This window comes from Pholis gunnellus (genome assembly GCF_910591455.1).
Source record: "Pholis gunnellus genome assembly, chromosome: 23".
Classification (NCBI taxonomy): Eukaryota; Metazoa; Chordata; class Actinopteri; order Perciformes; family Pholidae; genus Pholis; species Pholis gunnellus.
Window position 1 is genome coordinate 3652237 of NC_136550.1, and position 69266 is coordinate 3721502.

Genomic DNA, 69266 nt, shown 5'->3' on the forward strand with positions numbered 1-69266 from the left:
ACTTGTGGTTTTTTTTGCACCTGATTTTTAAAGATATGTTTTCATTCAAAATCTAAAAATAATGAAAATTGAAGTACTTTGCCGTTCATGTGATTGATAATTGCATTAGGATGTATAACCCTATAACCATCTTTCTGTATCTCTCTTTCAGCTGGTGCCGTACTGGGAGAAGACCTTCGGCATCGAACTCTCTTCTCCTCACATTGGTGTGGTTGATGTTGAGGACGTAAGCAACCGTTCTCTCAACCTTTGCCAAAACCTGAAATAAAAAAACAAACAGATTTCAAGTTGTCTGAAGTGTAAAAAGAAAAACACTTCAGCTACCTTTAAAAAACCCTGTTCAAATATTCGACACATTGTAATATCACCGAAATGTCTGCAGCTTTACTTATGATTTGAACCTCTTATTGAGCTGTAAACTGGGCACTGGAAGTCACGTTAAGTGAGTATTCTTGTTTTCCCGTCGTCGGCAGGCCGACAGCGTGTGGATGGAAATGGATGACCAGGACGACATGCCAACAGCTGACGAGCTCGAGCAGTGGATCGAGGACGTTCTGTCCGGAAAGATCGACCCAGATGATGATGATGAGGTCAACGACGATGATGACGATGATGATGACGATGATGACGACGAGGATGATGACGACGATGATGATGACGATGACGATGATGATGACGATGATGATGATGATGACGATGATGATGACGAGGATGATGATGACGATGATGACGACGATGACGACGATGATGAATAAATGTTGACCACCGTCTTTCACTTCACAATAATTTAGCCAGAAATGGCAAAACCCAAAAAGTAGCACAATTTACATTTTTTTTCTAACATCTTGCAGCAAACACAAGTTGTGTCTGTTTGCTTCCTGTACGGTTTCCTGTGAGGGACAAACGTGATGACCCTATGGGAAACTTTTACTGTCAGTCAGAGAGGGAGATTTTCAAAGAAGCAGAGGATTTGCATCGCTGTTGATGAACAGGGTTGCAGCGTAAAACGTTTGTATTCAAATATGCTAATCTCTCACCTCTGAGGTTCACAATAGTTGTGAGCAAAGAGGCTAACAGAGGGGCTAACATCCCGGAGGTTTTCTACCTAATGTCACAGACCGGGGTTCACCCCTTTGTCATTTTCTGTTTCGATGACTTTGTTTTCTACTTGATGAAGAGAAGAAACCAACGTATCCAACTATATTAAAGAGAATAAACCTAAAATCACTGGACAGTCTTAAGATTATTATAATCTTGGAAAACTATTGGGATATCGGGGAAATAAAAAGAAACTACAAACTAATTTGTTTCTGCTCTCATATTAAAAATGAAAGAGAAAATTATTTTCCAACCAATGCTGTTTGTTGTTGTTATTTCAAAATGATATGCACTTCTATTTATGTGTGTGTTTGGACTGCAGGCAATGAAGTTCAAGCATTTAAATGCATTGTATTGTTCTGTTGTTACATTTAATCAACATTCAATGTCCTAATAAGTCTAACTAGACTTGTAAGCAGGGTCCAAATTAAGGCTTTGATGAGAAGCACCAGTGAAGGCACTATTACACACACACACACACACACACACACACACACGCGCGCGCGCGCACACACACACACACACACACACACACACACACACACACACACACACACACACACACACCTGAGGCATTCACTTTTGAGTGTTAGTTGAGCAAACCTATTGCGTTGTAAGAAAAACAACAGCAGTGAATAGTTTTTTGGAGGCGGTAATGTTGCTGGAGGGAAGGACAGAAAGGTGTGACAATGATTCATTAAGTCATATAGAAGCAGCCAGAGGAATCTGATGACAAGGTGGTGAGGAGATTGAACAATTTTAAGATCGACTTCCTGGTTCAGTCTCTGTTCTGCAGTCTTACTTTGGGCAAGGACGATCTAAGCTGAAACATAAAATACTGCTATCCAAGTATCTTCTATAATGGCTTACTATGCAGAAATCATCAGTAATCCCTGTGTCTGTAATCCAACACTTATACACTTTAAAATGATAGTATTGATAATCAGCGAAATTCCAGACTAATTCACGTGAACTGACAATAATCAATTAGCCCGTAAACGAGCTCTGGCCTGCCTGTAACTCAGACCAACTCATGTTGAGCCAAACGTGATTCAAATACACAGAACTTTATTTTCAATCCTATTTTTAAAGAAGCCAAATATGTCGGGATGAATTTTAAGAAAATGTGAGAACACACTTATTGTCTTGTTTATGTTTATTTCCCCTTGAAGGAAAGCTGCAGCTTTAAAATGTGTCTTGGAGTATTAAATATTTCACTCGGTTGTTGGAAACAAGCCAACATTGAATATGATGCCGTCAGACAGTGTGGAGTAATATAGATGTTCCAGAGAAAACTCAGCTCTGTAAAAATCATATTTGTTAATTACTTTGTCAGTCATTTGATAATGAAAAGATATAAACCCATAAACCAATAACTTCTTGTTCCCCCACAGGTGTCTTTACTGCACCCGTTGCAGGTGTTTATTACTTTACTATCTTCCATCACGCTGGAGGAAAATATGGGACAGAGCTGTTCCTCTACAAGAACGACCAGATCATGGTCATAACACAGGATCACCAAGCAATCCATGAAACGGCTCATAATGGAGGAAACGCAGTGTTTCTGCAGCTGCAGCAAAGGGACCATGTGTATGTGCGCATGGCTGCAAACTCACATGTGTGGGGATCCAACCACCATACAACCTTCAGTGGGTTTTTGGTCAGTCAAATGTGAGAACGAATGATAAGAGATAAACAATCAATACATATATATCACCGCATGATGTTATGAAGCTCATTACTTATTGAGTAATGACTGTAAAGTAGACTGTAATTCCTTTGATTGTCTTTAAAAACTAAGTGACCTGATTTATTATTATTATATATAGCCACATTGACAGAAAAGTATGTAAATGAAATGTGTGTGTTTTCTGTAACCGTTTAATAAAAACTTACTATGGGTGACATTGTAATATCTGCTCTTGCTCTGTCCCAGTATAAGATGCGTTACACAGACGTAACGTTGAGATAGAGGCCTCTTTAAAGCAAAGGTGGGAATCAAATAGCAGTTTATAACTAGAATACATTTAAATTAAATTGATTTCCTCCGACTAACTTTATTTCTCGGTTGATTTGCTTTAAAACCCCCGCGCACACGTTCATCTTCCCAAAGTAACCCAAAGTATACGCAAGTTCAGGGGAACATTGAGATGACTTTCTGTTTACAAAGCTCCAGGATATCAAAGGTTAACTGGTTGCCAGTAAATGTAATCAATACTATTTTCTGATTGCATAATAAGCCTCGTCTCAAAGGGAACTGGTCCTCTTTAAACAACATCAAAGCAGCCAGAGGGATCACATCAGTCGGGGTTTAGCTGACTGAGCCACCTTCAATGGACTTGGATGATGAATTTCACCATTTTATTGTTTGTGTCGCCCAAAATGTAATAAAATTCACTCGCATTCATTCATTTTTATCAGTTGAGTTGTGCAGTGCAGGGAAAAAATGCTGCTATTTTTAAGTATATGTACCTTTCTTTGTGTTTAATCTGTTTTTACCTCATGATCTGACGTAATACTGGATGATGATTAGCTTTAGTTTGAGGCTTTCACAAAAGTGCATGCAAACTGGCCACGTCGTCAATCATGTTTTAATCTGGTCGTCCCGTTATACACACAACCTCTAGTCTTCACAGAACGATCGTAAAACATGGATCAAATCAACTTCTGTGTGAAAGTATTCATGACAAAAACAACAGACCATGAATCCTGCTGACTTTGGTGAACCGCTGATTTATCCTCTAGCGCCACCGTGAGGTTGACATTTGTAGTTTCGGGGACATCCTCTGCTCATATTTTCATTTTGTCCAATTCTTTGGTTTACGACCAAATACCTCGAACACTAATGATATTATAATTAGAAGACACTAGCATGCTAACATGCTAAACTAACATGGCAATATTACTATTTTTCCTGTTTAGAATTATCATTGCGAGCAATGATCGGTGTTGGCCTCTCTCTTGTGTTGAGATCAAATGAACTACAATTTGTAAAATGGAATGTTTATTTTTGACTTATGGCGTTGAAAGAGCAATTGTAACTGTAAAAGCTTAATTGCTTCAGCATGTTGCAGTAGATCGGGTATAAATAAAGAGGCTCTAAACTTTCAAAACTTTCAAACTTTGAGCCCCACACTAAAGTTAGTTTGCCAGTAAGTGTTATTATTTCCTCATCGCTCATACTTTGATCTCAACAGTACAATAATAAAGCCTCGTATCGAATTGGATGTTAAAATTGAATAAGTCACACAACATCGACCTTTCAGCTAAAATCTTTAACTCTGCTGAATATTCTTTGCTTAAATAAAGAAGGACAAAACTTAGCAACCTTTGTGTTGAACCCTTTTATTTCTACAGACAATTTTGACCACAATAGTGATAATAATACGATCTGGAAAGTTCCAAGAAAAGTGCAAAGCAAAAGAGAAGAGAAGCTTCTGAAGCTGAAGGGAAACAGAACAGGTTTCATTATGACTTTAAGCTACAGCAACAAATACAAAGTCAGACATCTTTTATTTATTTTAACTTATTTGTTACTCTGAAGAACCAAACAGTTTTACAAAAAATATTGATATAAATGTGGCGAACATTAGTTTGACAATAATAGGATTATACGCAGTAATAATAGTATGAAGTGAAATAGTTATGGATAAATGTTCCCATAGGTTTATATAGACAAGCAACCTTAACCTTAAGGGTAGCTGTCAATTCAAGACTCAAGAGACAAACTAGATTGATGAGCTTTAGTTTAAAATGTGTATCTCTATAACAATGTGTTTAATATAACTTACTCAATGTTACTCATCTCCTCCGTGTAACTCAGAGGAATGGTTTTCTTTCATGCATGTTCTTTTTTAATCATGCTCGTCTCATGAAGTGTTATGATCAACGAGCTCAAATATTTGACACAATAAAATGTATTCAAATGTTTTCATGTAAGCAGAAAGGTTTGGTTCATCTATGAGCTCGACAGAGGTTTCAGTAGTCGGGTCAATAATGGGCCTGACTACTGGGATCCAATGACAAACACTTCAGACACTTGGTCCATTCTGAGACGTGTCTAAGGTTTGCAGACGATAGCGTTAGGGGGTGGACTCTGGTTGGTGGACTCCTTAAAATGGACAGGAACGCATTGGTTGTTAATTTCATCACAAGACACAACCACTTTTGTAGTGAATTGTGAATGCCCTGTAACTCTGCAGCCTGGTGCTACTGTGAGCTCATGTACCAGCATGGTTGAATTACTGATGCAATAGTTAGTGTTGATATATAGCTGGCGGCCATCGCCATTACAGATCTGCACGACAGGTCCCGGATCCGAAATCTCGATGAAGGACTGCGTTCCTCTGTTTCGAGAGCAGATTCTTTTCCTCTGTAGGTACCTGTATAATGAGATCAATATTTCACTGCAAAGTAAATGGTATTTACAATGTAGTTTAATTACTTTGAAATATGTAAATAAAGCAGTAGTGTGACAAACAAAACCCTGTTATCAACTTCTATGAAATCAATATGAAATGTTGGTCAGTTGACAATAGAAGTTCTAAAATCCTGAACTACGCAGTACTGTGATGTATTATCTTGATCTAATTAGTGGCTAATGAACTAGTTGACTTAACACTTTAACTTACGATTTCCACAAATCCATTGAATTGAAGTCAAAGTTCTCTTGAAGGATGTGTTTCCGAACAAAGTTGCTGTACGCATTGTTATTTGTGTTCGTCTGACAAGGATCAGTGTTCCACTGAACGAGGATCAGAGCCAGTGTGATGGAAAAGAAAACAGACAAGAGTACGTTAAAACAAGTGTGTTAATAATGTTGTGTATATTCATAATACATTATAAAATGAAAGTTAAACTCTTTTGACTTAGATCTCTGAAATTGTTGTCGACTGTGAGATCACATACCAGCACGGTTGAATCACTGATGCACAAGCCATTGTCGTGGTGGCCGTTTTCATTACAGATCTCCTTGCCAGACTGTTTATATTTCCAATAAGCGAGGATCAGAGCCAGTGTGCTGGTGATCAGGACAACGATCTTCATCTTGTCTAGAGGGGAGAAGGAATGAGACTCTTTGAGCATCTTATTTTGTAGTTCAAAAAACTATTTGTAGATTTTAATGCTGATGTGATAAGAATCTTTTTTTATCTTAGATCTACTGAATGTCTGACTGAGTTGTTTTCTATCTTTCATGTCAGTGATTGTTTATTTGATGTCAGACTGACCTGTCTGCCACCTGGATGTGTAAGTCAGTGATTAGTCGCCCTCTAGCAGTGCTCGAGAGTAATTGTGCAGAATCACCTACTTCCTGCTGTAACATACACACAAACAGACACAACCAGGAAATGAATTTTGAATGCAGAAAGTTAGACGTGGATAACTTCTAAACCTTGTCAGTGCCGTGAGGAGTTTTTCTTTAAACGGGGTTGAATCAACATCAACTAGTGGAATAAATCATACAATAAGATGAGATGAACTTCTTTGATACAAGGGAGGAAATGTTCCTTACAGTAGCAGAGGAAGAAGAGCAGAGAGGAAAACATTTTTATGGAATTTCAATAAAGAATACAACAATACAATACCGCATAGAATACCACCATGACAAATATAAATATATGTAAATATATATAACTGTGTTATAAGTTTGCAAAAAGTTTGGCAATGCATAACATTAAACCAATTAGAAACATTTCATAGAATTTGTATAGAATATTTTTGATTTCATCAAATTTAGTTCATATATTTAGTTTAGTAACATATAGAGTTAAATAAAACTTTCATCACCGGAAAATATTTATTTCCTTGTAGCAGCTGAAGAACAGCAAACAAGTTTTGTGTATTTTGTACACGCCCTGAAACCTGCAGTTTACCACAGACGGTGTATTACTGCTCTGCAGTCATGTAGGATTACGCAGCATGAGGAGCTGAAGACTTTACGGGGAATCGCTCCAAACATTTATATTTGTATAATTAAATAAACTGGCCCAATAACAAAACACAACTTAAATGTCAAATCGCTTTCCTTGAAGGCATAAACGTTTTTAACAGTATTTCCTTTTTCAACTGACATATTTTTTGTCAAACAGGAGCGTAGTCACAGAGCGTATATAACGTGTGTGTTTTTGTGTTATTGCATCATAGTTCAGGTAAACGTCACAAACAATATTGCAGACAAAATAACAAGAATCAGCAGCAGCTTACCTCGCGCTCTCTGACCTGGACGCTCCTCTGGCTCTGAGTGATCTGTCTCTCTTATCTCTGTTCATCCTGAACTGCTTCAGTTTTGTTTTTTGCCAAACCAGTCCTAAAGGATTTCCTTGTTGTGTTATTGAGCAACACCCTAACTCTGTTGTGTTTATTTCATCATCTAAAAAAATTTCATTTAACATTTTATAGTGTAGAAAAATAAAGAAATCTCTTCGTGTTTTTATTGATTGTTCATTCCCCTGAGCATTGACATATAAAAAGTACCAATGGGTCATATTCTTATCACAGCATACGGTAACATGTACGGTGTTCATGAGTAAGGAGCTACACTGAAAAGCTGGAAAAAAGGTTTTCAGCCAACGACCCCTCGGCAGCTTGGAGAGGCCTCGAAGAACTCTCCAACTACAGGAGACCATCCATGGTTCCCTCACCTAAAAATGAACCGTTTATATCTACATAGAGAGCGGGTCCTCTTCAGGGAGCCCACCTGGTTGCACCGCCGTGTTTCAATCGTAGCCCAGAACAGACAAACCAAACACTGGTTCTAATGAGAGCCTTTCAGGTTTTTACGTTACTGGGAGGCCGCTGTGGTTCTCCAACACACTTAAAGAAGGATCAGAGAGAATATGGAGTTTTAAAACAAAAATGGTGTCATTGCTTTTTGTAGTAATAAGCACAGTTGACCAAACGGTTACATTTGTTGAGCCAGATTTCTTAAGACGTACACTCTAAACAATTTCACTGTAAAATAATGGTGACTTACTGGCAGCAGGGACGCCAGTAATTTACTGTTTACTGTTTTTTTACAGTGAAGCTACCTCAATTTACTTTTACGGTATTTTACGGTATACTGGATTACATTATGTGATGGTAGGATAACTGGGTTTTACGGTGATTTTACGGTATATACCAGAATGTTACCGTTTATTTACAAAAGGGTAATACAACCCGCTACTTTTGAATTTAATTCCCAACAAATAAAAGAACAACAATAGACATTCAACACATAATTGTTGCAGTTTAATACATGTTCTCAAGAAAAATAATAAAGGGACATTTGTGTTGTATCAAAAAAAAAACTCAATGCACTGCATGTTTAGAAGAAAAGAAATAAAATCATGAACTATTGAATGACTGGCTGAACTGAACTCATGAGGATAACCTCAGACCAGCAGCGCAGAGACGGAAAAGTGTCCGATAGTACGCTATTCAGCGGTATCTACCTATCCCTGAAGTGGTATGCTGTTGTTCAGCGGTACCTATCCCAAGAGTGGTATGCCGGTACTTTCCCAACGGTACACTGTCTGCTGAAGCCAGGTTCCGCTTGAAAGTGGTAGTCCACTGTCAGACAGGCACACCAGTGCGGTCTCTTGATGCATACGCACATTCATTGTAAATTGGTTTGATTCACGAACAGTGATGCTGTAAATGTGTTTTTTTTTCTTACTTTATTGACAAAGTAGTGCAACACAGCGTCTTAAATAAAGGAATGTATCTATTTTATCTCGTCCATTTACTTGTTCAGATATATGAAAGGGTTTTTTAAATGACAATAAAGTCATTTAGTATTTGCTGATGTGCCCTGAAACTGATATTATCACCAATGTATATACTGTATCTATCTCTCTATATATCTCTATATCTCTGATATGAATGGCATACCCCTCTGATTCAACGGCCACTAATATGAACTTTCAAGCAGCACCTGCCTTCAGGAAACGGTGTGCCGTTGGGAAAGTACTGGCATACCACCCCAGGGATAGGTACGTACCACTGAACCACAGTAGCATACCACTGTAGGGATAGTCAGGTTTACTCGTCCTAATGAGGTTCAGCTTTTTGTACATGCATGTGATTCATATGTTTCTGATAGTTTATGGAAAGCTTAGTATTTAGCTAGCTGACTCTTATTTCTAATTGGCAGTTGTTCGGTGTAAATCCAAACTAAGAACACAGATTTATCAATGCAACAATTTACTTTCACACCCAACTATCCCTCAGCTGCCGACGGTGCATTCATTTATTTAAAGGGTTAATGCCAAAGTTTTGGTCCCCTTTTGTGGTCTTGTGACTACAAATTCATCCAACTTGCCAAATGCATCATTCACTGTTAATCATTCAGCCACTAACTGTATGATTTAGTAATCATCTGTTCATCATTTATGTAGATATGTTTGTTGAGTAGTAGTATGTATATTATATTCAGAGAAGTCAATAAATCTGTTATTTATAAAGAAATTGATGACGGATTGTCGTGTGTAAAGAGTTAAGTCACTGCACACGAGTCAAGATCACCGTAGCATCCTTCAGGATTGAGATTAAATTAAGTTATTTGCTATCAATTTCGCCTTTTGATAGGGTGGTGCCCCGAAGTGGATTTAACGCAAATAAAATTGTTAAATTAACTTTAATTTCATTTAAATTTCAATAGCCCAAAGTGGAGTGCAGGCATTTACGCTACAGGGTTCAGTCTCCTGATGATGGAAGAGTGGGGCCGACCCCGACCTGCATGTCGTCTGGGAAAACCAAGACGGATTGCAACCAGACTTGTAGATTTGTGTCAACAAGGGTGTATTAACTCTCATGTATGCTGGATATGAGACACTTGAAATAAAGTGTAAGTGAGGCAGCGCTCTCGTTCATTGAACACAGAGACATACAGAGGTTTGATGAGGGGCAGGTGTGCAGCAGGGAGGAGGGTCAGGTGACTGAGAAGGGCGGGAAACATTGAGAGCAACAAGCGGACGGATGGCGAGTAATTACAATTGTATAAGCAACATGTTTGACTGATTTAGACTTTCCCCAAACAGCTTGCAAACCTTATTGAATGACTATGTTCCCAGAAAACAGCTTTCCTAATTTGTCAATAATGATGCAGTGGTTTAAAACAGTTACATGAATACTTCTGTTGACGTCTTGACAAATTCCCTCGACTTCATGACTTGTTTTCAAAGTAATTGTGCATCGAGTGTGTTTCAGGAATAACTCTCAGGAGGGTGCTGTTGTGGTTAGTGGGAGATAAGCCTCCAACTATATGAGGCTTCACCATCTACTCCCTTCCCACACTAACACACTACATACGTATTAACTTAACTGCAGGTCCGCTCTGCTCTCATCTGTGCATTAAGCAGCATCGACCTTTCAGCCAGAATCTTTAACTCTGCTGAATATTCTTTGCTTAAATAAAGACGGACAAAACTTAACGTTTGTGTTCAATACTTTTATTTCTACAGACAATTTTGACCACAATAGCGATAATAATACGATCTGGAAAGTTCCAAGAAAAATGCAAAGCAAAAGGGAAGAGAAGCTTCTGAAGCTGAAGGGAAACAGAACAGGTTTCATTATGACTTTAAGCTACAACAACAAATACAAAGTCAGACATCTTTTATTTATTTTAATTTATTTGTTACTCTGAAGAACCAAACAGTTTTACAAAACATTCACATTGGAGACAGTATATTGATATAAATGTGGCGAACATCAGTTTGACAATAATAGGATTATACGCAGTAATAATAGTATGAAGTGAACTCATCATGGATAAATGTTCCCATAGGTTTATATAAGGGTAGCTGTCAATTAGAGACTCAAGAGACAAACTAGATTGTTAAGCTTTAGTTTAAAATGTGTATCTCTATAACAATGTGTTTAATATAACTTACTCAGTGTTACTCATCTCCTCCGTGTAACTCAGAGGAATCGTTTTCTTTCATGCATGTTCTTTTTTAATCATGCTCGTCTCATGAAGTGTTATGATCAACGAGCTCAAATATTTGACACAATATAATGTATTCAAATGTTTTCATTTAAGCAGAAAGGTTTGGTTCATCTATGAGCTCGACAGAGGTTTCAGTAGTCGGGTCAATAATGGGCCTGACTACTGGGATCCAATGACAAACACTTCAGACACTTGGTCCATTCTGAGACGTGTCTAAGGTTTGCAGACTTTAGCGTGGCGGGGTGGACTTTGGTGTGTGGACTTCACAAAATGGACAGGAACGCATTGGTCTCCAATTTCATCACAAGACACAACCACTTTTGTAGTGTTTGATGAATGCTGTGTAACTGTGCAGTCTCCTTGTACTGTGAGCTCATGTACCAGCATGGTTGAATCACTGATGCAATAGTTAGTGTTCCTATATAGCTGGCGGCCATCGCCATTACAGATCTGCACGACAGGTCCCGGATCCGAAATCTCGATGAAGGACTGCGTTCCTCTGTTTCGAGAGCAGATTCTTTTCCTCTTTAGGTACCTGTATAATGAGATCAATATTTCACTGCAAAGTAAATGGTATTTACAATGTAGTTTAATTACTTTGAAATATGTAAATAAAGCAGTAGTGTGACCAAACAAAACCCTGTTATCAACTTCTATGAAATCAATATGAAATGTTGGTCAGTTCAAAATTGAAGTTCTAAAATCCTGAAGTACGCAGTACTGTGATGTATTATCTTAATCTAATTAGAGGCTAATGAACTAGTTGACTTAACACTTTAACTTACGATTTCCACAAATCCATTGAATTGAAGTCAAAGTTCTCTTGAAGGATGTGTTTCCGAACAAAGTTGCTGTACGCATTGTTATTTGTGTTCGTCTGACAAGGTTGAGAGTTGTATTTAGGTTTTTGTCCATTTGCGTGAGTGAGGGTGAGAGCCAGTGTGACGGTGATCAGGAGAACGACGTTCATCTTGTCTAGAGGGGAGAAGGAATGAGACTTGTTGAGCATCTTATTTTGTTGTTCAAATACATTTTAAATACACCAGTGATTGGTCAAGTGTTGTACACACAGCATCCAAACTACACTCATCCACTCAGTGCCAAATGAACATCTCTTGTAAATTAATCAGTCTTGTCGCATCGGTTTGAGAGCATTTGAATTATTTACTGAACTATTTTATTTATCATTCATGTATTTACAGTGTAAAGTTCCTCCACATATTTCCATCCATATTGTTCTTAATGCTTTAATATTACTTTCATTTCTTTTCTTGTGAAGCACTTTGTGACATCTGATCTAGAAAGGTACTCTATAAATAAACCTAATAATACATTTGCTTTACTTACTAGTAAGTAGAAAGGCAGAAATATTGGTATTGTTAGTCATGTCACTCAAAAACAGGACAGAAAGCTGATTCTAATAATAACAAAACACATTTGTGTTGTTGATGAAGAGGTTTTCTCACCCGCTCTGATCAGCCTCTGTACTGTAAATGTTGCTGTGTTGAGTCCGGAGGAGGATCGATACCAACTGATGCTGAAGTCTCTGATAGAAGTCCAACAACAGGTCTCCCCTTTTTAAACCTCCTCTCGTCTTGGAAACATTTGACCGTAACCAATCATTTTAACCCAAGGAGATGAACAGCCAATTCAAATACTGCACATTTCTCTTCACCATATATGTCTCGTTATTGGACGAGGCATGTACATGTTGACACAAACCAACTGTTCCAAGTAATTCTGTAAATGAGGAAGACTGGCCCATTCTAAGAAGTGTCTACGGTTAGCAGGGTGTAGTGTCAAAATGGACAGGAAGGCAGCTGTTTCCAATTTTATCACAAGACACAACCACTTTGTTTTTGGCATTGAAAAGCCCTGTAACTTTGAAATTTTGTTTGACTTTGAGAACATATACCAGCATGTTTGAACCACTGATGCACAAGTTACTGTTCTTATCTATAGCTGGCGGCCATCGCCATTACAGATCTGCTCGAAAACGTCCCGGATCCGAACTCTGGAGGAAGGACTGCGTTGGTCTGTGTGAAATGCAGAGTCTTTTCCCCTCTAGGTACCTGTATAATGAGATCAATGGTTCAGAGCCAGTGTGACGGTTATCAGGAGAACGATGCTCATCTTGTCTAGAGGGGAGAAGGAATGAGACTTGTTGAGCATCTTATTTTGTTGTTCAAAAAGATTGAAAATACACCAGTAATTGGTCAAGAATGATTTGCATAAAGTCTGGAACATCGTTGGGACCCGTTTCTTTGATAATTCGTTCTGTCTAAGGTCGTCTTATCCTAATGGGAAAACGTCATCGTTGCAAATCAGCCTCACGTGCACACGGACATGCTCAACAGGTTCATTGTCTCCTCTTTAGGTCACAGAAGATGTCAGGACAAACGGCTGAAATGCTCATGAAGACACACAGCTGTGATACTAATGTGAAGAGAAGTTCACACGTTTCACACGAGGACACAGAACATTCTTTAGTTTTCCCAACAACTGTCACAGTGCCTTACATTTGACAAAGATAGCATTTTAATATTATTTACAAACTCTATGGCTTATTGCCATGTCATTTTGATTTTTTTTTAATTTCAGTTTAATGTCACACATATTTAAGGAAGTTTGAATTTGACAAAAAGCTCACTAGACATTTGCGGAAGTGTTTTTCTCTTTTCATTTCATGCATTCATTTAATTTAATATACTTATATATTCCATTCATTTATTAACTGTGTAATGTTTCTTCACATACAAAAGACAGATTCTAATGATACTGTACTGTAAATGTTTCTGTGTTGAGTCTGGAGGAGGATCGATACCGACTGATGTTTAAGTCTCTGATAGAAGTCCAATAACATTTCTCTTTTAAACCTCCTCATCTTGTGAACATTGGACCACAACAAATCATTTTAACCCTAAAGGAATAACAGACAATCAAAGTACTGCAAACAACCCTTTCACCATATACGTCTGTGATAATCATCAGCAAACTAGAGTACGGTACTGTGCATGCATTTGTCGGCACAAACCAACCGCTAATTCTGTAAATGAGGAAGTACACTTTAGCAGGAAGCTACTGTTGGCGTGAAGCCGTGGGTCACTGCTGCTTAGACCAAATGAAAGAAAAGGTCAAGTAGCACCAGCAGTGCTTCTTGTGAGTTCATGCCCAAATACTGCACATGATCCATAGAATAGAAGTTTCCAATAAATACTAATTATAAATATATGTAATGGATTTGAGATAAATCATCTGATTGATACATATGTGATTTGTTTTACCAATCACACATTTATGAGGTTGTATTTAGGCACCGTGATGTTTTGAGCTAAATGCTAGCATGCTAATTTCCCAGATCTGTTCTAGTACAATCGTAATGAAGCATAGACTGTCTACAAGACGGAGTCGGCAACACGTCACCCATTGGTCTGTGAACTGCGGTTTTGAAGCCTCGAGTTCGGCATTTTGGCTTAGATTGCAATCAATGGCGCATGCGGCTCTGGTAGTGGAACAAGCAACCTGTCGGTCACAAGGTGCCCTAAAGCTATTTTACTCTCAATGGGACCAGAATTTACAAAATGGACATCATGCTGTACTGAAAAAGTCCTCATTACTATATTCTTCTGACTTTTTTCTCGTTCATTTTTCCATGTCATTGTGGCATGAGGAAGTGGGCGAGAGGGCTATTGATGCGATTCTAACAGGATACATTACAACATGAAGAACTCTGATTCAACTTACATTTCACCAGTTAATTGACACATTTAGAGACCGACTCAATCAGACCAAAGCAGAAGTCATTTAATATCAACAGAAACCACACGATAAGACCAATGGTTGAACAGATGAACACGACACAGATCAAAAAGCGGTACAGAGAAAAAAATGAAGCTTCCACCAAATGGTTGAACTCATGTATCCAAGTAAACTTCCCATTTTCATGCAGCAGGGTCCGACAGTCTGCTCCGCTCAGTCCTGGTTCCCTCGGGCCCAATGCAGCCTGGGCCACCAGCAGCGTGGCGTTGGATCCAGTGGGGACCGGCGCAGCAGCGAAGCAAAGCTCTGCTCAAGTTTGGACCGTTAAGATTTAAGATGTATTTATGTATTTTGGACCAAAATAAACATTCTGAAGTGTTCACGTTTGGCTCTGAGTAAATGGGGCTTTTCAGAATGTTTACAAAAATAATCAGTGGATTAATCCATGATGAAAATAATCACCAGTTGCACTTTGATAGTAAATAGTAAAAAAAATAATCTCCACCTCAACCAAGCACAGCAGTAAAATCCTGCTTTTACTTTATTACATGATAATAATAAAAAATGTCTCCATAAGTACTTACATTTCCCTGATTATACTTCTATACTTTTAGTTGAGTAACATTCTCAATGCAGGACTTTTCATACTTTTCATCCTTTGGCATAACATATGTCAAATATAGAATCTTTACTTTGTTCAAAAACTAATTTCATATACATTTTTGCAAAATGTCAGAAATCTCTTAAGTTAAAAAAAATATATATCACATGACACTAAATGATAAAAAAAACTATCTTTTCATTAATGTTTGAATAAAAAGAAGAAGACAAGTCTAGACTTGGACAGGTAATAAATCCCCAAACACCTCAGATGATCAGGCCAAAAAACCCAATTCAAACCCGTTGCTGGTGAAACGTCACGCAACAGTAAAATGTTACTGTACACCCAATCACCTGGTGCATTGTAACTATAGCAGTGCACAACACATGCACTTCATCCATCTACTGCTTCACAGCAGAGATGATCAGAGGATGGGTGTTTTTCTCATTTTGCTTAAGATGTGGACTAAAATATGGAAAAACCTCGCCACTGAACGAACACTCGGTAAACGAGTAGATGTGAGATTTGGCCGTCACATGGTAGAAGGACACGAGACCTTCCTCGTAGTCCACGAAGACCCCGACCTTCTGAGGTTTCCCCGTCAGGGAGAGGCTGGCGGGCGGCGCCGCCAGAGCTGCGTACTTTTCCTCCTCATAATGTACGATGGCCCAGTAACCGCCATCCGGGCTCAGCGAGAGTTTCCCCTTGCGCTTGGCGTCGCGCCTCGCCACACCCAGGTCCCACCCCGTCTTGTTGCCGACCTCCACCTCCCAGTAGAACTTCCCAGAGGACAACCTGTTGAGCCCCAGGACGCTGCCAAACACGTCAAACCTCTGCGGAGCATCGGGAACCTTCTGGGTCTTTCCTCCATCTCTCACCGTCTTCCCGTCGGGGGACAGAACAAGACACGGGTGTGCGGTGGTCGGATCCAGCTTCACGTCCACTGAAGTTGAGCAGAATAATGGAAATAGAATCATGATGTACTTCATATGGGTGAGCGACACACTGTATGTTAATGCTTGTGCAGTTTGAGTTATGTTAATAAACTAAATGGATACTAAGTAAATATAAGAGAACAACCTCCTATCTACTGCTAGATACCACAAAGAGGATGACTAGGGGAAGATAACCATCAGACTAACCCTAAAAACAACTGGATTGAACGTTGCCAGGTCTTCTTCAGGGTAACAAACGAAGAGACGACCCCTGAGCCTGGAGCTTTTATACATTCACCCAGGTGCATGTACTCATTGGGTAATTGGGACAACAGGTGGAGGTAACGAGTGTCATTCACAGAGCACTATCCCAAAGGACTTCACCAACTGAAACTCCAAGAAACAAAGGTTAAAGATGGTTACTGACTCAAATCGAAGATAAACTATTCAAAAATATGTATATCCAAATAAATGTTTCACATTAAAGTGAATAATTTCTTAATTTAAGCCTGGATATACAGTTTTAAGTTTGGCTTTTTCTCAGGAAGAGTGGGCGCAAGCCCCAGTTTGCTAATTTATTGCATATGTTATGCAGAGATTCTATTCTTAGAGCATCTTTCTGTGTGCCGAGACGATATATACCCACAAAGGTTGTGTTACAGCTGTGTGTCCTTCCAGTTGTGAAATCACGTTTGTTTTAAAGACATCGGAGCCCCTTAAAGGTGCCGCAGGGCTTCTGCAGCCACATACAGAATATCCACTCTGCAAACTACAATATGACTTCATACCAGTTCTTCTTTTATGGTGGGGGCTCGTCTATAAGGCCCGAGGGGGGGAAACTGTTCTGAAATGGGGGTTGCTTTTTTAATTAAATATCCCAATAGGAATGCAAAATGTCTCTAATTGTTTTAGTTTGTGTGCTGTACCGTGTTACAGAAGTGAAGTTAAAGAGGAATGTCATTAGCAATGGATATGATTTATTGACTCTATCTTTGAGAGGATTTGACAGACTATCCTCCTCTATATCAAAATCTGTTGTACCAACAATTAACACCTTTGTTGTGGAACATTTATTTTTTTCAGCCAATAACCATTTTACTCTTATTTGAATTGTATCTTGGTGATCAGTTGTTTGGTTTGTGAAATCTTTGGGAAGTGCTCCCTGAATGACACTCGTTATCTCCCACCTGTTGTCCCAATAACCTAATTAGGACACACCTTGAGTGAACGTATAGAAGAGCCAGGCTCAGGTGGTGCAACCTCATTTGTTACCCTGAAGAGGACCTGGCAAGGTGAACAGGCCATGTAACCATAAAGGCTTTTAAATTGAATCTCCAAATGCACTCACCCCCCCTTCATGCCTGAAGCTTTTTCTTTTAAACCATAATCGTTTTTTTCTGTTTAAATAGTCCGATTTTCATTAAATGTTCTGAGTCACACACCTGCAAACGTGGGAATCCTCTTGAGTTCTGTGGAAAGAGAAATCATATTAAAGCAAGTGACTACGAATGAAATGCATAACTTGGTGAACTTGAGCAGTACTCACCAACAGAAGAGAGTTTATCCAGTTCCTTGTGAATTTCTTCCATCATGTTTGACGTCGTAGTTCTCAGCGTACCAAAGGAGAATAAAGTGTCAACAGTGACATTTTTCCAGTCACAGGTTTCGCCCAGGCCTGTTTGAGGTGAAACCTGTGTAATACAACATGAGAATAATACAAATTTAATAAATCCGAAACAAGTGGAAAAATACACAGAATTGTTGAGCACAAACCTGTGAATGTTGGCTTAGCGTCCCCCTAGATGTAGATATTGTCAGATGCTGACATCGAGCAGAGTAAAAGCATAATGATTTGCTGAAATGTTTAAAATTCTAAAAGCTTGGATGCTCACCTGCAAGTCAGGATCTTTGTCCAACTCGTCGATGGTCATGTTGAGTTTGTCAATTTCCTTTTGCAGCTTCTGGACCACATCTTGTGCTTCTCTCTTCACTCTCTTTCTCCTAAAAGCAACAGACAGTAACATTAAGCAGTTGGTTGTATTGGTTGATGACTCCTGCCTGTGGCGTCAGTGTGATGTATCCCTGAACCGACCTCTTCTCCAGAGGCTGGAGGGCTTTCTGCCGCGTGTCCTCAACGACTCTCATCACCTCTGAGAACACGTTGTTGATCTCCAGCCACTCAGCATCCAGGCCGCCCTGAAAAGAGAAACGGACAGTGAGGATTGTTAAATGAAACGTTAATAAGCAAAGATCACAAAGCTAAATATTCTGCCACAGCTCACCTTGCAGGCTTTTACAGATGATATGACTTCGGCCATCTTTTGTTCTCTCGTCTGAATCTTCTGCTGTAAATCAGCCCTCGTCCGGTCTTGCCTCGCCTTGAATGAAACAAATAATGCTTATATTAGTATGCACACATTGTAGTGACCACGTGCACAAAACACAAGTACAGCGGCAGCATTGCTGAATGAAACTGCTAAAGTTTGAATATCATAAGGCTAAAAGGCTAAATTAGAGCCGTTAAAACGTATAAAATACCCAATAGAGTTTAATAAACTAAAGCTTTGTTTATACTCGAGCGGGGCAGTCAACTTGCAATCAATTGTAAAGTAATAAATATTCATGGGCTACTTTCTTGCCTTTTATACAAGCCCTGTAGAGAAAGAAGTCAAGTATTAATTTAATGCTTCATAATCAAACGGAGCTTGGATACCCGAGTTTTGGCTAAAAACGTTACACTGTATTATTAAAAGTATCGTACCTTTTGTAGTTTCTGATCCTCCCTCTCTTTCTCTTTCTCCTGCTCTCTCTCCTTTGGTCTGACGGTTTCCTGTGCCGTGGTCGTTGGAAGATAACAGACCTGTTGCCCCACCTAAAGGATGAAAGCACTCAGTGCAGGCCGGACCAAATGATAATAACACTGCACGCAATAGTGCATGGTTATAACCACAAATTCTATCCAACGGCTTTATAAAAATCCATCTGCACTTCAGTGATTCACAGGATGATAAATGGAGATAATCTGCTGTACCTGCTGTGCACCGGTGGAGAAATCAAGCGCTCTACGAGTGTTGCCGGTGGTTTGGTGCGTTGTGCTGTAGTGCGGTGGAGTCTGAAACGCTGTCGAGAAACAAGTTTGTCACCGTCAAACAAAGCTGCTTTGAATCCCCTCTGTGTTCTGAATGAGTTACGCTCACAGAACACACCTGTTATGTTCGTCTCCTTCCCTGGGACTTCCGCGGCTGCAGGGTTGACTTGGGTGCTGAAGATCTGCGACCCCGGCCTCAGCGTCGGCTGTCAAGAGAAAAGCGGGAGACGAGGTTTGACAAGGTTTCGCTCGACGAAGCTTTGCTCACTTTTCCCGACCGTGCAATATTTCCCCCCCCGACACTGTAAGCTCGCTTTCACAGAAGGATGTCGTACCTGCGCACCACTGGAGAAATCGAGCGCTCTGTTTGTTCTGTCTAACATTTGACTTGCCATCACTGTGGGAAAAGAGCATGGGTCACTGTTAAACACAGCTGCTTTGGGTTACTTCCAGTGTTGACTGAACTATAATTATAATGCATACTTGATTTGATCATCTCCATCAATGCATCTTCTGTTCCTGGAAAAGTTGTGTTGGTGAGGTATGGAGACACGGGAACATTCTGTCAGAGAGAAGAAGAAGATTGGACAGTGTGTTTCTGATTGACATTGACCACATTAAATCCTATAACTTTTTTTATTATCCAGTACGATCTTTGTATTATTGACAACACCACAATTTGTTAGTGACGTGTTTAGCACATATCATTTATATGTTTGCCTGAATATACCTCAGTCCTGACTGGAGTGGCCCAGTTTAATGGCCCACTGTCATTTTGATCCATCCAGGTGTTCTGTTGACTCCCTGAAAATAATAATAAGAAAACCTTTCAGTGGTTTGAGAGACGGCCTTTAACTGTTACTGTCACTCCTATTATTTCTTGCATTTGCAGCAGGTGACTTAGAGACATGAGTGATAAACATAGTGCGTAACTAGAGACCACGGATGTGTAACCACTCACCGGATTTGAGAGTAGGGGTGTAGATATTCATCCAAGGCTCTTCAACTTTTATGGGAGGTCCCTGGTAGGTTAGTTGAGGACGGGAACTGCTAAATCTGAATTGTTCACCCTCAGGGATACCCATTCCCTTGGGTGTGCATCCCATCTTCCCCTGGTGAATCCTCAGTCCTTGGTATGTTGTCGTTTTGGACCAACCGCAGTGGCAAATCTGGAGGCTCATGTCTGACGTATTGAGTTTGTCTGCAGAAGTCCCACGAAAGGTTAATTAGGTGCATCATATCTTTGTAGATTGTAATGCTGATGTGATAAGTATCTTTTTTTTATGTTAGATCTACTGAATGTCTGACTGAGTTGTTTTCTAACTTTCATGTCAGATTGTTTATTTGATGTCAGACTGAACTACCACCTGGATGTGTAAGTCAGTGATTAGTCGCCCTCTAGCAGTGCTCTACAGTAATTGTGCAGAATCACCTACTTCCTGCTGTAACATACACACAAACAGACACAACCAGGAAATGAATTTTGAATGCAGAAAGTTAGACGTGGATAACTTCTAAACCTTGTCAGTGCCGTGAGGAGTTTTTCTTTAAACGGGGTTGAATCAACATCAACTAGTGGAATAAATCATACAATAAGATGAGATGAACTTATTTGATACAAGGGAGGAAATGTTCCTTACAGTAGCAGAGGAAGAAGAGCACCAAAGTGGCACCCATACAGTATATCTGGGATTATTTTTTACAGATTCGTATAATGAATTTAATCAAGCATAATGGTAAAAATAGTATACATTTAAAATAAACAATATATATGTGTGTGTAAAACTGTTTGTATGGAATATCAATAAAGAATACAACAATACAATACCGCATATAATACCACCATGACATATATATAAATAATATCATGGTCATATATATATATATATATATATATATATATATATATATATATATATATATATATAGTGATAATACTAGTAGTAATAACAGTACTCAGATAAGATATTTCCTCTATTCTAATTCTTCAAAAAAAATTATAGAAGTGATAAAATATTTTCGACTTCATCAAATGTAGTTAATATATTTACTCCGGCGGTAGAACAAGGTCTAGATATAACTTTCATCATCGATAACTATCTATTTCCCTGTAGCAGCTGAAGAACAGCAAACTACTATGTTTCGTGTATTTTGTACACGCCCAGAAACCTGCGGTTTACCACAGACTGTGTGTGTACTCTGCCCGTATAATGCTTAGTGCACTGTAGTCATTTACGCAGCGGGGAGCTGAAGACTTTACGGGGAATCGCTCCAAACATTTGTATTTGTATAATTAAATAAACTGGCCTAATAACAAAACACAACTTAAAAGTCAAATCGCTTTCCTTGAAGGTATAAACGTTTTTAACAGTATTTCCTTTTTCAACTGACATATTTTTTGTCAAACAGGAGCGTAGTCACAGAGCGTATATAACGTGTGTGTTTTTGTGTTATTGCATCATAGTTCAGGTAAACGTCACAAACAATGTTGCAGACAAAATAACAAGAATCAGCAGCAGCTTACCTCGCGCTCTCTGACCTGGACGCTCCTCTGGCTCTGAGTGATCTGTCTCTCTTATCTCTGTTCATCCCGAACTGTTTCAGTTTCGTTTCAGCCAAATCAATACTAAAGGATTTCCTTTTAATCGCCCCACGCGCGACATGCAATACAGAGCGTCGCGTTATTGAGCACGATCTAACTCTGTTGTGTTGACATTATTATTTCAAATTATCATTTAAAAAATGTTAATTTAACTATTTATAGTGTAGAAAAATAAAGAAATCTCTTCGTGTTTTTAATTGAATGTTCATTCCCCTGAGCATTGAAATATAAAAAAAGTATCAATGAGTCATATTCTTATCCCGGCATACAGTAACATGTATGATGTTCATGAGTCACTTTCAATGGTGCAAGGTGTATTCAGATCTCTGTTACAAGTAAAAGTCTTGCATTCCAAATATAAGCATGAAATTATACTTAGAGTACCAAAAGTCAGAGTACTCATACAAAATGTCTCATTTCTGAAAAATGCATATTGTACAACTGGATTATGATTTATGATGGATTGTAAGTGTCACTAGCTTAATCTAAAACAAGTTATCGTGTGTATATATACATATATTATGTTTTATGTTTTTAATTAGGTGATTGTATATTATGTATTAACAGTCTGACTGTGCAAAGTAGCTCAAGTCATCAAATAAATGTAGTTTAGTAAAAAAGGTAAGATATTGGCCTCCAAATTGTAGTGAATAAAGTAGCATAAAATGGAAATACTCACGTAAGGTACAAGTACATCAAAACTATACTTTAGTGAAGTAAATACACTTGGCTACAATCCTCCACTTAAATGAGTGTAACAGAAGGACTTCCCTTTCCACCTTCATGACAAGCAACCGAGACAAGGAAAGGCAGAGGTCAGAGGTCAGAGTGAAGGTGTTTAATAATGAGCCGTAGGAAGTGAGAGAACTCAAGTACTACACATCAATATCTGCGTGTGTGTTTACTTGCTTGTGTATTCATCTTTTAATTTGTAAGAGGAACATGGTATTCTGTATTTTCTCAAAAGTTACATAGTCTCCCTTTGTGTCGCGTTTAGGGCGATCTATTGACAGGAATGAAATATAATATCAAGTTTGTGTAAAGTGTATAATACATTGAAAATAAGTATTGTTTTTATTAGCTTAGATTGAGCCGTTTTATAGCTAAATACTCAGCGGGTTATCTTCGAGGAGCCGACTGCCGTGTTTGTACAGTAGCCCACGAGGGACAAAAGAAATGGAGGTTATATAGATAAGGCCATTAGCGTTTTTTGAATAAGCAAACGTTTCAGTTGGTTGCAATCTGCAACCTCACCGCTAGATGTCGCTAGATCCTAAACACTCGACCTTTAAAGATAAGTGTAGCTTTATATTGGTTTAAAAAAACAAAAGAATAGAAAAAGCAAGCAGGTTATATCTTCAGTAACTATAAGTATGTTTTGGTTGTGGTCTGTGAACTCTAATAGCCTTCATAGATTAGTTAGCAAATAGGCATTCTAATAAAAAAACACGTTGCTGATTATACAGATTATCTGATTGTTGTACAAATTGTTGTAAAAATATCTTTTTAACCAAACGTAGAAAATATATCAGTCTTTTGCATTACATCAACCAAAACCACATTTAAGTGCAGTTTACTCATCATTACTACTTAATACTACTAAACCTGTGAACAACCCATAATGTATAATGCCATCTCTGGCTCTGGAGTGAGCTTTACATGGTCTGAAAAATATCGCCGATGACGTCGTTTGAAAGGCAGGCGTTTACCGAGCAAGTCGGGGATTTTGAGAAGTGTAGGAATCGCATCGTTTTTTGGAGCTTGACCCATCGGGGGCTTATAGACATGAATATCTTGTACTGTGCTGGACTGTGTACAAAACACGCACCCAGCCTCCGAATAACACGCACAATTACTGGCGTTTCACTGTCGCGATTATCAGAGGTTCAGAGCTTCCATCTTCATTAACGTGCACAATGAAATAGGGGTAGATCCCTTCAGTGAACGAACACTCGGTAAACGAGTAGATGTGAGATTGAGCCTTCACGTCGTAGAAGGACACGAGGCCTTCCTCGTAGTCCACAAACACTCCCACCTTCTGTGGTTTCTCTTTCAGGGGAAGACCAACCGGCGGATCTGTCAGGGCGGCGAACTTGTTTTTATAATGTTCAGCAACCCAGTAGCCGTTATCTGGGCACAGCAAGAACTTCCCCTTGCGTTGTGCATCACCGGTCGCTACACCGAGACTCCATCCGGTCTTCTTGCTGACAACAACCTCCCAGTACCACTTCCCAGAGGTCATTTGTTTGAGGCCCAGGACGCTGCCAGACCTCTGGGTCTCTCCTGTGCTACTCAGTCTCTTCCCGTCAGCAGAAACGAGGCATTTGTATGCAGTGGTTGGATCCAGCTTTACATTCACTACAGTTAAGATAAAACCACAACTTAACACTTACAAAACTGAGTCACACCAGCACATTCATTCTTGCCTATCTAAGTATTTTAGATAATTTCATTTTGTCCACATTTAGTTGCACATATTCTAAAATGGACTAAATGCACTTTTTTATTCCAAATTGGGTCAATATCGCAGATACATACTGAGTTAACTTAAACCAGTAACCTTGGATAGAAAACCATTTGGTCAACAATCAAATCCAAAACAATGGGTTGACTCAGTATTATTCTTTATATTATTGTTGGGTTATTTACCTAAACTACAATATAATACGGTAACTTTTAGCCCTTTCGATGAGGTTAGCCTTGCAACTGATACTTTGCAAAGTTACCACAATAAATATATAGAAATATAACATAAGCTACAAGCTAAGAACACTATCTTGTTTTCCTTTTTTGTTTTTGTATACAATTCTAAATACGCACCTGCAAAATTGGAAATCCTTTTAAGTTCTGTTTGGGGAAAGAAATACATAATTGTGTTAGTTAATTAATGACTGTAAATTGAAAGTATTTCAAGGCAATACAAACGTAATAAAATTAAACATTGGGTAAACTTATGGACTCACCAGTAGCCGCAAGTTCGGTTGACGTTGTAGTTCTCAGCTTGGAGAACGGACGGTCGAGAGGCTCCTCCTCGGCATCCTCTGCAACTTTCATCCCCTTCGAGAACATACTGCTGAGATCAAGCACCTCAGCTTCCAAGATGCCCTAAAAAAGAAAAAACGCAGCGCTTTGGTGGTCAGTCCTATTTGGGAGAATTTACAAAAGTACAAAACTAATAAGTTCAAAATGCCGCATTCAACCGTACGAGCTTTAACGGTTTAACAGTTCTTAATAGTCAATAGTGGTATGGCTGTTGGGCCTCGGTGACAATGGCTCTCTCTGTCAGGATAAGATGGAAAGTTGAAAGTAGGTTTAACTTAGTTACATCAAGGTCCAAATCACCATGGCAGCTGTTCATTTTACAGGTGGTGAATAACAATCCTTAAACAGATATGTCATGTTAACCATTCTAGTTTAGTGTGCTAGCACGCTAACATTTTCTTAGCACGGCTTACATTACGACTTTCCCACCTGCACTTTGACTGGTTGCCCAAAACCTCCCTCTTGCAATCTGCAGCATTTATAGGCCTACCTGCTTCTTGACGGCCACTGTCTTCGCTGGATCATGTTTCAATTGATCCTCTTTTTCCATCTTTTTTTTCCAGAATGACTGCTCTTCCTTCTGGATCCTCTCTCCCTTCGGCATGCATCCCATCTTCCCCTGGTGGCATCTCAGGCCCTGGTAGGTTGTTTTTTTGGACCAGCCGCAGTGACATTTCCGGAGGCTCACGGCTAAATATGAGCGTGCTGTGTATGTTCGAGATGGAATTACAGAGTTAGTTTTCATCACATACATTTTTTTTGTTTTGGAGTGCACTGGAATGAACACAATGTGCACTCTGGAATCGGGGCAAAACTCACCGTTCGCGATAGGCATGTCGATATCCACCTTGGAGTCCTCTTGATAGTCTGCGAGTCCCCCCACGTACGGCTGTCGGCACTCTTCATCCTTCTGCCCCTTCGGCATGCATCCCATCTTCCCCTTGTGGAGTCTCAGGTGCTGGTAGGTCGTTACTTTGGACCAGCCGCAGTGACATTCCTGGAGGCTCACATCTGAAGAGAAGTCTGCTGTGTATGTTTGAGATGCAATTCAAGATTCAGTTTTCATCACATCCATTTATTTATTTTTGGAGTGCACTGGAATGAACACAATGTGCACTCTGGAATCAGGGCAAAACTCACCGTTCTTGATAGGAGTGCAAACATCCAGCTTGAAGTCTTTTTCATAGTCTGCGGGTCCCCCCACGTACGGCTGCCCGCACTCTTCATCCTTCTGCCCCCTCGCCGTGCATCCCATCTCCCTCTGGTGGATCCTCAGGCCCTGGTAGGTTGTTTTTTTGGACCAGCCGCAGTGACATTTCTGGAGGCTCATGTCTAATGTGTTGAGTATCTGTAGAAGTTAAACACACATTTTAAACCATCAGAGATGGGATTTCTTTCTCATGCATTCTGCTGTTATGTAACAGTGACCAGTAGTGTCGGAGGCTCATTTCTGGTGTCTGTATAAAACATATTACGACACATGTTACTGTTAATATGGAGAATACTGAATATTTGAAACATATTATTAAAATTGTATAATTGGCAATCAACAAAACGATTGTTTTCAAGTCATGTATGATAAAATAAAATGACAAACATGTTCTGTGTAAACTAAATTAAATACCTTTTAGAGTTGTTTTTGTTTTCCAACACATACATTTATAAAAGCAGAGCAAATATTAGAAAGCTCACCTCATGAATACAGGTCTTTTTATCTATGCGTACTCTATGATATACAGTACTGGTGAAAACTTAAGTCACTTTAACAAAGAAATTATTTTTTGATGAATTGTCTTGGGAGAAAAAAAGAGTTAAACATTCCCTGATCTGGACGTTTTGTTTTTTTAGAAGAGCAACCATCCAGCACTAACTGAGTCATCACTGCTGAGAGTCATGATGATGCATGTCCTGTTCTGTTCTCAAATACTTTAAAGACTTTCATGAAATTGTGTGCTGACTGCAACTGCCCCCGCACCTCGTCCAGGAAATCGACATATTTATCTTTTCAATAAAAACACATTAAATGTTGTTCTCTGGAATACAAACATTGTAATTAAATGTGCCAGTCAGCTGTAGCAACTAATAATGTAAAGACTGTGGATAATGTAAATGGAATAAATTGCCCATGATGTAATAATAATCAGCACAGAATGTAAGAAAAGCATGAACAATTTTGTGTATAATATACTGAGTTATAACATTATAAGAAAAACATTCCATTATCAACTAAGATGTTGTATATTCAGCCCATAGTGTAATCTAAAAAAAAAAAAGGGTACAGCCCTTAAACCGTTGGAACCTTTCACGATAGAGAGCTTGATCTGAAGCTTTTTTAAGTTTTAAGAACATTTAAGAACTTTTTAGTATGTGAAATGATTGATTTAAAAAACAAAACTCATGTAACTAAAGGAACTGGAGCTCTTTTTGTAATTCAACTAACATTAAATTACATTATGCGTAACACTGACCAGCAGCGCAGTCAGTTTAAAGCTGTAAAGGCTGCTAATAAGGTCGCTGCATGTTTCGGGTTATTTTTCCAAAACAAAATGTTTTTTTTAATCCGACTGTGAGGATGAATCTTATTCAGCATTAGAAAGTCCAACAGATAAGAACATATATCGTTGCCTACCTTGTTCTCCTGGGTTCTGTTTCCACTAGAGATGGACTTTTCCTCCCTGCCACGCGGGCAATATTCCTCTTTCAGTTTCGTTTCTTAAAAAAAAGTAAATCCGGTAACAGCCCCCTTATAACTGCGCCCAGATGTGTCTCAGCCACACTGTTGCGCAATACAACTCAGTAGAATGTTGGATAGAGTGAGTCAGAAACATAAAAAAAAAAACGAAATTTGATTCAATTTGATCACTTTTTATTTATTTATTTTAGATTAAAACAAGTTCATTACAGCACATTTTGTAAATAATCAACATTGTATGCCCAGTGGTGTATGGTCCCCCATCACCTTCATAATAAGATTACCAACAATCACAAAGTCCATGTATCTCTCGATTTTACACATTGTTAGTGAACAAGTCTTTAAGAAGTATTTATCAAGTTCAGAGGGTTGGATAAAATAAGGATAAAGCCATGAATGCATTTAACCACTGAATGTAGATCAGACTTTCATTTTTTCCATAACCATAGAAAATAGACGGTTATAACTTCCATTATAGACATTTTATAACAGTTGTTGGTGTATTTATCAATACACAAGGTAACAGTATTGCAACTTGTTTTTTTGCTAAGATATTGATTAGCTCTCTCTTGTGAAATAGATCGCTCATCATACGGACGTACAAAAAAATCTCACATACTGTTTAAGCGTACTGAATAGCTATAGTATGGAATTTTGGACGCAACCTTGGTCTTTAGTTCCACCCAGACCTTTCCAAAAACAATAAATCTTCTACAAATTTCCCCCAACTTCATTATCTAGCCACAAAGGACAGGGTTCCCCACAAATTCACCCTCAACATTGTAAAAAAACATGTTTTGACTGCCCACACACTCTTCATGACAGGTCCATGTCCTGCTTACAATGATTGTAAGCAGAAATAATCAAAGGATCAGCGTTTTTCTCATCTTGTTTTTCATGTGGACTGAAATATGGGAGGAGTTCGTCGCTGAACGAACCCTCCGTAAACGAGTAGATGTGAGATTTAGCCGTCATATCGTAGAAGGACACGAGACCTTTCTCTGTGTCCACAAACACCCCGACCTTCTCAGGTTTCTCTTTCAGGGAAAGACCAATTGGTGGCGCCTTCATAGCTGCGTACTTTTCCTCCTCATAATGTACGATGACCCAGTAACCGTTATCTGGGTTCAGCGAGAGTTTCCCCTTGCGGTTTGCGTCGCTTCTCGCCACACCCAGGTCCCACCCCGTCTTGTTGCCGACCTCCACCTCCCAGAATGACTTCCCAGAGGACAATGCGTCGAGCCCCAGGATGCTCGCAAACAGATCAAACCTCTCCGGAGCGTCATCTACTTCCTGGTCCTCCCCTTTGTCTCTCACTTCCTTCCCATCATCAGAGAGAACAAGCCGCCGGTGAGCGGTGGTTGGGTCCAGCTTCACGTCCACTGTTAATCACAAAGTTAAAATCAATAAAAGACACTAAAGTCTGCTTTTTGAAAGACAAAAATGAAATTACGTACCTCTAAACTTTGGAAGTCTCTGAAGTTCTGTGAAGTGAAGAAAAAGTCTTAGAACAATAAGGCGACATTCAAGCTTTTAACATTTACCACCATGAATTAATTCCTACCAGTGGTGGTCAGCTCCCCAAGTCTCTGTTGAATTTGTTCCAACGTGGTTGTTGTGGTTTTTTTCAAGGTGCCAAAAAACAGTGACGTGTCGAGCTCTAAGCCTGTTGAGTCTTTGAGGTTGTCCAGCTTTTGAAGAGATGGGTACTTCTGAGGAAGGGAGAAAGAGAAAGAGAGAGGAAGATCTAATCATACAAGCCACAAGTAGCTGGACTGTTGTGTGCACAGCTTGTCTTCACCTGTTGAACGTATACACATGTCTCTTACCTGAAGGAAAAGGATGTGATCCTCAAGCGCTGATATGTTGTCCAGCTCAGAGATGGTTTTCTCAAGACTGTTGATCTCAGCTTCCAACTCCTCTTTGATGCTTTTTGCCTCTTTCTCCACATCTTCTCTCCTCTCATTCAGTGGCTTAAGAGCTGTCGCTCGGGCTTCCTCCACAATGGCAGTAACAGCTGCGAACACAGTGTCAATATCCCACCACTCAGACTCCAGCTGGTCCTGAAAATGGGTTAGGGTTATAGGGTTAGGGCAAGCATTGGTATTTGACCTTTTCTCTTTTATAAACTGCTCTTTGATGTTGACAACAGCTCTTTTTTTTTTCGTCTTAAAATTGTAACCCTTTCACAGTGTTTGCAGTTCATGAAAGTTAATTTGTAACATTTTGATTTCCTTAAAATTTCCTTTTCAGCATTCGGTTGTACTTCTGGTTGCAAAAAGCCAAGATGGCGTCGGCCGAACTCGAGACTTCAAAACTGCAGTTCACAAACCAATGGGACTACGTCCATTTCTTATATACAGTCTGTTCGTGTAATACACTCTTAAGTACTAATTAATTGTTCCATTTAAATGCCATACTGTTTGGCAACTTGCTCGGACAGTTTTGACGGACAGGTCTGATTGTATTTTTGCAATCCAGGTCAACCCAGGCTCAGTAATGTATGTCTTGCAGCTCACCTTGCAGCTCTTTAGAGACGTATCGGTCTCGTCTATCCGTGTTTTTCTCTTCATAATTTTCTCTTTTAACTCTGTCTTTGTGCTTTCAAGCTTGGCCTGTTGTAAACAAAAAAGGCAAGTCAGTATCCAAACTTCAAACCCCCGTCTCACCATATGTGCACCTCATTTTGGTGTGTTTGCCACTCTATCAGTTTGTCCAACATACCATGATATATTTAAGCAAATACACAACACTATCAATACTCAAATCTTCCATACGTTAATTCACCTTCTTCTTGTCCCATTCGTCTTCAGTAGAAACGATCTCCTCCTGACCTTCTTCAATGCAAAGTGCACAAATGCACCTCTCCGTCTTCCTGCTGTACAGCTCCAAGGGGCGTCCGTGCTTCAAGCAGGCTCTTTCATCCAGGTTTTTCACAGGTTCCACCAATTTGTGGCCCTTCAACCTTTGAGTTGAGGAATGGTTCTTCAGGTGCGGCAAACAATATGAGGCAAGACACACAAGACAGGACTTCTTGGCCTTCAGCTTTTTCTCCGTGCAAATGTCACAGGCCACTTCGCCGGGAGCCCCAGTGTACTCATCAGGGTCTTTGTCCTTTGCCTTATTCTGGGCCTTATTCATCTGTTCGACAATGTTTCTCAGGACGATGTTAACATGGGGGGTTTTCGTCAGATCCTCCTTGCATAGGGGGCACCTCGTGTCAGTGTATTTACAGGTGCGGTCCAGACATGTCTTACAAAAGGAGTGGCCACAAGCTGTAGTGACAGGATCCTCAAATGGATCCATGCAGATGGAGCATGTTAGTTGCTTCTCCAGTGAGTTGGTCTCGCAGGGTGATGCTTGAGGGGAGGCCATGTCTGCTTAAAGAGAGCATCATGAGGTTACTCACTTGGAAATGTGATAGGTCTTAGATTATAATGTTGTTGTTTTTCTCGCATTTTAGAGATTTATTTTGCTTTGCATTTTGCTGTACTTAAATATTCGTCTAAATGTTCGAAGAATAACTGATTACTTAGTGGGCATTATGCCACAGGTGACCATTACAGCGTACGGGTTAATGCTTAAAGTTTAACAACATCACGAGTAGAGTCAGTCATAGAGTAGACTCTATGGTCTAACGTCAGCTACACAGGAATACCAGGCCAAGTAAAGTCGGGCAACATTGAGACTATTGCTCAATTCAACTTCTTATTCACGAGAGGAAGAATTTGTTATTTCTCAGCTGTTGATAAAGTTCTGCAGAAATTACTCCTTAATCACAGAAATTTGTAATCATTTTTGCAAGTCAATGGTTTTTTTTATCAGTGTTTTTTGGCTAGATGCCTGAAGGTCTGTGGTTAACACAATCTTATCAGATTTTAATATTTAACTACCCTTCTAGTGACTTTTGAAGCTTTTCAGTGTCGTACAAAAGGTGGTTGCTAACAAGAGGCTAAATGAGAATACACAGCGGCACCACAACAAACACGAGTCCGTCTTTACAGCCTCGTCGTTTCTACTCGCTCCCGTGTTATCGGAAACTTTTTACTTTGCCGATTGAATTCAGGCTTCAAAAATCATAAAAGTGGTGTTCATGTGGTGGTAATTTGTGACGATGACTTTACATAACAAAACGTGTAAGTATCTTAAACGTTTGTTTGCCACAGAGCTTATTTTCTGCCATAATCCAAAATCAAGTGGAAAAATCCCATTGGCTTTTTGTCAAGGTAACCAACGGTGTGTGTGTGTGTGTGTGTGTGTGTGTGTGTGGGTGTGTGGGTGTGTGCGTTTGTTAGATCAGATTGGCAGAAATCTACTACTAAGGTGCTCGGACTTGCGCAATGAACAAACCACGAGTGTAACCATGAGTAATAACCCTGTCAAGATAACCACAGGCACATTTTGAAGCTAAGTGCATTACATAAAAAAAACAATCTAAACAAAAGGTTAAACCCATAAAGTAATAATGTAACATTTTTCTGTTTGTCACTTTAAACGAGAAACATTTTAAAGAAAGTAATAAGATGGAGTGTGATGTTACCTTTCAGCTATTGTTGGTCCGTGTCTCTTTCTGTCTCCACTCTGTGTGTGTGTGTGTGTGTGTGTGTGCGTCTCCTTCCTCGGCCGGCCTCCCTCTGTTAAGTTTCATTTCTGTTCAAAAGCTCTGGCAGTCAATTCCTGTTTTCAAAGAGGCGTGTGCAAATGCAAATGTGTAACCAAATCACCTGTCTGTAGGCTTAAGGGTGTGTTGCATGTTGAACAAGTTCACACAGATCAAATAATGATTTCCCAAAAGGTTTCGCTGGGACGAAAGGAGGTTTTGTGTTTACAACTGTCAACTGTCTATTACTCAATGTTGGACTGGTTGACTGGAAGGGATCAAAGTATTTGAGATCAAAGTGTAACTCTACCAAAACCAAAAAGTATTGGTTTGTGTAGTTTTTACTTAAATGCACTTTATTGTTCAGCATGAATAGTGTTTTGGGTTTTGACATTTTATTTAAAAAAAGCACAAAAATACATTTAAACACTGCAATACTGCCAGGCATGGAAGCTCACATTATCCTTAAAATAAATCACATCATCCACTCAGGCATAAGTTACATCCATACAATATATCCTCAATTGGTTATTGGCCATTGAGCGTTTTCTGTTAATTACTGGACTGAAGCAATTATTGTAGTTCCTGAGGTTTACCGTTTCTTTAAATCATTGTTTTAAATGCACATCATTATTGTTTAAAATCTGTTAAATCAATACGCTTATTTGCTTTCTGGCGGGGGGTTGGCTGAGAAGAACACACAGTTAGCTTAGCATAGTTTAGCATAAACACTGGGAACAGATCCAAAGATAATTAGATTTGCCTACCAGCCCTTGTAGAGCTCTTTTAACACCTTTTATCTTGTTTGTTTAATCCCTAAAAAAAACAATGTGAAAAAAAGACAATTTGCCATTTTCGGGGGATTACGTCCCAAACTGTTTCCTCCACCAGAAAGTCTAGAGGTATATTTCCCAATGGTGAACTACTTGTTTTGAAGCAAACACACCTTCCAACTATGTCTGCTGCTGTGAATTATTCCGACACAAAAACAACTATTTAAACTTGAAGGTGTCAGTCCACGAGGCAGTGTGCAGAAATGTCTGTAGAGACAAGAGAGAGACTACATTGAGTCCAGTGTTTGAGGTCACATGTATTGCTCTTTGAAACATGATGTGTGATTTCATTGAATGATTTTGTGATCAGTTGACTGTTGACCATGAAGCAGACCTGTAGGAAGTGGAGGTCATCTTCAGTCTGCTCCAGCTGCTCCAGCTCGGCGCTTCTGCTCTGCAGCTCCGAGATTTCTTCCTCCAGTTGTCCGACGAGCTCTTTTTGTGCCCGCGGCTCTTTGGGATTGATGCCGACAGAGAGATTGAGTTTCTCAACTTTGCTCAGTCTCTCCTGAATGGCTTGCTGCAGTTTCATCCTTCTCCATTTTAGTTTAACCTGTGGGGGGAAAAAAAACATACAGATGACGTCAGCATGTGGGCTTATATTCCTTTGGCAGCTGATTCAAAACAGACCTGCTCTCAAAGTTTCTTTTGAAATCATGATGTTTGTCATTTTAACGGTGGTATTTCTGTATAAATATGTGATGAAATTAGAAGCTTTTATAAATAATTGTCACGCCAGTGGTTTTTCCTTTTTGTTTCATGCATTTAAGACCTGACGTTTTCTGAATGTTGTAACTTAGACGATAAGAGAAACGTTGTTTATACTTCCCCCTCAACATTCTTTTGTTTCCTCTCTCACTTTACTGAAGTGGTCAAACACAAGATGCCCTGACGAGAATTAGCTGAGCCGGCTTTTGAGCATCCTCATAAACACGAATGCAAACTGGTATCGCATCAATATTTTTGAAAAGCATTTTGAAGGCTTTGAGTATTCTGCATTGGTTTAATGCATTACCTGAATTTATATGTTAATGGAAACACTTATTCTGGAGTGACTTAAAGAACGCAGCATCAGCCTGGTCTCCTAAAAATGATGTTCCAATACAGTTTCCTTGTGACGTGTCACAAATAAGCTTCAAAGGAGAGGGTGGAAGTCAGCATGTGGGGGATGGGTCAGAAAACACAGGGCTCTACCCACGAGAGGCATGCTGTTTGTGTCCTGCGTACATTTTAAGACAAACCATGATCTTTTGTACTAAACCTAACAAAGTAGATTCGTGGCGTTTTGTTTAAACTGTGATATTGTTGGAGACAGGTTTGCTGGAGAGACGGTTATTTAGCTCTATGGAATTTAGCTAAACAGTAGTTACTGTGGCACTAGTGGAGAAGCATCATAACAAACTATCTGCAGAGTATACCTCAAGTTCGCTTACACTGGTATGACCAGTATGGCCAGTATATGTGTGATGCAGGTGTGTTTTATTGCTTGGGAATTCAACTTCTTATTTGTAGGAGTAACACAGTGTTACTTTCTCCTCTCAGAAGTTACATAGACTGTGATAAATCTGATACATTTCTTCCCCCTGCAACTTTAAATGAGTTGCAAATGTCCAATGTTTCGGCAGACAAAATATGAAATTTGAATAGCAATATGCAAAATGCATGAAACTCTTTCATGTTTACCGGTGTAGTGGCTGTATTAGACTTTACCTTCCTCTTTGTAGCTTCCCTGTTGATAGAAATAACGTGGTGGCCCCTGTGTTCTGTCTGGGCACACATGGCACAGATGCACGTTCGGTCGCTCCTGCAGAACCCGTTTAACTGCTTCCCGTGCAGTCGACACACAGAGTCCTCCAGGTTCTTCCCCACACTGATCAGGAGATGGCGCCCAAGATCTTCTCTCAGGTAATGTGGCTCCAGATGAGCGGCGCAGTACGAGGCCAGGCACACCAGGCAGGACTTGACTGCCCTATGCCTCGCCGGGCAGAGATCACAGGGAACCTCTCCGGCTTTCAAAGGCACAGCGGCCTCCTCGGTCGGGGCACCGGCGTGAGGCGTTTGGGCTGTTTTGAGCTGCGGCCTTGCGGGGAAAAAGGCCTTGCAGAGTGGGCACTGACAGGCCCCGTGGATCCTCCAGTATTCGCCTATGCATCCCAGGCAGAAGCAGTGTCCACAGGGCAGGGAAGCAGGCCTGGTGAACTCATCCAGACAGATGCAGCACTTAGGAGGCTCGGACATTAGGTCTTTGCGTGTGTGTGTGTGCACGTACATGCATGCGACCTCCGGTCCGATTTGGTGTGGTATCAGCATCCACCGATGATGGCGCATCCCATTGGCTGTTTGAATCGGTGCAGAGAACATAGACTTGTATTAGCGCGCATTTGAATTTCAGTACTTCTTCATTCATTTGGCTTTGATGGCAGGATCCCAAAACAGCTGACCAGGAGTCTTTGTATGGCTTGTCTCCAGTTGCTTTGAATATATTGTTTGTTGCTATTTATCAATTTAGATTGTTCTGGTGTTATAGTTGGCTAGTTTTGGAGATATCAGCTCTAGAGATTGTCTGCCTTCCGTCCAATACAATGGAACTCTATGGCGCTCGGCGTGTGGTGCTCAAAGCGCAAACAAAATACGTTTAAAACTCCGATGCATACAGCTTATGCAGAAAGCGGCGGAGCTGACTGTACACATGCCAAGAGACCGTGTGACGTAAACTGAGATAAAAACCCAAATTCTGAATGTGCTGTATGCATGTCTACAGAATGCTCCTAGAACCTGCATGAAGCTCTAGCGTGTCAGTCAGGAAGACTGTTCTCTTGCATGCCTAAGCCTGTAGTTTATTTCTCCTACAACAGCCCATTTACTCCTCACGCATGCTCACTCATTATCTCCTTGCTGTCATTGTTCGGAGCTGTCAAATCATGATATCAGCTGCTTAGATCAGCTGGTGTCCTTTTATCCAATAGAACAACGACACCGTCAGCCTATCGTGTTGCTGCTGTCTCTTTCAAATATGATCGTCTCTCTCTACCTTCAGTACGTTCATGTTGCTGTTACGCAACCCCTCCACCTCCCCATCTCTCGTCCTGTCTTCACAGATGCATCATCTTCATCAACTCATCCTTCTATCAGCCTCATGAGCCGCCACCACCACCAGTGTCTGGACTCCACAGGGGGGGGGGCGGGGGGGTTATCAGGACACACGCCCCTCTATTACAAATCTCCCCGTAGAGTCCAAGCGCCGAAGACTCATCATCTGTTAATAATAAACTATTATCTTTTCTTTATCTGACTTGTCTCTCCTGGTTGAAATAATATCGGCATAATTGCACGTGTCCTCGTGACCCGTATAGAATTCATCACGTTGTTATATTGGGAGTAATAATGGAATATCGGTGTAGAGATAGTGAGATAGCGAGCGCTCCGGTTTCCTCCCACGCTCCTGATTTGGACAATAAACATGTTGGATTGCATATCTGGTGTGTATGTAACTTACAAGAAATAGTTGTAAGACAGACGATGCTGATTAGTTGACCTCAATACACTCACACACACACACACACACACACACACACACACACAAGCATTTTTTAACTGCTGACAGAGGTTATATACAACAAAGGGAGGACGGTTATACAGAAACAGATCTACAAACAAATCATTGAATACTAAGGAAAGAAATATTATTTCTTTATTTCCTGTATTTAATTTTGGGCCCCGACACACAGCACGAGCACCGTTTGTACCATTGTTGGTGGGAAAATAGTCCCTCAACAAAGCACAAGCCACAACATCTGAAATGAGTCCATTTCCAGTTAAAGAGTGGTGAGGATGCTACGTCAGAGAACACCAGGTCAAACTAGTGCACGCCCCCTGGCCAATCAGAATCGAGATACTGGTAAAAGTTTCATTCAAGATGGCTCGTTGATTGCTACACACTGTAAAAGCATTGAGTGTAGAAACATCTAGAAGTGAAACTGACTCACTTATAAAATACAAGACCTATAAACAATGTAACGTTTAATGATCAGCACGCAGCTCGTCGCTTCTATTTGTAAAAAAATAGTTTAAAACTTTTAAATACTGGAACGATTAAATTGAAATATAACACTCACATACCTGTCTTGAGCAACTACCAGCTTGTCTTTCCTGAGCCTCTAACGGTGTTGTGTTGCACTCTCATCGGTTCGTTCCTCCCGTGTATCGGTTTATTAGACACACCTATCCCTGCTGGGAAAGAGGTTGGCCCTGTTGGAATCTTGTCATTTCCTGTATATGCTCATAAACTCATGCTCACCTGATAAAGCAGGAGAAGGTTCCACGTAACAAATCAGCCGCAGCTCCAGAAAAAGGGAAACAAAAACCACTAAATGTGTTCATTCGAGCAATAATGCAAATACACAGTTAATACCTTATTTCATCTTTATTCAAATAGGAGAAATTACATGTTCAGAGAATATTAAAATGAAAAGAGACGACTCGTTGCGTCTTGACAACACAGTAAAATCATTAAACCTGTAGTTGATTACACCTTCACCTGATAAGGAGTCCTTGGTGTAACGTGCAAGGACTGACGAACGAATGAACTACTGTAAGAAACAACCATCATGGCAAAATGTTACCTAAGGTCATCTGCCATCTATCAAAAACTGCACAGGAGGAGTTGGGTGCTTTTGACTGGGTTCCCCAGGGACCCATGGAGGTATAAAGAGAACTGGATGTAGAGGCCCCTCGTTCATTTCAATGACAGCTGCTCAGTGACTTCTGAAAAGTTAAAAGTTCAGATAAAATTACCCTCCCTCCTGGCCCTCGTTCCAGTCTCACTGGGAGCTTGCCAAGACCCCAAAAAGCACTCCTTAAAACAGAAAGAGACAAATCATGAAAAATAGGAATGATAGAATAAAGCAAGATGTGAAACTCGGGGGTCTGTGAGGGGCCCAGTTGGTGTGATTGAAATTGTTGCTGTAAATTGACCTCTCCTCTCATCAGAACAGCAGACTGTGTGACATCATATCATGTCTTCAAGGACATGTGGTGGGTTTTTAAGGGTTTAATCTCATACGGGTTGTGAGCTCTGACCTCGCAGCCGATTAAAGTTTTCAGCTCTTGCTCTTCTTGTAAAAGGACGCAGATTAAAGCCAAGGAAAGGAATAACCAAAGGCTCCGATTTCTTGGCGCCGCTGTACAGATAGAAGTACGGGAACAGCTTCTCTGTGAAAGACTCTCCTGTGAAAGAATGAATGTGCAGCTTCCTATCCACGTCGTAGAAAGAGACTCTGCCTTCGTCATAGTCCACATAGACTCCTACGTTTCTTGGCCTGGGACTCAGGTGAAGGCCCGTGTAGGGTGTGCATTGAACTTTATAATCAAAACCACTCTTTCCTATGGCAAAGAAGCCATTTGCTCTTTTCACTTCGACGCTGCCTGTCCTGTTAACCGTCTCCTCTGCAACACCGACGTCCCAGTCGTTTCTCAGGCCCACCTGGACTTCCCAGTAGTGACGCCCAGAGGTGAAGCCCTCCGTCCCTAGAACCATGGGACAGTGGAACCTCTCAAAGTCATCGGGAGACGAGGGCTTCGCAGTTTTGTTGTACTTCAAACGTTCCCCCGATTCAGACACCACAAGGCAGCAGCCGGCCGTGGCTCGGTCGAACGCGACCGATTCTGAGAACATTAAGTTTAGTTAAAACTGTCGTCTTTCGCAATTACAAGTGAATTCAATCAGCAAGAAACGCTAATTAAATGTGTGATCCGCACCTTTGTATTGTCTCATCTTGGTCAGTTCTGTCAGAAGTCAAAACACACCTGAGTTATAACCCATAAAACAAAGACATCTTCACTGATAAGGGCTGTGTGCAGCAGGTATTTACCCGTGTCTGTCAGAGCTTTCAGTTCTGATTGGAAAGTTTCCACGATATGAGTCATGGCTCTCCTCAGCGTCTGCACGCACGGGTCCGAGTAAACCCTGATCTTGGACCAGTTCTTGGCGTTTGATATGCTGCTCAGGGCCTGCAGAGTCTGTAATGATTCACACACATATGATCATGAGAGGCGCGAGGCTGTATTTACTCTTCTTTCTTTAAACCATTGCACCAATCACATGCATCTCAGTGTGTTGCCTGTTTACGACCAGCTCTGTGAGTTCTACAAAAATCAACAAGGCAACAGTGTGCGAGGCCGGATTAGAGATGCACGTCCAGAAGAAAAGCCCAAATTTCGGGTCAGAAGGAGAAACACACCTATACTTTTAAACATTATGAAAACCTTGGGTGTCAAAAGATTTTTGGATATGCGCAAATATTGCCATGTTATCAGTTTAGGAGGATTTTTTTTTGGGGGGGGGGGATTAAGTGCATGTAAACGTACTGTCTCTTTAAATAAATAATTGGACTACTTCCTAAACATATGAAACAATTACTTTAATGAATATATCATAACTTTGGTCAACTTACAAAGTGTCTTTCCAGGCACCTAGACACATAACTTTCTTTTTCTGGATTTTCTGGAAAAATTTGGATGTAAATTTGTAAATTTTATTTCAGTAGGTGCATATAATTTATCTTATTTTCTTTATCTTCTGCCCTCAGGACCCTTAATAAATTGATCTGGTCCCCCGACATTTACTCCATCAATTGTTAAAATCCTATGCGTCGCCTTGACCGATCCTCGTATCTCTCTTCCTTGCGTCTCATCTTGAAGTCGAGTGAGCGTACGAGCAAAGAAAAGGGGAAAGAAGGGGAGAGATAACGTGAGCGCTGACTGACCTGCAGGAGGTGAAGGTGGTCGTCACCTTGTGAAAGCTCAGAGTGCATGCTCCGCAGTTGGGCGATCTCCTCCCGCAGCTCTTCAATCATCGCTTCGTCTTTTTCTTGTGATTTAATGAGCTTGTCGTCGATATTTGCTTTTAGCTTAGTTTGTGCCACTTGAACGTGAACCATCAGAGTATTGAAGAGCTGTTCACTGTCAGCAATCTCTCTGTTGGTTTTTTCCTATAAGAAGATTAAAATCTTTAGTACAGATTTATATAAAAGTTGTAAAATATGCAAGATCTCCCCCAAAGCGCTCACTCTGCTCATTTCAGAAGCGTCTGTGAATTCCTTTATCTTTTCCATCCGGTCCTCAATCATCAACTTGATCTTTGCTTTCTTGGACTCAACATCTTCCTAAGATAAAGAAGAAGAAGAAGAAGGGTGATCAAGCCAGTCGGTCCGTAATATTTCAGGTTCCTGAGGCATTTGACAAAAGAAACCCCGCTTACTTTCTGTTGAGCCCATTCTTCTTCTATGGACGCCGTCTCGTGGTACTTGTGGTCCGTCTCGCTGCACAGCAGACAGATGCACGCCTGCTCATCCCTGCAAAAAAGCTCCAGGACCCTCTTGTGCTTCCCGCACATCCTCTCCTCCAGGTTCTCCAGCGGGTCCACAAGCGTGTGTGTCATCAGGGAGGGAACTCTTTGGTGGGGCTCCAGGTGGGCCTCACAGTACGACGTCAGACACACCAGGCATGACTTCAGGGCCTTGAACTTCGTTTCCTTGCAAATGTCGCACTTCACCCGCCACGGAGCGTCTGCGCTTTCGGCGGCCTCGACTTTCCGCCTCTTTATCTGGACGGAAATCTCCTCGATGACCGTGTTCGTGGAGATCTCGGGCCTCACGCGGAATCTTTTGTGACACCTCGGGCAGCTGCACGAATCACTCTTGTCCCACCGCTCGCTGAGGCAGGTCTTGCAGAAGTTGTGACCACAAGGAGTGGTTACCGGGTCGCTGAAGACCTTGAGACACATCGGGCACTGGAAATGATCCTCCGGCAACGACGCAAAAACACTGAATGATGACATTGTGGTATCTCTGTGGGAGGATATGTGAATAATATGCTTTATATGTTCTTTTGGCTTTTGCCTTGTACATTACATTACAGTCATTTAGCAGACGCTTTTATCCAAAGCGACTTACTATAAGTGTATTCAACACAGGTATTCAAGAGAACTACTAGTCACCAGAAGTCATAAGTGCATCTCCGTTTTTAAGCATCTAAGAGCATAAACCAGAGCAAAAGTACAGAAACAAACTAATACGAATACAGAATAAAGACACAAAAATGGGGGGTTTATGGGAAAATGTCTTAGTATATTGTGTAAATGCTTACGTGCTTGTACTTTTGTTCTGAACTGTGTTAACATACCCGAAACAGCGGCCTGAAACAGGATGTTTCAGTACGCAGGCCTCCACCCTTGTGTAATTTTTACTTCCGTATTGCACACTACAGAGTCTGAGTGACTATGTGTAGCTGTGCCTCTTCTCTGGCCAGAGAATAAATACCTTTAAAAGACAAGTTCTGTTTTGACAATATTCTTCATTTCAGCTTAAAAAGACCCAACACCCACCACAGGGGTCAAAAGGTTTGATATGTTTTCTGAATCAAGTTTAAGGCTTCGTTTACAAAGCGAATCCTGACCTGCCCGATGAGTCACTTTCACTTGCGCATCTTACTCTTGCATCACCTTCTTGCAGTTGTATTCTAAAAAACAAAAAACAAAAACTGCTGAAGTCATCGTAAAAATTACTCACATGACTCTTTGTAGTTCTTCTGTACATCCCAGAGGCCTAAACTGTCACTCACAAGCACGATCACACGCTGTAATTATGGCACCACAAACAATGCAACACTCATCATCGTCTCCAGACGATTCCCGAGAAGCTCCACCTGCTGTAGTGGGTCGGGTCAAGTGACATCATTTTACTGAAATGAAACTAACAGTATTTCCCAAAAGTCCACGAGGCCTGAAATAGTGACATTTGGCAATTTGAGTGAACATTTATTCTTCCGAATCATGAACACACTCGTCAGCGTACAACCTTTGCAGCATTAATCACACTTCACTAAATGTCAACATGCAAATATGAAACCGGAGATCTAGAAACTACACTTTCTTTTGATGGTTTGAAATGTCATGCATTTAGAGGAATAGTTCATTTCAGGGTATAAGTGGTGTTCGTATCTTGCTGAGAGACTAAAACCACTAACGTCTGCATGGTAAACACGGTTAGCTTAGCATAAAGACTAGAAACAGTTGGAAACGGCTAGCCTGGCTCTGTCCAGTGGTTGATTCTAGCACCTTTTTTTAAATTAACTAATTAACACATTATATCAAAATTCTTGATCATAACACACCAAACATTTATGCTAAGGTAGGCTAACCGCCTGCTAGTTCTAGCTTTAGATTTAGTACACAGGCGTGAGAGTGGAAACGATCGTATCTTAACCTCGGCAAGAAAGTGAATACGCATTTTTCCCCAAAAAACGTTAAGGCTTCCATGAGCTGATCTCTGCACCATTAATATAGTTGTTAAACTTCCATACAGATAACAAATGTACAAAAAAACATGAGAAGAAACAGAAAATATGTTGTACTTTCATTTTGTGCTCTTTTTACTGTCAAACTTGTCCTTAGCTTTGCTTGATCAGACTTTTCTCGTTCACCGGACAAATCGCGATGGTATCGGAGGCTTTGTCGCAGCAGTACAGGTAGAAAAAGGGCAAGATCTTCTCCCTGAATGTATCTTTGAAAGTGTAAATATGGGTCCAGGCCTTCACGTCGTAAAAGGACACTTGCCCCTCCTCGTAGTCCACGTACACACCCACTCGCTTGGGCTTGGGGTCGAGGGGGAGCGGTATTGGCGGGGATGTTGACGCCCGGTACCCCTGACCTTTCTTCATGGCCAGAGCCCAGTAGCCCTGCGTGGTGCTCACAGAGATCCGGCCCTTTCTGTTGACGGAAGACCTGGCCACGCCCATGTACCAGTCATCCTTGTCCCCCACCTGGACCTCCCAGTAATGTCTCCCCGAGGTGAAGCCCTCGCGGCCCATGACGATGACCACCGTGTCGAAGCGCTCGGGGTTTTCCGGGAGGTCCTGCCACGCGCCCAGGTGTCTCACCTGATGTCTGTCCTGAGAAAGCTGCAACCAGGGGTTGGCTGAGTCGGGGTCCAGAGTGACGTCCGCTGCAGAGACACGAGACGCGACGAGGGATTTAGTTTGTGGAAGAGTTTCAAGATGATACAAATATCAAACCAAATGCAAACCAACAAAAGTGTACCTGTATATTTCAGGATCTTCTTGATCTCTGTTGAAGAAACAACAAAAATAAAAGACAAAATGATTTGAAGATGTACTGTGTCCAGCCTTTTCTGGCAACGCTCGCAATTTTAAAAACTTAAAATGTATCAAATATACATTTTAACGATATCATTTAAATCATACCACTTTCAGCCAGTTTGCCGATCATTTCATGTAGCGTAGCCTCCAGTTTGGCCATGGATCTCCGGATCATGCCGACACACATGTCAGTGGGAACGCTGGTCTCAGACCAGTCTTTGACAGATGGAGGAGTGCTAAGGGCCGGGAATCTCTATGGAGCACGAGACAGCAACAACATGTCCGCAATTGTATTTTAAAAGCGGTCCCAAAGCAGTCCCAAACATCTCAATCATGGATGGATTGGAATCTGAAATTGACGCCTTTAAAAACAAAATGCTCTCTCACCTTCAAGAAGTGAATGTGGTCGGTCCGAGCCACGTTTTCCAAGTCGGTGTTCCTCCTCTTCAGCTCAGCGATCTCCTGCTCCAGTTCAGCGGCGAGGCCTTCGGCCCACCTCTCCGTCTGCCGCTGCTTCTCCCCTATCGCCAACACCAGCTCGGCCTGGGTCCTCTGGATGGAGCGCACCAGCTCTGAGGCCACCTGCGTGCTTTCCTCCACCTCTCTCTGAGCGCTGGCCTTAATCAATTCAGTCAAAATACTGTGTTGAATAATAGTCATATGAATTTATTTATTTATTGGCGGTATTAGACTTTTAGTGTACCGGCAAGCTCTGGTACAGTGTCTCACTTTGTTTTGTTCCAGAGAGTGTTTGATCTCCTCCACCTTCTTCACTCTGTCCTGGATCATCTGCTGGACGTCTATTTCTGTCCTCTTCAGCTGCGCCTGCACAACGTCATTCACATTCACACATACAAGGCCGATGACGGGCACACACATGCTGATCTTTGCTTTTACAGTCATCATTCTAGTCCTGGTTTAAGAGTCAAAATCATGCGGCATGGCCAGTGGAGCGTTCTGATATGAATATTGGACAACTGCCCATGCGCTGTCTGTAATCTTCCAAACAAAAAATAAAGTTGTGTGTCGCCTTTAAACCAAAGATTCATGAGTGCAATTCAAGTCTTTCTTTGACAGGAATATTGTGGTTTATTAAAATGTCTTTGAAATTAAATTGAATTAAATTAAATACAAATTTGAGAGGGATGTAAATCAATCAATTTGATTGGACCGCTACAAATGTAGCGTAACACAAAACTACAGAGGACTGCACACTCGTCCCTTGACGCATGAAGTTGCAGATTGTTTGATTGATTGATTGATGGATGTCACGATATTATTGGTTGAAATTGGTCGGTACTGGTTAGCGTTAGCACACGTCGCATTTTGTTCTACAGGAAGAGAAGATGATAGGATTTTGACCTAAAAATACAAAGAAATGTATTTCTTTGTAATTCTTTTGTCATGTATTGTTAAAAAGGAGCACAATAGGTTTTCCTTTAGAAACCCTTTGTTATTACATTTGATAACACGATGAATGTCTCGTTATTCAAATGTGCTTTTGCCCTCTCAATTGAGGTTCAATGAGGCTCAGCTGCTCTGCCTTTTATGACACTCAAACATATAATTTTTGATCCGTCCCACCTTTTTCTCCATCCATTCTCTCTCCACGGGGACCGTGTAGTGCGCCCGGTGGTCCGTCTCCGTGCAGAGCACGCACACACAGATCTGATCCCTCTTACAGAAGAGCTCCAGGAGCCGCTCGTGCTTGGGACACATCCTGTCCTCCATGTTGGCGACCGGCTCTATCAGCTTGTGCTTGGTGAACCTGGCGCCGTGGGATTTCAGGTGCTCCTCGCAGTAGGAGGTGAGACACACCAGGCAGGACTTGACCGCCTTGGGCCTGCCGTCCCCCAGGCAAATGTCACAGAGGACCTCCTCCCAGAGGAGAGGCGGGAGTGAGGGGGAGGGAGGTGGGGGTGAGGCTTGAGGAGATGAAGGAGCGGGGATCTGAGGTGAAGGTGTTTGGGGCAGCGGAGGAGGCCCCTGGGCTGTGGCTTGGGGTGATCGTGGCGGAGTGGTTTTGGGTGCTGACACAGAGGGGATCAGAGGTGGTAACTCGTCTGGAAGAGGCTTTACCTCTCCCGGTCTCTCCCTCTTTCTCCTCTCCTCCTCTTGCTTCTGCTTCAGCTCCTCCAGAAGATGCTGCTTCTGATCTTTCTCCAAAAGCCTCTCCTCATCCTCCTTTTTACTTCTCTCCATCATCCACTTCCTCTCTCTCTCGTGTTCCTCCTCCTCCTCGCGCTCCCTTTCCTCCACACTTCTAACCCTGATCTCCTTGAACTGATCCGCAATTTCCCTCAGGACCGTGTTGATGCAAATGTCGGGCCTTTTGTGGAAGGACTTTTTACACATAGGGCACTGGTACATAGGGCTGGTTTTCCAGTATCCCAGGATGCAGCCCTGGCAGAAGTTGTGCCCGCAGGGGATGGACACGGGGTTGGTGAAGACGTCCAGACAGATGGAGCAGTGGACCTGCTCTTCAGAAAGGTTCCCGGTGGTGGCCATTCCTGCACGGCGGAGAGGCAGGGTCATTTTCAGCGCAAGCAGCTCTGAACGGGGCATCAAACCTGCTGTGATATTGAGGTCGCTCGGGTTAGATGGCGTGATGTCATTCGGGGTCATTTTCATGCAATTTTACGAGGCAAAGCATGACGGGACTCATTTATTGTTACAACTTCAAGCCAAATAATGTGAAGATGTTGTCGACACATTTAATGTTTCTTTTTGTAATAAATGAGTCCTTGTGAGTCTAAGGTGAGTGTTGTTGTTTATTAATATATTTTCAGTTTTCCACTGTTTTTCCTGAGGTGATGTTAAAGATGTTACTTCTAATGACAATTATTTAGTTTTTCCTCACTCTCTTTTCTGAATCGTCTTATTTGATTTACAAGTTGATAAATAAACTTGTCAGAGCTCTCTGGTGGAGACACTGTGTAATAGCAACGCTGTTTTAAAGTTATACTTCAAAAGTTTTGGGTATTTACTACAAATATTAGAAAGACGCCCGTACCAATATATGTGTGATAAGCTGATAACATTGGCCACCACGATTGATTTTGCGTTGTTACAAACATTCTGGATCTTTTTAAAGAAGACATTTGGTCTTTACTTGAACTTGAGCTAAATATATCGTGTTGTTTGATTACTTTCAACACAAGCAGCTCTCCGCTTGAGGCCTAGGTATTCACAGCAGACGGGATTAACATCTTTCCAAAAATATTGCTCTAGTCAGCGACTTGTCTTGCAGCGCTTCCCCTGCTCTTCGCTATAATCAGGATTATTTTGACATACAAACACCTCACGCCTCAAAGAACACAAACTTGTAGCTCAATTGAAGTCTTTTTTTTTCAACATAAACATTTTTTTTCACAGCTCTTAAGCAGCCAAACTGTAATAAATGCAAATACAACCAACACTCCCCTGAGAGACCTGCTGGTGCACAGAGAAGCAGATGTGACGGTAAAGACATGAAAACGCAGGAGACGACGAGGAGACCACAGAAAAGCAGAGACGTGGGGACACTCACCAGAGAGCAGCTGCCTCAATGCTCTGCTGTGCACTGACACATGAGACGGGCTGTAACCACTGCCACCTCCAACTCCCCCCCTCTAACACACACACACACACACACACACCTAAGACCCAAAATATACCCCCTCCCTCCCTCTCCTTTTACCCCAGATACAGATTTATACCCCCTTGGCCACGGCCCTCACAAGACGACGGGCTTTACCCCCGTTGGAGAATCAGCAGCCCAAAGAAGTTCCAAGTTGATGAAGCTCATTATATTTCACTTCTGCTCAGAGTTGAAGTCAGTGTTGATCTTTTATGGCTTGTAATTGTTTATTTAAAGGCACTTTGTGATTTGAAATGTCAATAAAAACCTTATTTGCTTCACTTATTTTGGCTTCTTTAATACAATTATTCTACATACCGGTTTGGAGGTTCACAAAAGTCACAAATTAGTGACATAAACACTGGCACTTTCTTGCTCTGTATCTATTTATTCTGTCATATATTTTTTTTATTTTTGGAGTGATAAGTTGCCGACTGGAGCCGACCATTCAGGCATTCTAATTGAGGAAAAAGTGCATTAAAAAGTGTTAAGCAGCCGTTAATCTTAGCTTAGCATGTGAACATAAACATGTTGATCAGTCCAGCTTTAAAGTTAGAATGACATGAATTTAGTGTGACGTCAAATTCAAAGTTGGCCCCTCCTCCCCAGCTGAACGTCACCAGAAGTGCACGCCCCCCTTACTGCAGTTAAAGTTATGGTGCTCCCCAGCGTGTGAAAGCCGACCTCAGACTCCCTCTCGTTTTAGAACGAGCTTCGTCCACCTGGTGTTAGAAACAAGCATGAAGACAAATCCAACATGAGTGAAAATTAAAAAAAACAGCATGTGAAATTCTCTATTTGTTGGAGACGAATCATCTTTAATGAACAAGTTCAGATTGATAGTACAAAAGAACACATTTCATATATAAATACAGACAACAATCCTGGATCATAAAGTTTAAAAAAAATGCCCATTAAAAACAATATCAGAGTCCAGTAGTATGTAAAAGTCTCTCATTTGGTTCCCCATCTAGACAGTAAATGTACATCTATTTAACTTCATTTCTTTAATCTGTAAAGTTTCTAAAGCCTTATAACAAAAGACTTACACAGTAAGGAAATTGCCAAAAGTAGAGCATTACTCAAACTCAACTCTCAAAAGTTTGACTTCGGAAAAACAACCCTGTCTCGTCCTTCACGTTTTTACATCATTTATTTTATATACAACTTGAGATAAGAGAGTACAGTACGACTGAACTGCTGGCTAATTTTGGAGTAAACAAATTGTCAATATTTCTCTGTAATAGGCCAGTCAATAAATAATCACCCATGTTACATGGTTTTGCTTTCAAACGATCGGCGGCCATTAAAGGATTTGCGTTGAGCCTGGTTTTACTTGAGCAAACGCAATAACATGCCCATAAAGTATGATGAGTACGTGTTTTAGTGGTTAGTATTGATATGCAAAATGACATGCTTTGTTTTCACTTCATTCTATCGAAAGGTGTTTGAGGTAAAGGGCTTTTCCAGCAAGTCTTTGGCCAATGAGAAGGAAGACCAAATAATGGACAAAATTTGCAGCAAATTTGAGTTGCCCTACAGATGTCGTAAACGTTGAACGTTTTCTGACTGACCGTCCAGGCCGTTGATTGGCCGTCAGCCTCAGGTGTGTTTGACGGGGGATATAGCGAGGGGCGACGAGTTCTTCCCGTCCTGGTGGAGACAGGGGCTGAAGATCGGGTAGAGTTTCTGGTTGAAGGTATCCATGAAGGTGTAGAGATGCAGACGCGCCTTCACGTCGTAGAAAGAGATCTGGCCTCCTTCGTAATCCAGGAAGACCCCCACTTTCATGGGTTGGGACGGCAGCAGCAGAGGCAGGCGGGTCGACGCCAAAGCCTTCACCTCGGCGTTCTTCAGCCACAGGCACCAGTACCCGCCCTCGGGGCTCAGCTTGATCTCGCCCTTGCGGCGGGCCAAGGCGCTGGCCATGCCCAGCGTCCAGGCCGTCTTGCGCCCCACGTCCACCTCCCAGTAGTGTCGCCCGGAGCTGAGACCCTCCCGGCCCAAGACGAAGAGGGCGGGGTTGAAGCGTTTCGGGCCCTCGGAGTGGACGGTCTTCCGCTCTTCGTATCTCACCTGGCGGCCGTCGTCGGACACGACCAGGTTCCTCTGGGCCGTGACGGGGTCCAAGATCACCTCACCTGGACAGAATAAGAGGCTCATTATATACATGACTTTTCTACTCTTCCGATGTCCCTGTTACGGTTCACCCTTTAATTTCTTTATTTGATTATTTGTCTGGATTGAGCTTGACTGTGCTGTGAAGAAAGGACGTCCTCTTGTGGACTATTGGGAGAACTGAACATTTTGAGTTTTGGTCAAACTGCTCATGATTGTCAAACACTTCTTCTGTTTTCTTCTACAGTCTCTCAAGAGTCCCCCAAAGTGCTGCTCACCAAATACAAAGTGTTACTCACTTGAATAGTTCTGGACCTTCCGGAGCTCTGAGAGAGAGAGAGAGAGAGAGAGAGAGAGAGAGAGAGAGAGAGAGAGAGAGAGAGAGACCAAGTCAACAAGTCATTCTTCTAAAGAGTCAAAGTCAAAGCAGATGGCACGTGTGGGTGGTAAACATGTAGCTCTCATCCAGAGCTGTAAACACTCGAGACATGTGCTGCTGTCAGTCATCTCTCCGTTGATTTCAGGTGGTGGTGAACTGTGGCATCAACACCATCTCCATCTGTCCGACCATCTTGTATGTGTGAATAAGTGTGAGTGTGAGTGTGTGTGTGTGTGTGTGTGTGGTGATGTGGGTTAGGGGGGGGATGTGCTGTTGCAAAGATGAGTCACTTATCTATTTCAAAGAGCTCGTACAGTGACCTATATTTGGATTTTGCACAGGAAGTGTGGTCGGTATAAGACAACGAAGATGTAATTGTAGCTGTCGGAATATGACTCTTATTTTGAAAGCATGCAGTATATCACTATGAGCATTTGGTAGACTTTCATTTTCCAAATCATCACAAATCAGTGAGAAGTTAACACAGGGGATGGACAAAATAATAGGAACACCTGACAATGCAATCCAGTGCTTTGATGTTTAGCTACTGTTGTTTTAACAAAATAAAATTGAAGTAAAACTTTTTACAACCATAGTTTTTGTGGTGTTGTTGACTGAGGGGTATATTTTTTTATTTTGTCCAGCGCTGTCAGGTTCACGAAAACCTGCCTATATTGTCGTTATTTCACAGATAAATTCCAGCTCGTTGACTCATTTCATTTATTTTCGTTTCATGGTAATAGAGCGAGGAATGGACATTGGCCCTCACCTTTCCCGTACAGTCTCTTGAGCTCTTCCTGGAGCTTGTCCACGAGGCTGCCGACCGAGGAGCGGATGGTTCCCAGGTAGAGGTCAGTGTTGACGCTGACCGCCGACCAATCAGTGGGCTCGGGCGGGGGGGACAGGGTCGCCAGGTTCTGCAGGAGACGGGAGCGCAAGGTGAAGGTGAATTTAAAATGCAATGATCCCTCAGGGGAAATTAAAAAACACACACACTAAATATGATTTCTATGGGGTAAACAATCTTGACAGTGAGCAGATGTATCTGTATAAATCAAAGTAGAGCAGCAGGTTTAAATCAGAGGAGTTATAGATCCGGAACAGTGAATGTATTTGTCTGCATATATATATATACTCTCAACTTTGTTCTCGCAAACATGTGTGTGGCTGTGTGCCTCTGCTTCCTCTCACACTTATCTGGGAACTTCAAAGACGTCTTTCATGAGAGGAAAAATCAACATTTTATCTACATAAACAGTCCAGGGTAAATGCACAAGGGGGGGAACTTCCATAACAGCTGGCTCTGTTCAGGGAGGCTTTTGATGTTGTGTTGCAAATCTCATAGCCACCGCAACCATGCAGGACCGCCGGATAATTGGCAGTGTGGAAAGTATGTGGATGAATAATGATTGTAGAAAAACCAGGATTTTTTAAAAAATATATATTGTTCCAGTCTTCTTTTAACATTATTAATAAGAGTATAAAGTCTGTTATGGTGGAATATCAGCAGCAGCACTCGGATACAGTGTCTTTAGGATTTTAACTAATTAGCTCCCTCGCTGTCCTAAATGCATATTAAGTGTTGTGTGTATGTAGGCTGCACGCTGGAAGACTGAATAATTAAGTAATACTTAATATGCCAGCATGCATTTTTAAAATCGCACTTGGGTCATGGTCTTGATTTCAAATATTGATCATTTAAGCTATACGCCAAAAGCTGGAGGAAAGAAAAGTGGGACATTTGTGGAGGGTGGTGCAAGTGATGCTCTGGTAACAAATGTTATTATTTAGACATTTTTGAAATTTTAGAAATTCATCTTTTGCTGTTGTTACAAAATGTATATATATTTTGTACATATTTGGAATTCGTTCTTTAATAATCTGAACATATTTGATCTTCCAAAACTCAAAAGCGGGACGTCCGACGTGTACTTCCTACCTGCATGAAGACCACTTTGTCCTGCGTCTGTGCGTAGGCCTCCAGCTCGTTGCTCTTCCTCCTCAGCTGGCTGAGCTCGTTCTCCAGACCCCGGGCCAGCTCCTGAGCGTGGCGCTCGGCCTCGCGCTGCCTCGTGGCGATCAGCTCCACCAGCTCCGCCTGACTCTGCTCCACCAGGCGCTGCAGCTCCGCGTACACCTGCCAGCTCTCCTCCAACTCCCTCTGAGAGCTGGTCTGCAGCGGACGACGGGGGGACACGATGGAGAGGAATGTGAGGACGTGGGGTTAGTAGTGAGGTGCAAGTTCAAACACATTTAAGTTAAGCTGTACACATTAAGGTCAGGTTGGAAAACAGTTGTCTTCTTTTTAAAGTGTGAGGAAAGAAACCCTGATGATGTCACAGTGATGTCATCGGGGTCATCGCAGCGTGGGCTTGGAGACTACTTTCCTGTTTATTATGTTTAATGTCAACTGTATGTAATCCTTTGTATTGATTGGCTCTTTTTAAATCCTACGTATGAATGTCTTTTTATATCCCTTTGTGTGTCTTTTGTTACGTCTTATGTATAAATCACTTTTAATTGCCTTGTTGTTGAGGGTGTGATATAAACTCGCCACGCCTTAAGGTCCACATTTCCTCCATGTCTGTAACGGGGTTAGGCCTCAAATCAAAACATCAACAACCAATTAGAGTCCCACTAATTGTTTCAGCAATGACACAGCTCTTTTTCATGCCTTGTTTCCTGATCGACTGTCTGCCGCTTGTACGACCGGACCAACAGGTTCGGTCTTCCCCCCAGTCACGAGGAAACCACCGAGCTCACATCTCAAACTCACCCTGCATGGGTTTCAATAATATTAAGCTCCAATTTCCAGCTATGTTTCTATTCTCCAACAAAGAGGTTTGTGTTTTTTTCATTTATTCAAAGTTTATTGTGCATGAATACAATTTAAAAGAATCCAGTGAGGCATCATTGTCTTTATCTCCAAGTCTGGTCATGCACATGTGCAGAGTGTTTGTACAGTAAACACACACACACACACACACAGATGTGGACATCCTGATATACAACCCTCTAGTAACTTGATCCTCATTGTTATTTTTCAAAAAGTAGATACAAATGTCACCAAACAGGAAACCAAGAGCAGCGCTGAACCTGGGACGTTATTCTACAACTATAATCCTTTCATGTAGACGAACAAAAGCAGCGTAATCCTCCGTGTTGTGCTGGAGGGTTTACCGTCATGAGTCTGTAGGTGCAGACAGGGTGCGGGGAACTAAAGGTAAACGTGTAATCGTGCTGGTCACACCGGTCGGACGGCCTCAGACATCTGGATCTGTAGACGCAAGAGAAAAACAAAACTGCGTTCGCTACCGCGGTGGTATGAGAACGATGTGGCCAACGTCGTCACCAAACCTTGTTGCTGCTTTCCCAACAAAGCAAAAGGTAAATCTGCAGCGTGGCGGGTGAATTATCATCCCATCCACAGATGTGTTGTTCCTGACAAAAGGGCCCTCGAGAAATCGGCCCGCTCACGTGCTTTTGCCCGGATCAGAGAGCAAACAAAGCTTCACACGAGAGCAGACTGGGCAAATATTTAACATGCACTAGGTAACAGAGAGCCGGATCAACGCGCTTTAAAACGTATGACATGCATGTTTACAATGGCACAAAGTGCTGATTCAATCTAAACTACAAGACCGAAAAGAACAACTGGATATTGGTCCGTCAGTGTCATCCTGTGATGTATTATCTAATTTATCAATACTATCTCACATAACAGATATTGATAGCGATCAATTCTCTTTCGGAGAAACAAACATTGTTGGTATCTGCTTTGGACCGACTCACCTTGATGACTTTGATGGATTGTTTGATCTCCTCCAGTTTCTTGGCTCTCTCCTTGATCAAATGCTTGACCTCCGACTTCTTCTTCACCAGATTACTCTGCGAGAAGAAAATCAGGATTGTGGCTGACTGAAATCAATATTCACACAGCTTTATACCACGGAAGTCACGTGACGGTGCTTGAAACTGTCAGTGCGGCTTTCATCAAAACCCTTTCACATCAATCAATCAATCAATCAGAAAGTCAGTTGTGAAGACCTAAATGTTTTTTTCAAATGATAAAAAAGACTCATTCTTTCTTTACAGGCTTCATGAACCTTTATGAAAATAATATCGATAATTAACAATCCTTAACGTGAGGCTACTGCTCACCATCTTCTTCTTCCACTCGTGGTCGATGGAGACGATGTCGTGGGACTTGTGCGTGGACTCGGCGCAGGCCGTGCAGATGGCGATGTGGTCGGCGCGGCAGTAGACCTCCAGCAGACGCTCGTGCTTCTTGCAGATCTTCTCCTCCAGGTGGAAAGTGGGTTCGATCAGACGATGGGATATCAGGGACTTCACCTGGGAGGAAGGGGGAGCCGGGCGTTTAAATGGAGCAAATAGTAGGCAGCAGGGTGTTTGAACCAGGAAGCTCTGAGATAATCTAAATTGTAATGATCATAAATTATTATTTGGTGTTTGAAGGCACAGTTAAATGGTATAATCTTCAACCTTTATCACTGTAAACTCATGTTGTGTAGAAAAGCATATCTCAATTATTAAAAAAAAGCTGTTTAAAGGAGACGTATCATCTTCAGGTTCATACTTGTATTTAGAGTTTCTACGAGAACATGTTTACATGCTTTAATTCACAAAATGTTAATGATGGGAATACTGTCTACTTTTGGGATAAATTACATATATGATGCAGTTCTCAAGTAGAACAATTTCACAATATAAGCAAAAAATGTAATTATAACAGAAGGCAACAAAGAAAGGCATTGCCAAAGAGAAAGAAACAGATGTTTATTATCTTCAAAACTGACCTTTCTGTGATGTCTGAGGTGGGCCTCACAGTACGATCCGGGGCAGTTCACGCAAGACTTGAGGGCCTTCACCTTCCTTCCGATGCAGGCATCGCAGGGAACCTCCCCAGCCCGGGCGAACTCCCCGTTGTCGGACCCTTGGGAGCCCCCGTGGCTCGCAGCTGGGCTGAGGTTCAGCGTGGACCCCCGCGAGGCTCCACTGGCTCCACTGGCTCCACTGGCTCCCGAGGCTCCCGCGGCCCCTCCGGCCCCTTCGGCCAGCAACAGCCCCTGGAACTGGGAGGAGATCTCCGCCAGGACCCTGTTGACGCTCATCTCGGGCCTCTTGTGGTAGCTCTTCTTGCACATGGGGCACAGGAACTTCTTGCTGTGGTTCCAGTAGCCCTGCAGGCAGGCCTTGCAGAAGCTGTGGCCGCACGGCGTGGAGATGGGCTCCACGAACACCTCTAGACAGATGGAGCAGGTGAACTGGTCCTCGGAGAGGACACGGCCTCCTGGAGAGCTTATGCCTGGAAGAAAGAGGGAAGGAGACACGTGATGTAGATTAGAGGCACAAGTCGTGAGAGGGCGACGAGCCATGAAGACGTTGCCCCTACTGATTTAGAAAAACCAGGTTATTATTTGCGCAAAACAGACGGGCTACAGGAAGCACAACGGTGACACTGACAAAGAGTTGATGTGGCTAAAGCATGGATTAAACTGAAGGGTCAAAGGTCAGTGTGTGCACAGCTACAATCTGCTGCAGTTCCTTTGGCGCTTTAATTAGGTCATAAAGAGTCACCGAGGAGAAGGAGGGGGGGGGGGGGGGGAACACAATGTCTGTTCACACGAGCAGGAAGTGGATTCAAACAGCGTCACTGTGTCCAGAGAGGTGAGAAACTATCTGAGGAATGCAGAAACTCAGGCCCGTCTACCTCACAGCAGCGTACTGCTTCAGGTTTAGAGGAAAACACAACTCCCTCTGGAGCTTTACACCAAACAACCAAACAACCATTGCCACCATTGCTTTCTGCATCTTTAATCGAGCTTAAATGGCTTGTTTTTCATGTGATGTCACATGATTATTCGTAAACGTACATTTTTTGTTTAAAATGTGAACATATCAGCTAGTGTAGCGTCATTTCAGGACATTAAGTCAAGTAAAACAACATGTTGTCCGAGGCAGATAAACACATCGCTCAGCTGTAAGTTTTCATTAATATATGACACTGTTTTAATGTAAATAACGTTGTTTCACAGTCTGTTTGACGCTCTTCTACTACACATTATGCGGCACACTACACAGAAAACTGTTCTCAACTAAACACATCGTGTCCTACAGTCAACAGAAGAGGTAACCACCGATAATAACATAAAGTTAGAACTTACTCTGCATGATTTCCTCTGACGTGAAACACTGAAGCAATCCTTCACTTCACGCACTTTGCTGTGAATCACACACCGACAGGTGCTGCACTCTTCCTGAAACTTGAAGGGGCCCTCCCACTCTCGGTGCGACACACCCGAGCGTTCACACATGCCCTCCCTTTGTTATCACACTCTGATTTCAACGACTCTGCGCTGCAGATATAGAAAAAAGCCTGAAACGCCCGGACGTCCTGTGCTGTTTTTACTCCAGGTCTCTCCCTGTAAAGACTGACAAGTATCAGTGGGTTTAAGCTTAATGGCAGTTGTTGGTGAGCTCAAATGTTTTGCTGTTGTCTAATGTAGTTTCTGCTGTTTCTAGACATGTGCATGGGGTCATAAATTCCCTTTACTCCCCTCATGTATGACTGATATTAGCGTCTTGATGTGAAAGAAGACACTTATTCTTCTTAATGTGTGATTATCAGGTTCATTTTCATTTTAAATTGAAAAAATAAGCAGCACTGTGTGTTGATTACTTGTAGTCACTTTATTTATGAAGTCCCTAAACATTCATCTGGTAATATTCATGAATTCTACATTTACAATCGTACATTTCGTACATTTCGACAGATCGATGGAATCAGTGGGACAGATAAAAGGCAAAACAAACCACAAACACCAGAAATCATGTGAATTGACTTTGCATGTAAAAGGCAGTTAAAACTACGAGGAAACATGAAACCCCACATCAACAATATTTACAGAATATGACACAAAATACCTAAAACTAAATTCCCTTTATGTTTCAGTTATAATTGTGTATCGATTTTTGTTGCAGTGAATTTCTACATTTGCCATAATGCCTTTAATGAAACCCTGGGAGATGATATTTACTTTACACTCTACTGAATTGTACAAGCATACAAGAAGTGATGTGCTGTATAGAAATGTGAATTACACACAGTAAACGGTCTATTTAACACCTCACTATAGCTGGAAATAAGAACATAAACACCAGCTGCTCATGGATAAAACATGCAATAACTCAACATTAAACGTATTTCTGATTACTTTATGACTGTGATTTGCTCAGCATGATCCCTTTCTCATCTTGTAAAGTACACCGTCATAAGTTTCAGAGGAGCGACCTCTTTCTTTGCCAAACACGGATCAAATACTTGGTAAACTTTTGCCCGTAAAGCTGCACTTAGTGAAGGTGAAGATGCGAGTCTTGGCCTCCACGTCGAAGAAGGCCACCTGGCTTCTCCTCGTAATCCACAAACACCCCCCCACCCTCCGGGGACGGGAGGACAACATCAAGAGGAATGGATTCTCTGCCCGCCCACGAAATACTGCCTTCCATCCCTGTGAGCTAAACGGTCCACAAGCCGTTCTCCAGAGAGGGAGTTATGTGTCCTCTCCTCCTCGATGCGTTTCTCCTTCAACCCCGACCTCCCAGCAGTGTCTGCCCCGTGGTCAGACCACGTGTCCCGACAGCAAACGTGTTCTCCGTGAACCTCGCCGGGCTCGTTGGAACTTTCTGCTTCAGCCTGACTTCTTTTGCCGTCTTCAGAGGCGGTAAAGCCAGGCAGGGCCCTGCGCTGTCGGGGTCGATGGTGTTAAATATTAATGCCAATCTTGTCATGAGATGAAAATAATGCATTTTATTTATTTAAATTTAAAAAATGTAAAAGTAAGAGGTGTCAAACTTGCAAATGTCTGCACTTTCTTAAGCTCTGCGGGGGAAGATCATAATTAGTAAAGTGATAAATGATGCTATTAATGTGTTCATTGATAAAATGACAGCTCAATTCATCAAATCACCTTTAGGTGATGAACTCATCTTTAGTGACAACATAGTTTATCATTGTGTTTTCATCAAGCAACGTTCCGCTCATCAGTCAGTGACAGAGTCAGATATATTCAGCAACAAATGCCATCAATCATCTCTTCATTTCTATTGTTGACTTTTAAACAGAGTGCGGGGAAGGCACGTCCAAAAACTTGGTTTGGAAACACAAACTGAAGGCAAAAGTCAAGACAAAGTATCGGCGCACAAACGCATGCATCACTGGTAGGTCATGATCTGTGCGATTGAAAGTCGATCTACTCCCAGACTGGACCAATCAGAGCAGAGCTGTCTGATACGGTGTGGGGAACAATTATGGCAAAAACATCAGGATAAAGAGTTCACGGGCACATTTTCCATCGAATACATAAAAAAAGTCAAATACAAGAAGTGTGAATCACATAAATCATCCAGAAGAAACAACAGTAAGATATTACTTGCCTGTAAAAGGGTTAAGCGACCAAATCAAGCACAACCCAACGGGCCAGAATTTGCATCGATTCCTAAAATCAACACAGATCTAGTTAAATTGTCAAATAAAAACAAATTTTGTTGTAAAAAAAAATGTAAGCACTAAGTGAACTTGAAGATTTGGTTCAAATCCAAGCACAAATATGTAGATGGAAGTATCAAAATGTTTGTGATTAATTGAACTGGGAGGGAAAATCATGAAAGAAATGAATGTCAGTTGAAGAGTTTTTCTGGATGTTATCCAGAAAAATAAACCGGTAAGCATATAAATGAGGCTACAGTGTATAAATGTATATACACGGTGTGTATTTAACATTTCAGGCTGCTCCATGTTCATTTTTGAAAGGAAGCCAACGTTTATTTGGGAGCATTTCTTTGTGTGAACGAGACTCTCAGGTGTGGAGAGTGGGGGATTAATTAAGGCAGATCATTTGCAGGTGTGTGCTTGAGTTAAGGCAGGTGTGCAGGGCTGATAAACAGGAACTGGTCTGCGCCGCCTGTAACACTCTGACTTTCTGTCCCCCAGTGTGTTGACTTTGAACTCACCTCGGTTTGTTTCCTTGAATAATTGATTTCTTCGATCCTGTATCATCAGCTCCACTTCTCTCTCTTTCCTCTGACTCTGAATCTGGGAGGGAAGTGAAAACATTAGTTGCAGTGGAAACACTTCTATCTCGAGTATAAGCACATGCATCATTATCAAAGTGAGCAACAACACCACAGCTGTAGGACAGTGAAACCACGATCACGTCTAAGCCAATGGCATAATTAGGAGACCTTAACTTTCGCTGCCCAAAGACCACATTTAGTCCCGAAATAAACTTCAGTGTGTTCTTTAACAAAAGTGAGATTAGCGTCTTCAGTTAAAAGGTTTAAAAGAAACTGAAAACCTTTAACTTCTGCTAATGTCAAAGAGAAGCATCCTTGTTGGATATATTTGGTGGAGGGATGTTGTTCCATAGTGTACAAGTTGACATGTACAGTAAAGCAATTTATGTTGTATTGAACCGTAATATGAATCAAATCACATAACCCCCTCCTTTCATCTAACGCATTATCGTTTACGTATACGTTATAACAGACCTACCTATTGAGTAAATTGTTAAAGTAGCAGTCAATCTGCATTGATTTATATTTTCCGTATGACCTGTACGTTTTTTCTGCACAAAAACCGGATAAACAAAATATGAACAGTGTTTTATTACCACTTTTTGCGGCGATGCAGCCAATTGTGTGCCCGCTGTGGTCGGTCTGAACACAAATCTGACATATGAACTCATCCTCCTGCTTAGGATCCAGGATCTTCTCATGATTCGTACGTATCCTGTCTTCTAAGTTCCTAACTGGTTGAATCAGCTCAGGGCTGCTGCTGCTGCTGTCTTGTGAGGCTCCAGGTGACTCTCGCAGTAAGACGCCATACACACCAGGGCAGGACTTTGTGGCCTTTACTTTCACACCTGTGCAGACGTCACAGGCCACACTTCACCGGCTTTGCCCTCACCGAGCCTGCATTTGTTGTTTTTATGGTGATCGACAAACTCTCGGAAGGAGATGTTGATCTGCAGCTCAGGAAACGGTTCCTTGCACACGGGACAGAGAGGCGTCTCAGGGCCGTTCCAGCACTTTTCAATGCAGAGCTTGCAGAAGTTGTGGCCACACGGAGTCGAGACTGCCGGTATAGATTCCTCTAAGTGCTACACATTTATATTAAAGCAAGTCTGACACATTCACCTTGGTAATGTGAAATCAATCTCATCCCTCCACAGGTTTAATGTTGAGGGATGAGTTAAAAACAGACTTCTACACACTGATGGTATAAATAAAAGCACGAGGAAGCACACATGATGGTAGTAGGAGGAAATATTTTGGTGGCCGGTGCAACAGAATGTGTTGCGATAACATCTTTAGGTTTGATATATACCCTTTGAGATATGACCAACTTTGGCAGAAACATTAAGCGGGATTTCTATCTGGTTACTTGAGTGCATGTTTGAGCCCAGAACTGTCATGAACGAGGTGTTTGTTGGTTAGACGTTGATGTTTCGTTGAACCTGCAGCATTCTACCATAGAAGTTCAATACATTATCCTGATCTTTTACAGCCTACAAACGAATATCAAGACTACCTGCTTGTCTCTCGGCTGTTTATTCAGGTATGACAGGTGTCAGGTCTGATCTTTACTCCTGTCTGGACCACTGGGTGTAACTGCTGATCTGCGATCGGTGTTTTTATTTTTCGAATAATTGTCCACCTCCCCGTAAGGCTTTTAAATAGTTTTGTTGGGAGAGTTCGTACTCTCCTGGGCGGTGAGGTTTCCGGTTATCGACAGTCACTTCCTCGTCTGTTCAGAATGATGTAGGACAGGGGTGTCAAACATACGGCCCGCGGGCCGGATCCGGCCCGCCACGTCATTTTATGTGGCCCGCGAATCTACCAGCAAAAAAAAAAAAAATGGAAATCGCGCACGGCGGAGCTCCTCCCCGATCCGCGCGCACACACCTCCACCAGCGTATGTGGCAGCAGCAGCCCCCCCCCCCCCCCCCCGCCGACAACCGGCCCTTTGGGGGCAACCATGATGCCGATGCGGCCCCAGAGCAACAATGAGTTTGACACCCCTGATGTAGGACAACCTCAAAGCTGCTCCGCGTGAAGTCGTGTTAATTCTAATAATTCAAAACCGTCTCGGAGGGCTTTATAAACTAGACGAGCTATGACAAAGTTCTTAACAAAAATGGTTTTAATGGAAAACCAGATTAACGGCGTGTCCGCAATCCAAAATGAAATGCACTTAAACCAGATTAACGCCACACTAAATTTGATCATTTTTTTACCCAAGTGCACACTATACTGTGACTGCTAGTGTGTAGTTTATACTGTACCGTATGAAATGATTTGGGGGCGTGTCTTTGTGTGAATGAGACTCTCAGGTGTGGAGATTGGGGGGATTAATCAAGGCAAACCACTAACAGGTGTGTGCATGAGTTCATTAAAGCAGGTGTGCAGAGCTGATAAATAGGAGCTGTTCTGAGCTGCGTGGAACACTCTGAATATCCTTCCTCCAGAGTTTTAGAAGCGTTTTAGAAGAACTTGTAAACCTGTTTCATGTCTTCTTGATGGTGTAATGCTCTCTGTCCGTGACAGTGGTCTAGTTGGGCCCCTCTAACCCTATATCAGCCCAAAGACCATGTGGAAATATTTAAATTTGGACTCATTGGTTGCACTAGATGAAGTCGGTGTTGACTACCAAAGTTATTGCATTTAAGCCTAAGGGAGACAAGAATGTCTGCACAAAATAATATGGAAATCCATCCCATAGTTGCTGAGATATTTCAGTACGACTGACAGAGCGCCGTCCCTAGGCCCGTGCAGCTTTGTATTATTCATAATGGTCCAAAGGGGCTCTAGAAGGCCCACATTACAAACTCTGAATGATCATGGATGGACTACTGAACAGGTCCAGCCCAAAATGTCAGGGGCCCCCCCTGACCTTCACCAACAAAATGTCACCCAATGAGATAAGTACCAATCAGGAAGAGGCTAAAAATAAACATACATGACTACAAAGAGAGCATAAAGAGATTCACAATAGACCACACACTGACACACGACTGATGAAAAGGGGCATAGCAATCAGGAGGAGACTCAAAATGAACAAAGAAGTATAAAACGTACAAAGAGACACAAAAAGACTAGAAATAGACCGATGCAACTGCAAAGAGATGCAATACAACTGCACAAAGAGGCTAAACAACAATAAAGTCTGTTTCTTGCTCATGTGGAGGTGGCAGGGCCTTGTGCATGTCTTTACCCAGCATCCCATTGTCTCACAATCCTCCCATGTGCATGATTATATATATAAAATATATATATTGTATTGCCCTTCAAATGTTTTCAGTGCAATGCAGACTGCCGCATGTGTTTGGTAGCTGCGTTCCTTCATCTCCGCCACTAGTGGGCGGCCTCTGGCTGCCAATGAGGGGACCACCGGCTCCACAGACACTTTACAGTCATGTTGCATTTTTTACCCTATGCGAGCACAGTGATGCTGTCGTCCATGGCAACGTACGAGCACAACCCGAAGACTGATGTCTTTTGCACTGCAGGCTATTGACGGCATTGATCGTTCTCGTTCAATGAGACATTACAGAGGAGGTGGGGGGGGGTCCTGTTCCAAAAAGAAGGCCGCGTCTCTGAGATGTTATTGATCCTCCTCACCTCCTGCAAATGTCCCTTCATCTCTCTCTCTATCTGTTGCATGTTATCGATTCTCTTACATGTCTTCATTTTCCTCCGTTCCTCTTGAGAAACTGTGCTTCTGTCTTTTTTCATAGTGTAAATTTAGTGCCTCTCACAACTTGCCCCAAAAAGAAATAACTTTTTATTATTGCTGTAAATCTGTGTTTGAACATGTCAGTCTTACCTGCAAGTGCAACCACAGCCTTGCATCGGCTATGATTACTGCTGTGTGTGTGTGTGTGCGTGCGCGTGAGTGTGCACGCGGGTGTGCATCTGTGCATGCATGCTATAATATTCAGAGTAGCCCCACAGCAAAACCCACTGCAGAGATTGTGTCGCATGATGTTGTGGAGCTACAATTTCTTCGAGTGGGGGATTCTGCTTTCTCTCCCTGTCGCAGTGTCAGTCAAGGTAAATGTATTCCTCCCTCCACCCCCCCTTTTACTCCCCCCCTTTCTCTTCCTCTCTCTGTCCACCAGCAGCTCCAGCTCTCTTTTAATCTTTTTCACACATCTGTCTTTTTTTTTTTTGCTCTTTCTGTCTGTTTTTGGTTTTCCATAACCCAATCCAAAGCCTCTCTTTCAGGTTTATAAATAGACGCTATACCCGTCTCTCCGCTGCTTCCTGTTAGTTTCTCCCCTTCCCTGCAATCCAGCACTATAGGCATGAGTCTCTGCTGGCAGCTACACATTGCGCTGGGTTTTCCCCTGTCTTAGCCCCCTTTCTCTTCTCTACACACCTCTTCACTCTCAATGTCGCACCTCCATCTCTTTCTCTCTCGTGTTATCATGTGGAGAACTCTTGAGAGAGCCTGCGTACAGGTCTTTCTCAAGAAGATGTATAGCTTCAGGTTATGCACTGGCTTTTCTCTCTTCCGCAGCTTCCCTCTCAGACGCAGAAGAAAAACCAATAAGCTCGCTCTGCATATAGTTTTCTCACATCTCAGCATGTTGCTTCCTCTGCGTCTCCCCCCCGCCCCTCTAGCTCACTCCTCTGTGTCATCCTCCGCCTCCCTCCCTATACGCTCTCTGGTTTCTCAGCGAGGGTATCAGCAGCGCTCTCACCTCCTCCAGGGGATTCGGTAGCGCTAGTGAGCGTTACAGATAGTCAGTGTGGATAGTGTCACACTCTCTATGTTACTGACAACCTTCGCTGTGCCCCGGCAACCGGAGGACAAAAACCCCAAAGCTGAAATGATGCCTCCTTGATCTGATCTCGTGGCGTTTTCTCAACGGAGTTAACCGGCAATCGTGTTGCATTAGCACTCCCTAATAACACTGTGAGGCAGTGCATTAACCCCAGTGGGGTTATTCTGTTCGGGCTTGTAAGGGGAAGTGAGATCAGGCGCCCCGTGGTACGGAGTGTCATGCTCAAGGGCACTAAAGCGGAGCAGGTGGACGGGCCTGCAACTGGAACGTTTCTGAACCCTGAACCCTGCGGCTGCTGAACGGTTGTGTAAGAGTAATTGGTAATCGGTGACATAACACGCAAATTACATCAGCACCAAAATCATTAACAACTGTGCATCATTGGCTCGTGCATATTGAATAATAATTGACTCAACCACACTAAGCAGATCCATAGATGCATGGATTTAGGTCATTTAGACCTTGCAGAGATAACATTTGAACCCCCTGAAAATGGATATTTAATATATCCAACATTGTATCTGAATCAGACAAATTAATTTACCAATGCAAGTTAAAGAGGAGTCAGGGCCGTATCGGAGCAAATGTGAACAGCTAGCGGCCTGTTAGCTTAGCTTAGCGAAAAGACTGGAAACGGAAAAAGAAAAAGCCCCAAAGGGTATTAAAAGGGCTAATATGCTAGCACATTTACCATGCTGAATATTATAGTCTCTGAGCATCAGCCTATAATCTATTAGCCTGCTGATGTTAGCATTTATAGCTCAAAGTATTGCTGTGCCTAAGTACACCCTCACTGAGCTGAAAGCAGGGATGTTGTTTTTCAAAGCATCAATGAATTGATTGTCTTGATGTTGACCCATCATCTCCATGAAGCAGCAGCTTAAAGGTGAGCTTAATGCTTTCCTTGCTCTGCTCAGTGCCATCCTCTGCATCATGTTCTTAGTCATCACTCTGATGATGCACACTGCTCCAGAAAGGCTATAAAAACGACTATAGCTTCCTGCATTATTCCCTCCTTTTTTTTTTTTTTTTCATTCCAAACACTGCATCTTAAAATTTTGAAATTCATCACCTCTTGTGCAGCAGAGGATTTTCCCATGCACATCAACGGTCTCTTCAGGCTTGCTCCTGCATGCTAGTGTAAATGTATTCAGCTGTATGAATGTGAAACAAATCAATACTGGGAAAGCCAAACCCACAGTGTGGTTAATTGATCCACATTCTCTACGCTGCCGCCAGAAAGAATTTTATTTTTAGCCAAACATTCTTTTTTTTCTCTTCTTTTAATCATTTAAAAATGAAATGTGTGACTGTATGTACCAGCTCCTGCCTGTTGCGGTGTGTGTGTGTGTGTGTGTGTGTGTGTGTGTGTGTGTGTGTGTGTGTGTGTGTGTGTGTGTGTGTGTGTGTGTGTGTGTGTGTGTGTGTGTGTGTGTGTGTGTGGTGTCCCTGGATGGGGGAAGTGAATCTTCCTCCAGTGAATTCTTTCACTGTAATATCTGTATCACATCCGTTTCAGGTAATACCTTTTCATGCATCACACGGCCTTTGTTGCCCGTACGACTCATATGTGTGTTTCTTGAATGTAACTGAGACATGAAAGCTTGCGCAATCGAGGCCAATGTGGGATTTTCTTTAAACCCCATTCTGCTTTAAATGGCTTAAGCAGCGAAGCAAAGGCACTGCAGCAGAAAGCAACATTAACCTCTCTCCCTTCTGATGTGATCTGATCTGGTGCCGTCACGTCCGATCTCGTCTCTCTCCTCGTCGTGATTTGAAATATTGCCCACGTTTGTCTTGATAAAGACACTGAAGAGCCACGGAGGACGAAAAGGCACCGCAGCATGCCTTATCGTCACGTGATCACATGAGACATTTTGAGGCTAAAGATCATGTGGTTCAATAAACATGTGAAATCCCATCCTTGATATTACGGACTCCAAAAACAAGGCTGTTGAAAACAATGGTTCTTTATAGCTGCAGGGTTTCTTTTGTTTTGTTTTTAAAAGACGAGTGGTGAAATACAAAGATCAGAGAGCAATTCAGGCGGAGGGCAACCAAAAGCTGAATTATCTCAAGATCCCCAGCGACTGTTTTCATTTCATTATTCCTCATCTGAACAGTATATCCAAACAAAAATACAGACAGGCTTTAATTAAAACATTCATAGTGTCTCTTGAAATAATTGGAAATATTTCTCGCTGTCTATGTACCATGGATTTGTAAAATGATCTTTTTAGCTCCTTGAACAAAGCAGGATGACCTCTGACCTCCTACAGAACGCTATTTCTTTACAGCATTGCTTTATTGAGCTTTAACTGGGAAATTGATCTTCACGGGTCATGTGTCTGAATTGTATTTTGGTCTAATGAGGCTACTGTCTTATTAATTATTGATATTTAAGACATGTGTTACTGTTGTCCAGTCCTCTGTAAACTGACCGTTTGGTAGAGAACATTTTGAGTTGTCCTTGCTTCGTCCTAAAAATCTGTTATCATGGTTGAGCCATTTAAGCCCTCGGTTGAAGTGCATTAGGCCCCTCAAAAAATACCCAGGGTGCACTGCGTTTTTTTTAGAACACGACCTTTTCAGGCGGGCTTCCCTCCAGGAAGTTAGAGGCAGAAAAATAGCTCTTGGCACGAGGCCTGTTACGATCATTTTTTTTTTTAGAGTTACATCATTTTTTGACTGAGTTGACTTTCAGAAAGCTCACAGAACAGAGTGACGTACCTACTTACTTGGTATTTCTACGTTTTTTAATGTGTTTGGGTTCTCCGTCCGTTCTGAACACGATATCTCCGTAACACAAACGTCCACCTTGACTCAGGGATGAACTGATTCGATTCTGCTGGTCAAAGGTCACTGTAACGTCACAAAAAAAACACATTTTGGACCATAACTCAAGAATGACCCAATCACCCAAATGTCTAATAGAATAAAATCATCAAGTGTGGCAGACATGGGAGGTAAACTGCAACTTGTCTGACTGTTGGGGGGGCATTCAACCACAAGCGGTAATTGGAGTTCTTTATTATAAATCTAATGTTCTTCCATTGTACTGACTGTAATGAGGTAAATCCATGTTGTTGCTGCCCAATAACACTCACTGGGGCAGGTGGCAGTTTATCCAGTTTGTCCAGATTGAAACCTAGAGGAACTACTCTGTTTTATCATGTTTGAACGGTTAGTAATAGTTTGTAGGAAAAACACAAGAAGAGGATCCTTATTTCTATCATCAGTGTTTAGAATCTTTGGGAAAACATGTGTAATCCTTTTTCTCTAAAATGTACACACATCTATTTCTATCTGCGACCGCTGGAACATGCCAGACCTCTGTGACCCCGTGATATGACACCTGCACACACACATCCATGTGTGTCAAGGGGACATGCAAAGTCAAAGTGTCCTATTTACCCTCTGCATAATTGAGTGCTCCAAATGCCTAAATTCAAGCAGTGTAATGAAGAAGCCACGTTCTTTGGAGTTATCCGCGAGCCTGTCTGAACTGGATCAGCACCCATGAGGGGACTAGATTGAAACCAGCTTCTGCAGGGACCCTCAGAGCAATACTAGCGTCCCCTGAAGGGTCCGGGTCGGCAAAGATATTCTTCAAGCCAATGGAGCTCTGCATGTAATACACCTGCAGAAATGGAACACATGTGTTTTGATTGAAATAAAGTACTTTTTGTGTTTTTTTTGTCCAGGTGGAGTTGAAATGGACACAGAGAAGAAGAGCCCTTCGTTTATTGCTGCCAGTGTTTTGGGATGTTTTAATAATGCAAGTAACTGACGAAAGTGTGTAGAGTTCAAAGCAATATGCGGCAAATTTTTATTTAGTGCAGAAAACACAGTACAGGGAGTGTTCTTGTGCATTCTCACCTTAGCCACCATTTCTGAAAGTCCAACAACACATCATAGATTGAAATGCCAAAAATACACAAGAGGGAATTTATAGCCTAAAACATACAAATATGGATTTCACATGCCTACACAACAAAACGAGTGGGAGGAGTTCACAACCACGCGGGGTGTCCACATGAATTATAGAAACATAATCTAATATAACCAGCAATAAATAAAAGCATCGTGATAGGAGAAGTGATGAGGCAATAAGGAGATTTGGTGGGTTTGTGGGATGGGGCTCTGTCGAGCTTCCTGATTGGCAGATGCCTCCCTGAAAGGACAGTGGCCTCTGATTTTGGCCACGCTGAGAAAGGGTAAGCCCGCACCGCAAAACGCCACACCGTGAACGTACAATCATCTCGAAACACAAAACTAAAATCCTACTTTCGCATGCTTCCTTTTTTTTTTTTTTTGTGGCATGGTCATTTCAGCGGGATTTATTCTCTTCTCCCGGGTTTGCTTGACTGATCGCTTTCGCGGCGCTACAGACGACGTAACAGAAGGGATGTACAAGAACAGATTATCTAAATATACATATATATATATATATATATGGTTTTTTTTGTTCTCTAAAGTATGGCTTTGATGTCATTTCTAGGCCGTGAAAGCTGTGCCCAAGTATCCGAACCAATTACGTTCCAACCAGCAAGTACATTATATTCTCGTCAAGCATAAATAAGAAGTGGATGTAGATAAACGTATACAAGCAGAGGAGGGTATTAAGTCAGCAAGCATGGGTTCGGGGAGACACTGTACAGACACTGAAGTGTATAAATGGGACGCACGAAAGCACTGGCTGCTGTTGGCCAAGCTCTCATCCGAGGTGACGTCAAGAGGATTTTAAGGAGGATGTGGGGAGTTCACTTAAGCCGTCTTGGACAAACTATACGCGGCTTTTGCTCCGTTCATGATCGCAGCGATGAGACAAGCCTTTTTTTTTCTTTTTTTATTCCACCCATGCTCCCCCCCCCCCCCCCCCCCCATTTGGCCGCCTTCGGGGGAGGGGGTGGGGATGAAATGAGGTCAGGCAAACAAAGCTACGCGAAAACGCGGCACAGACAAAAGAGACAGAAATAAAAGGCCAGTGTCTTTATATGCTATGCGGTGCAGTAAAGAGGGGAGATAAATGTCTAAAATTAGCTAAAAACTCTGCATCAATACATAAATTAGGACGCGATGTGAAGCCTCGACAAATCTAACCTGAAACATCTTGCACGTCTCGGAACAACATGCTGAAGTAGCAGCATCTGTCACGTGATGAGAAACTATGTTTGCAAAGTGCACCCACACACACAAATGGCTCACCGACAGCTGATTAAGAGGAACACAGGAGCTTTTTTTGGGGGGGGGTCGGTACAGGTGTTGTGATATCGCAAAGAGAGAAGTGACGTCCCTGCTCGGTGGCTGTAAATGGGAGACTGTGTTCTAGTTTTACATGCAAACTCATGACTGACCGTAAGGAACTTTTGATGGCTTCATCAGCGCTCCATTGCTCTGTAACACCGGGTCCAAAGTGACATTTAAAGCTTAGCTACTACAAGTGAAGGAGGAACTAAATGTCCGATGCCACGGGGGGAACGTGTCTGCAGACTCCTGCGAGGATCAAACCCCGTGACCTTTCGGTTACCCCCCCCCCCCCCCGACAGCCTCCAATCCGCCGGGCTTATCACAAGTCACACTTCACATTGAAAATGACCAGCTTGCCGTTATACCTTTTATCGAGTTGTGTCTGTTGCCAAGCAACATTCAGCTTCTTTAGGTTCAGACAGGTAGCTGCTATTTACAGCCTCCAGACTGGAGACTCTGTTTTCAATTACATGCATCTGGCTCCCGGCGCCAACTCGGGAGCCTTTCTATGCGGAAAACATTTATTACAATAGGTGTTACACGTTGTTATTGTTAAATGTTTTCACACGCTGTCATAGCACTGCAGATTGACTTGGCATCGTTCTAAAATCATAACAATGACGCAAATATGCAACGTTTGTCCTGTTTTTTTTTTAAAGCCCCTGAAGCCCTCTTTTATTTTGAAGGGATCCTCAA

General features: G+C 41.9%; 7 protein-coding genes and 2 long non-coding RNA genes across 11 annotated transcripts in view; 1 reads left to right on the forward strand and 8 right to left on the reverse strand.

Annotated features, from left to right (window-relative positions):
• Nucleotides 1–1355, forward strand: part of casq1b (calsequestrin 1b) — a 16244-nt gene extending 14889 nt beyond the window's left edge. Inside the window, exons 10-11 of the mRNA XM_079184892.1 lie at nt 152–226; nt 474–1355. Of these exons, the coding sequence (XP_079041018.1) occupies nt 152–226; nt 474–755 (357 nt within the window). The 3' untranslated portion in view covers nt 756–1355. The remainder of the gene's footprint in view (nt 1–151; nt 227–473) is intronic.
• A 3078-nt stretch (nt 1356–4433) lies between these two features.
• On the reverse strand, nt 4434–7378 carry LOC306714777. The gene is made up of 5 exons (XR_013767640.1): nt 7303–7378; nt 6327–6412; nt 6007–6149; nt 5730–5842; nt 4434–5480 (listed from the first exon to the last, which is right to left on the reverse strand). It is a non-coding gene; the product is annotated as an uncharacterized lncRNA (long non-coding RNA).
• Nucleotides 7379–10564: 3186 nt separating this feature from the next.
• On the reverse strand, nt 10565–12571 carry LOC306714778. The gene is made up of 3 exons (XR_013767641.1): nt 12496–12571; nt 11815–12004; nt 10565–11564 (listed from the first exon to the last, which is right to left on the reverse strand). It is a non-coding gene; the product is annotated as an uncharacterized lncRNA (long non-coding RNA).
• Nucleotides 12572–14808: 2237 nt separating this feature from the next.
• On the reverse strand, nt 14809–22014 carry LOC306714759 (uncharacterized protein). Its single transcript, XM_079184888.1, has 14 exons — nt 21937–22014; nt 20374–20613; nt 20143–20216; nt 19896–19974; nt 19748–19809; nt 19531–19618; nt 19356–19444; nt 19086–19196; nt 18607–18702; nt 18417–18520; nt 18217–18325; nt 17871–18015; nt 17767–17793; nt 14809–16332 (listed from the first exon to the last, which is right to left on the reverse strand). Exons 2-14 carry the CDS (start codon nt 20591–20593, stop codon nt 15791–15793), a joined length of 1746 nt encoding a protein of 581 aa, XP_079041014.1. The 5' UTR covers nt 20594–20613; nt 21937–22014; the 3' UTR covers nt 14809–15790.
• An 842-nt stretch (nt 22015–22856) lies between these two features.
• Nucleotides 22857–27730, reverse strand: LOC306714763 (erythroid membrane-associated protein-like). The gene is made up of 7 exons (XM_079184893.1): nt 27686–27730; nt 26197–26404; nt 25876–26082; nt 25547–25761; nt 24978–25119; nt 24835–24861; nt 22857–24372 (listed from the first exon to the last, which is right to left on the reverse strand). Exons 2-7 carry the CDS (start codon nt 26384–26386, stop codon nt 23867–23869), a joined length of 1287 nt encoding a protein of 428 aa, XP_079041019.1. The 5' UTR covers nt 26387–26404; nt 27686–27730; the 3' UTR covers nt 22857–23866.
• Nucleotides 27731–27922: 192 nt separating this feature from the next.
• Nucleotides 27923–32383, reverse strand: LOC306714761 (E3 ubiquitin-protein ligase TRIM21-like). Of its 2 annotated transcripts, none has more exons than XM_079184890.1 (7): nt 32289–32383; nt 30536–31125; nt 30268–30363; nt 29578–29811; nt 29313–29460; nt 29206–29232; nt 27923–29130 (listed from the first exon to the last, which is right to left on the reverse strand). In XM_079184890.1, exons 2-7 carry the CDS (start codon nt 31121–31123, stop codon nt 28565–28567), a joined length of 1659 nt encoding a protein of 552 aa, XP_079041016.1. In that variant the 5' UTR covers nt 31124–31125; nt 32289–32383; the 3' UTR covers nt 27923–28564. The 2 variants fall into 2 exon arrangements, with proteins under 2 accessions (XP_079041016.1, XP_079041017.1); XM_079184891.1 differs by having other exon boundaries at nt 30536–31128; nt 32289–32374.
• A 428-nt stretch (nt 32384–32811) lies between these two features.
• LOC306714773 (E3 ubiquitin-protein ligase TRIM47-like) lies at nt 32812–37369 on the reverse strand. Of its 2 annotated transcripts, XM_079184904.1 has the most exons (4): nt 37301–37369; nt 34892–35517; nt 33516–33734; nt 32812–33388 (listed from the first exon to the last, which is right to left on the reverse strand). In XM_079184904.1, exons 2-4 carry the CDS (start codon nt 35507–35509, stop codon nt 33341–33343), a joined length of 885 nt encoding a protein of 294 aa, XP_079041030.1. In that variant the 5' UTR covers nt 35510–35517; nt 37301–37369; the 3' UTR covers nt 32812–33340. The 2 variants fall into 2 exon arrangements, with proteins under 2 accessions (XP_079041030.1, XP_079041029.1); XM_079184903.1 differs by having other exon boundaries at nt 32812–33734.
• A 238-nt stretch (nt 37370–37607) lies between these two features.
• Nucleotides 37608–42620, reverse strand: LOC306714760 (E3 ubiquitin-protein ligase TRIM39-like). The gene is made up of 7 exons (XM_079184889.1): nt 41749–42620; nt 40440–41028; nt 40249–40344; nt 39946–40170; nt 39052–39199; nt 38939–38965; nt 37608–38845 (listed from the first exon to the last, which is right to left on the reverse strand). Exons 2-7 carry the CDS (start codon nt 41016–41018, stop codon nt 38238–38240), a joined length of 1683 nt encoding a protein of 560 aa, XP_079041015.1. The 5' UTR covers nt 41019–41028; nt 41749–42620; the 3' UTR covers nt 37608–38237.
• Nucleotides 42621–42628: 8 nt separating this feature from the next.
• Nucleotides 42629–55720, reverse strand: btr12 (bloodthirsty-related gene family, member 12; the record flags this gene model as incomplete). Its single annotated transcript, XM_079184581.1, has 14 exons — nt 55638–55720; nt 54270–54778; nt 53614–53805; nt 53245–53340; nt 51392–51625; nt 50222–50369; nt 49373–49399; nt 48563–49096; nt 44921–45906; nt 44066–44161; nt 43724–43954; nt 43442–43589; nt 43278–43304; nt 42629–43182 (listed from the first exon to the last, which is right to left on the reverse strand). The coding sequence occupies exons 1-14, from the start codon at nt 55642–55644 to the stop codon at nt 42629–42631; spliced, it is 3789 nt and encodes a 1262-aa protein (XP_079040707.1). The 5' UTR covers nt 55645–55720.
• Nucleotides 55721–69266: the final 13546 nt, after the last annotated feature.

Bases quoted from the DNA above. Each gene is read 5' to 3' on its own strand.
- LOC306714763 (XM_079184893.1), bottom strand. From the start codon at position 26,386: ATGAGCCTCCAGAAATGTCACTGCGGCTGGTCCAAAAAAACAACCTAC. The intron at 26,083-26,196 runs GTGAGTTTTGCC...AAACATACACAG, and splicing joins TTGCACTCCTATCAAGAACG to CAGACTTCTCTTCAGATGTG. The intron at 25,120-25,546 runs GTAGGCCTATAA...TTTCTTTTTTAG, and splicing joins CAGTGGCCGTCAAGAAGCAG to GGCATCTTGGAAGCTGAGGT.
- LOC306714759 (XM_079184888.1), bottom strand. From the start codon at position 20,593: ATGAGCCTCCAGATTTGCCACTGCGGTTGGTCCAAAACGACAACATAC. The intron at 18,703-19,085 runs GTACGATACTTT...GTTTCATTCAAG, and splicing joins AGGATCAGAAACTACAAAAG to GCGAGGCAAGACCGGACGAG. The intron at 18,016-18,216 runs GTGAGCATCCAA...TGTATTACACAG, and splicing joins ACAAAGATCCTGACTTGCAG to GTTTCACCTCAAACAGGCCT.
- LOC306714761 (XM_079184890.1), bottom strand. From the start codon at position 31,123: ATGGCCTCCCCTCAAGCATCACCCTGCGAGACCAACTCACTGGAGAAG. The intron at 29,461-29,577 runs GTAAGAGACATG...TCCCTTCCTCAG, and splicing joins ATCACATCCTTTTCCTTCAG to AAGTACCCATCTCTTCAAAA. The intron at 29,233-29,312 runs GTAGGAATTAAT...TTCACTTCACAG, and splicing joins TGGGGAGCTGACCACCACTG to AACTTCAGAGACTTCCAAAG.
- LOC306714760 (XM_079184889.1), bottom strand. From the start codon at position 41,018: ATGTCATCATTCAGTGTTTTTGCGTCGTTGCCGGAGGATCATTTCCAG. The intron at 40,345-40,439 runs GTAAGCGGGGTT...TCTTTATCTTAG, and splicing joins AAGAATGGGCTCAACAGAAA to GAAGATGTTGAGTCCAAGAA. The intron at 38,966-39,051 runs GTAAATACCTGC...GACTTCTGACAG, and splicing joins GAAAGCTCTGACAGACACGG to AACTGACCAAGATGAGACAA.
- LOC306714773 (XM_079184903.1), bottom strand. From the start codon at position 35,509: ATGCGCCATCATCGGTGGATGCTGATACCACACCAAATCGGACCGGAG. The intron at 33,735-34,891 runs GTAAAGTCTAAT...TTCCCCCCACAG, and splicing joins GGGAAGCTACAAAGAGGAAG to GTTAAACTAAAATGGAGAAG.